At 40.7% G+C, this 56,773-nt stretch overlaps 1 protein-coding gene and 1 long non-coding RNA gene across 2 annotated transcripts; one reads left to right on the top strand and one right to left on the bottom strand.

Moving 5' to 3' along the window:
- The first annotated feature begins 3,889 nt into the window (after positions 1–3,889).
- KNG1 (kininogen 1) lies at positions 3,890–52,634 on the top strand. Its single transcript, XM_089675594.1, has 10 exons — positions 3,890–4,111; positions 14,771–14,884; positions 15,593–15,680; positions 18,109–18,287; positions 34,422–34,532; positions 38,694–38,778; positions 42,859–43,004; positions 44,351–44,458; positions 47,194–47,280; positions 51,795–52,634. Exons 1-10 carry the CDS (start codon positions 3,917–3,919, stop codon positions 52,347–52,349), a joined length of 1,668 nt encoding a protein of 555 aa, XP_089531720.1. The 5' UTR covers positions 3,890–3,916; the 3' UTR covers positions 52,350–52,634.
- On the bottom strand, positions 9,037–39,059 carry LOC149463369 (uncharacterized). Its single transcript, XR_016312478.1, has 3 exons — positions 38,978–39,059; positions 15,102–15,148; positions 9,037–9,217 (listed from the first exon to the last, which is right to left on the bottom strand). It is a non-coding gene; the product is annotated as an uncharacterized LOC149463369 (long non-coding RNA).
- Positions 52,635–56,773: the final 4,139 nt, after the last annotated feature.

Here is a 56,773-nt window from a genome sequence, read left to right as displayed (position 1 = left end):
TAACTGCTCAGCATATTAAATTCAAGTATCTTTAAGTCATCTTCAAAATGGATATCTCCTGTATCACAAGCTTGTGCCACTCAAAAGAAAGTACGGTTGCTTAAAGCCCCATATGGATAATAATGTGTAGTCCAGAGGAGGATATCTTGTAGTTCACAGTAACCTCCCTCTAACACTGAGATTGTAGCCATATAGATGTCTCATTGGTGACAGACATTGAAAATCTTGACGTGATCCCAGAGTGGTTTCCAGACTTGATGTAATCCAGAGGAGGAAATAATTCAACTATACAAGTCCTTTTTGGATTCTGGACTCCCAGATTACTAATATACAGACCTTGAGGCATTTTGAAAGTTTTCATTACATTGGGCTGCATCATTCCAGCCAGTGTTGGAGCTCTCCTTGCTGAATTCGGTGACACAATCTTCGACAGATCGCTTGAGAGCAAGTAGGGTGGATTCAACAGTAGAAATTCACTATGGATCATCATGGAGCTTTGCCATTGCTTCTAAGAATGACTAGATAGTGTTCAAGAATGGACTATTCTGCTCCAGAAGCCAATGGGCTCAGGACTATGGCTCTCTGAAAAGCAGTGAAATGGCAAACCTTTAGTGGATTCAAGCAAGAAAGTCCATGGTTTCAGGGCAAAATATAATTCACAAGCGTTTTTAAATGCCCGGAACTTGTGCGGATCACCTGAGAACCATTCTGGGGTTGATACTCAGGGTTCTGGTGGTGGTACGATCACAGCAGGTGTGGCTGTAGTTCACTCAGACGTAGAGGGTTCAGGAGCTGCAGCAGGTGCAGAAGTTGCAGTTGAGACAGCCTTGGACTGGATGCAGCCTTCCAGCTGGAAATCACCCTCCTGCAGATTGCTGACTCTTTGAGAAAGGGAAAGTGCCTCCAGATGCAAAACCCCTCTCTCAGTCTCCGACATCTGGCTGAGTTGTAATGTCATGTACCTGGTGGAGATCGAGCTGGAGAGGGGGCTTCTCTTATACCTCTTGTCAATAGGGGAGTTATATATCTATCCCACATGATTTCCTCTAGTAGATTTAAATCATTCCAGTATATCAAATCTGAATTTTTGTTGCCTATCTCCATGTTCTTTCTTTATTTCCAGCTTTGTCATGCATTACAAACCCAATTTGGGGACTCACTTCCTTCCCTTGAGTCTCTCTATTTATTAGATGTATGTCTAGGTGATGATCTCAAAAAGTTGTCATCCACTTTTTAGAATGTTCTTCTCCTGCCAGCAGCTGTTGACCTAGCTTACCAATTAAAAAACAAATGAGTGGTGAATGTAGTAGAGCTGGAGGATGACAAATGGGAGGAAATATTAGAATCTAGTAAACTGGCCTCCCCAAAACTTTCTGACCACCTTAAACATCTATATATTCAACATAGAGCCTACCTGACTCCCACCTAATCTGCTATTTATTCTGCTAATCTGCTGTTATTCAAGGGTATTATTCTCAGGTGATTCAGTTCCTACATGATCGCATGGGATTCCCATTAACCCTATGCCCAAAACAATATCTCCTGGGACTTCTGCCAAATCGAGAGAGCAAAAAAGATTTGCATGTTTTTCTTCAAGAAACACTTTTTGTTGCCAGAATGTTAATAGCAAAGGTCTGGCTTAGTGCTTCGCCCTCGACAATTCGGCATTGGATTGCCACCATTAATCTTACCTTACCCTGCAAAAAAATTCTATATACAGGTGAAACTGAAAAAATTAGAATATCGTGCAAAAGTTCATTTATTTCAGTAATGCAACTTAAAAGGTGACCTAATCATCATAATTCTGACAAATCACGGCTTGAACTATCTTGCTTTGCATGTAATGAGTCTATCTCATATATTAGTTTCACCTTTTAAGTTGCATTATTAAAATAAATGAACTTTTGCACGATATTCTAATTTTTCGAGTTTCACCTGTATACACACAAGATGTCCTGCCAAATATAATAATATTTTGAATAGATGGTTAGAGCAACCCTCCACATGCAATATGGATGAATCTGAGAATGCATAATAGATATCCTCTCTGTTTATTTTTATGTATAGCATTGCTCCATGATTATGGTAACTATGTAGACAAATATTACTGTTATCAGGAATCCAATATGGCATGGAGTTACTTGTATTGCACCTCTGTATATAACTTATGCTTATCTCTTTTAATAAAGAGCTTATTTTTTACAAAAAAAAAATGGGGAAAGGATGGATTGCCCCATAAAGGTGTGTTCAGAGAAATAGCAGGCTGAGGCAGAGACTTGAAGTGGGTCTTGCTTTCCAAGGTATGGCACCTTCAGACCTTGATGCAGAAGGAACTGGAGAGCCTCTAAGGATTTTATGATGGCAGCTTACAGCATAGTAGAGGAGTTGCTGATGTCTGGTTGTAACCATCCACATGCAATTATCAATTGAGCGGCAAGGAAATATTATTGACAATCCAGCATAGCCAGTGCACCCTGTAGAAGCGCCCTGGTCAGAGTGGAGAATTTGTATCTCGGCGCTTGGAAGCCGTACAGGAATGAACTAAACAACTGAGAAGGCTGGGTAAAAAAGGATTTAGGGACCCACCATGAGCAGACTCGCTTTTAGAGTCAACTTTTGAGTCACATCATCTTTTTAGGAAATCAAATTATGTTTTTGTATTTAGTACCCAAAGTCTTGAGTTTCCCCAACTGTTTGTTACATTGGCCTGCTGGCATTTGTTTGCAGTGTTGCCCATCTCTCAGTTGGACTGCCTTTGGATGTCCCTTGACCTTATGTCATGTACTGTATAACTAAGAAAATAGGATTTTTAATTTACCAGAAAATCTATTTCTTGGAGTACAGTACAGGACATACTGTAAATCCCTCCCCTCTATTCTTATGATCTTCCTACTGCTTGCTACAAAATTCAGGCTGAGGGTGAGAGGGGCTATATAGGGGGTTGCCCTTGCAGCTTTCTTTTTTTTTTTTTTTTAACAATGTGTCCTGTGTGACCTGAAGGTAGCTGCATATAGGCTAAAAATAAAGATACTGTGTCCTGCATTTGTACTCCATTAAAAGGATTTTACATGTTAATCCTATTATTTGATTTTAGGATTAACTAATAAACTGTATCATCCCTGTTATGTACACTTGTATGTTCACAATAGTACCGTTTACTCTGCAAAATCTACTATTTCCTTTTTATGTACCTCAGGATCCTATTATTTGCCAATATATGTTTTTTTCTGATTTTGCATTCATATTGTCTAACAGTCTTATAATTTCTTACCTGAAGTACATTGTTTTCAGAATCTGATCTATTTTTGTCATCCTCTCCCTCTGTAGAGGTGTGAGCTCTTGTTGATCAGATTTTAAACACCTTACCCCTAAATTCCACACTGCACCTAAATTATTTCCTGCCCACACACCCAATTCCTTTTGGCACAACACCCAATTGTTTTGGCCCATCATTTTTAAAGGATAAGGTTGTTAGCCCAATGCACAGCTTTCAATTGGCGTACCACGATACACTCTTTTTGTTTGGTCTTTTTGTCATAGCTTCTAATACTATGCTTTTGCCTGTATAACACCCAGGACCATTCGACTACACAAGTCCCACTACAAAGAAAGTATACTTTCACATGTAAAATAAAAGGGAGAATTGAACATAATTTATATTTTGTATGTGTTTATATATATAGGAAAATCAGTAGAGAAAACCAAAGAGGAGAAACACTAGATACTTCTTACATTCTAGACAAACCTTGCCCTGTTTGTCATGCACAGCTTTGTTTGTGTAAATCTTGCAGAGCTATTTGCAAAGTACAAAGAGGGGTAATATTTGTATTCAAAGTCTGATGACCTTTTCCTGGATAAGCAAAATTGTTTTTTCTTCTTATTTCATTTATAATTGCCCTACTGATCCCTTAAAGCAATGAAGCTCCTGTCCATACTGTTTTTCTGTTTTTATTGTTTTTTAAGTGCTGCTGTTCCAGTTCCAGATATTGGTGTGGACTGCGATGACTCAAATATTTTTAAGGCAGTGGATGAAGCACTGAGGTTCTTCAATAATGCTAAAGAAGATGGGAACCAATTTGTTCTTTTTAGAGTAACGGATGCCAAAAAAAGGGTAGGTGTACATCAACATCACAGTAATACCTTTATGTATGTTGCCATTAGAGCCTCATAATTGTTCTATTGTAACTAGCAAAGTTTTAAATGTGTTTGAGCTCTTATGGGTTACAGGGTTAATGCCCCAAAACAGAACTTTCAGTATGGCACAAACTCCCACAGCTTTATGTTATCGAGCAGTTTATTTTACATCTCGTAGGAACTCAAATGATGATAAAATGTCTGTAAGTGTTCATGTTTGTCCACTTGCCATGGTCATCACAAGAGAGTCACACTCTTCCGAGTGTTTTTTTTGTAATTGCATTTATGTAAACTTTGACATTCTTTTTAAATATAAGTTAGTGAATGTATCATTGCTCCACCATCCAGACAAAATGTAAATATTCATTTTATATTGACTGATCCTTTAAACTGGACTGAAGAAAACAGGAGGCGTTATTAAAGTAACTGACTCCATATTTCATGCTTACAGCAGATTATTCAGAGTAAAGACTGAATAGAAAGCACGTAATCAGTTGTCATGGACCACAAAGTGAATTATTTACTTAATTTTTTTATACCTTATTTTTACAGGATTTGTTTAAACTTTATTTATTTATTGTTTATAGAATTATTAGATTATTTATAGAAATAAGAACATTAATAACAATACTTCAACAAGGGATATCATGTGGTATAATAATGTAGTATAATAAACAAGATGTCATATGACATATACACAGTACATAGCTTGGCATATCTGAGTATCAAGCCATCAGTACAATTGGTAACCTGGGTCTAATGGTGGAAAAAGTAGAACCAGCAGAAAAAATGCAGGACTCAAATTTTCAAGTCCTGAGCTACTAGCCAGGACTTAAGAGTTACTCGCCACCAATTGCCCCACCCAACCCCTAACCTGCTCTGCCCCTAATTCCACCCCTAAACATGCCCTCGTGAATTATCTAATTAAATGGTACTGTTAAATGTTTTATGCAGAATGAAGGAAGGGAAGGAAGGAAGGAGGAAAGGAAATGGAAGGAAGGGAGGGGTGTAAGGAAGGGAGAAAGGGAGGGAGGGGTGGAAAGAAGGGAGGGAGGAAAGGAGGGAGGGGTGAAAGGAAGGAAGGCAGGGTGGGAGGGAGGGAGGGGTGGATGGAAGGGGTGGAAGGAAGGGGTGGACAGAAGGGGGGGTGGAAGGAAGGATGGGAGGAGTGGGAGGAAGGGAGGGAGGAAAGGAGGGGTGGGTGGAAGGTAGGATTGAAGGAAGGGAAAGGTGGCTGGAACAAACAAAGGGAGAGGTGGAAGGGATGGAAGGAAGGAAGGAAGGAAGGGAGGGTGGGTGGGTGGAAGGAAGGGAGGGTGAAACGAAGAAAGGAAGGGTGGAAGGAAGGAAGGAAGGAAGGGGGGTAGAAGGAAGAAAGGGAGGGGTGGAAGAAAGGAAGGGAGGGTGGAAGCAAGAAAGGAAGGATGGAAGGAAGAAAGTGAGCTGTGAAAGGAAGGAAGGAAGGGGTGGGTGGAAGGAAGTATGGGAAGAATCGGAGGGAAGGGAGGGGTAGGGGTAAGGAAGGAAAGGGTGGGTGGAAGGAAGGAAGGAAGGAAGGAAGGAAGGAAAAAGGCTATGCAGTAGAAACATCTAATAACAAATTATGGAAATATGTTCGTATTTTCTGAGATGCTACATGCTAATTTGTTTATCATTCAGTTTAACCTGCATTTAAAAGTGCAGAGGGGGGGATCAAGCATGATAAATATGGTTAGGAAGTTAGGACATATTGGGGATTATTTACTAAAGCTGGTTCACTCAGAATCTCATGCACTTCTGCATAGAAACCAATCTGCTTCCAGGTTTTATTGCTAAAGCATAATTGAACAAGCTGAGGTTAGCTTCTCAGTGAACCAGCTGTAGTAAATAAACCCCATTGCTCCAAGTTAGGGTGATGCATCTGTTATCAAATAGCCAAAGGCCCCATTGTTGCCAAAAGATATTAAGTGTTAGGAGTGTTCTGGCAAATAGATATTCCTATAGGATGTGGTCATTAATTATCTAGATGATCATAGAGAGAAAGGGTGTTGTTGCATTATTCCATAGTCTCGCTACCACAATTTTGGTCGCTTTAAAAGTATGGGTTACAAAGGTTTAAAAATTAATGGGCCACTGCTCAATTCCCACTCCCAATAGGACTGTTTCGGGGTCTGGGACACAGGAAATATGCTTTTCTGCAGGACTGTTTAAAAACTCAGGATTTTGAATACAACTGAACAAAACAGACTTAAAGTGATATTAAAGGCTCATTTTTTTTAAAATAACAAACATGTTGTACTTACCTGCTCTGTGCAATGGTTTTGCACAGAACAGCCCTAGTACTCCTCTTCTCAGGTCCCCTGACAAGCTGTATAACTTATGTAAGAGAATTTGCTTCACCTGAGGCCAGTCACTTCAATGGGTTTATGTAAGGGTTTACAACCACTTTAATAAAGCCTATGCATATACACTGGCACATCAATTATGTGCAAACAAACAGATGACTCAAATATAAGCCAAATGACACTGTACCGAAATGTTTACACCTATATATCTATGTAACAAAGCTGCTGCCATATAAAGTTTACCACACAAATTGTTAAAAATAAGGAAAGCTCTTACTAAATATATCTAAACACCATCAGTTTATTAATGTAAATGTACAAGTACATTTTTTTTCTTCTTTCACCACCGTATATATGTGTCCAAATATGTAATACCACATTGTGCCCACACGCAAAGGAAAGCAGCTCACTCTCTTTTTTTGACCCTCAAACACTGAAAGGTCATACAAGTATAGCCATACGACAATTACTCCACTCTTGAATCATAGAAGAAGCATGTCTTGCTGACTGGAATCCAAATAAATGCCTCCAGAGAAATAAATTCAGTATAGTAAAATCGTGAAATACCCCCAAATACCTTTTTTTAAACTATATAAAACATATGCAGTCACATGATCTGAGTGTAAACAGGAATCAATCTATTCATGAAAAACCAAGCCTGCATGTGGGCAAAAAATGGATCATCCTGAACCTCAATGCCCATAAAAATGGTGATGTCACAAAGACCCACCCAAACCATATGTGCTTTGTGACATCAACTTGAGTTCCTGGGGAAATTGATGTGATGGAACACATATAGTCTGGGTGGGTCTTCTTGACATCACCACAATATGGATTCCGTTCTGCAAGACTTGGCACTGTTTGACCTTCCATGTCAGGGGGCCAAAAAAGAGAGTTGAGCTGCTTTCCTGTGGGTGGTGGTGTTATATATTTTGACACACTTACAGAGGTGGAAGAAGAAAAAAGTGCATTTTGTACATTCACATTAATGGACTGGTAGGGATTATGGTATGGTGTATGTATATATGAATTTATCATGTTTATTTTATGTTTATTTATATTGGATTATTTAATATTATGGATGTTATTAGGAAGATTCTTTTATACACATGAGTTTGTGGTTATCAATATCTATTAGGTTATAAACAGATGACATCCTCACAGATTTTACTAGGTGCACATGCATACAGGTTCCAGCCTTAGTTAAGTTTACAAATACGTGCAGTTTGATGTGCAGTATAGTATTCAGTACCAACGGCGGACTGACAACTCATGGGGCCCCTGGACAATAGGGGCTCATGGGGCCCCTGTGTCCTTCACCACACTCAAAGCACACCCAAAAAAACATGTAAAAGGTACCAGGGGCATTTCATGGGGCCCCCTACTGACCCCGGGTCCTCAGGCAGTGCCCGTGCGCTCGAATGGTCAGTCCGCCCCTGTTCAGTACCCAAAGACATGCTGGCTACATAAGAGAATACCACAAAACAAATGACAATATAATATGCATGCAGTAAAAAATCTTTAGGGCCAATTCACACCTATGCAGTGTAGTGTGGCCAAGCACCATGCATGCATTGGTAAACTGCGATTCCATTCATTTTCAATGGCACCTCAACACACTACAGAAGTGGAGTTTCATTTTTCAATGCTCCTACTTTGCAGCACACCACCACGCATGATAACCTGTGTCAGAAAATATGGAGCCTATCTGCTTTTAAGTTTGTTGTGGTGTGTTGCAGAGCCATATCTAGATCAGATGTGTGCCTTAAGACCAGTGACATTAGTATCAGGAAGTGTTGGGGCCAGGGGGCAGTAAGCAGCCCTGGAGATGCTGAGTTGGCATGGCTGCAGAGTGTCTTGCCCCTAGCCTTCGCACTGCATCATTCATTTCTATTGTGCATGGGGGTGCATCAAAAAGAACTGGAACAGGGTCCAACAGGGCGATTTCATTCACATGCTCTAGCGCTGGCCCAAGTTACATAGATATTGGAGTGATGTCCTCCAGTTTATTTCTCTAGTATCGCAGTATGCTTTTCCCCAAGATCCCTTGCATGTCTGTTGGGGGCACTGGACAAAGAGCTGCTCCATCCAGGAGTGTATATTATGGTATCTAGACTTTTATATCTGGCTAGGAAGTTGATAGCAAGGTACTGGTTACTGGTTATTGTTGGCTTCGCCAACTAGTAAGCAATGGATAGATTATGTTAATTTATTATTCCCTCGGGAAAAACTTGCGTACCAACATTGCAATGCTTATCGTAAGTTCCAGCAGGTATGGCAGGGTTGGCTGGATAAACCTGGGCTCGCCCCTCCTCAATTGATAGTGGACCAACTTTTGCAGGTGTGACATTTTATATCAGGTGTCTGGCTCCACTCTTCCCCATAAGGGAGATCATGTGCATCCCCCATTTTTTGCTGATGAAATGTCTCAGGAGAACCAGATGTTGTTGTTGATGTAGTTATTTTTATTGTTTGAAGGCATATTTTGGACTTTGTTCCTTTCCCCCATTTATGTTTACATCTGGATGGGAAGGAATATAAGGGTAAGAAGGAAAAAGTAAGATATTGTCAAGAAGGCTTTGGATCCTTGTGGTCTCTGTTTTATTTCATTACCATTTCTGTTTTTCTGTCCACTATGGGATCTGCATATCCACGTTGTTCTATTTATGTGTAATCCTGTTGATGGAGTAATGTCACTGTGGATTCTGTAAGTACTGTTCCATTTTCTTTATTATCTTGACAATAACAGTTGTTTGGATCTAAAATAAAAAAAAAGAACTGCATCATTTGTTTATTTGGTCCTGGCGGCTGTTCTGCTCACACTATGGAAATGAATGATGTTGATCCAAGGTGGGGATTTCGAAGAGGATGGAAGTCCTGCTTCCATCTAGACCTGCTCTGTCCCCTGCCCTCTGCCATGAAACCACAACTGCAGTGAAGATTTGAAGGTTGGACTTCACTTGTGAAGGAAGGACTGAGGACTCTATTGTTAAGGGAGCTGACCCTAATGTAATGGGGGCTGACTCTAAAGTGAACAGGGTTGATTCTGATGTGTTGGGGACCTTGATGTGATGAGGGGCACTGATGTGAAGGTGGACTCTGGTGCGAAGTGGGATTGCTGATGTAAAGGGGGAATTTCCCCATGTGGTGCCAGGGAGAGGGTGATATCATCATCCGGTGTAAATGTCAGGGTCCTTCAGCCCAATGAATACAGTTTGGGCCAAGGGTGCCTTGTGATTTTGCATACTTTTTAAGGGACTAACACAGCCACATAGAGACTCAGGGACCTAGTATTCCCTGTTCACTCTAGCACTGTTTCTGCACTACCTGAAAGTATTATCAGACATTCCTCTGGGGTTGTGACTGATAGCAAAGTGCATTGCCTGCCCAGGGAATACTGGTTCCCTTCATCTCTATTACAATGTGTGATGGACTGTCAGTGACTCACACACAGGCAGTGCCAGCGGGGAGAGCTGGAGAGGCAAAAAAGGGAGAGCGCTAGCTGAAGTGGATAAAATGAAGGTGTGCTGACAGTACACCTCTCACCTTTTTTTACAGCAACCCCAGATTGGACAAGGTAGATCTAACCCTGGTGCACTGACAGCCCATTAATACATTTTAACATGTGATATAACACACCACAGCCAACCTCCTTGGTATGAATGAAACCTTACTTGATTGGAAAAAAAAATGTTACTCATTCAAATGAGCATATAAAGCCAGCCAAACAAGGATCGAAATTCGGCTGACTGTACATTAGGTGAAGGTGGACTCTGATGTGAAGAGGGAACTCGGCTTATGTACAACCAGCCTGTTGGGTTTTTTTCCAAACAATCAGGGCCCCTGGCTAGAGCTGGCAACACTGATCAGTATATAGTGAGGGTGGGGAAGGCTCCCTGCTTTCAGAATACAATACCACAGCAGGAGGGATTAGACTTGTGCAGAACTAAAAAAATGTTGTTTTGTCTCAGATCAATTTGTCAAGTTAATAATTTTGTTTTGTTGCATTCGTAACAAAATTTGTTTTGTTTCAGTTATTCGTTTTCCACCGAATTCAAATGTTTCCAATTAATTTGAAGTATTCAAATCGAATGTGAATTGAAAAATATAGAATCGATCTGAATTCATTATGAAGCTGGTTCAATTCTATTCAAAATTCAAAATTTGAATTTCAGAAGACGGTTATCTTATTTCTATTTGTTCTATTCTAATCTATTTTTGTACTATTCTTTTCTGTTCTATTCTTTTCTTTTTGTTTCTCTTCTTTTCTGTGCTATTCTTTTCTATTCTGTTGCTTTATTTTCTATTCTACTTTATTCTATTTTATTTTCTACTATATTCTGTTCTTTTTTACTCTATTCTTTTCTATCATATTTTGTTTTATTCTATTGTTTTTGAAAATCGAATTTCAGAAGAGGGCTATACTCCTTCTATTCTATTTTAATCTATACATTTCTATTCTATTCTTTTATTTTCTATTCTATTTTTTTCTTTTCTATTCTTTTCTGTTCTATTCCTTTATTTTCTATTCTATTTTTTTCTACTCTTTTCTATTCTATTCTATTTTGTTCTGTTCTGTTTTACTGTATTCTATTCTGTTTTATTCTATTTAATTCTATTCTTTTCAAAATTCGAATTTCGGAAGACGGCTATATTCTAACACTAATATGCATAGTCTTTGAAGGAAATCAGCAACAGTCAACAATATGTTTATATTTCAAATGTGTTTTCAAATTCGGTTTGAATTCCAGACATAATTTTGTTTCATTATTTCGGACTACTTTAAATTTGTTCCTATTGTAATTTGGAAATTCGGATACATCCTTATCTCTGAATAATGAAAAAATTGTCAGAATTTAGATTCAGAATGAAAAGAAATGCACATGTCTTGGAGAGATTCCTCTATCCACATCGAATGTGTGGATGGGGGGAATCTAGGCATTTTTTTCATACAACTGTCTGGTTGAACGGAAAATAAATGCTCATTGTATGGGCTGCCTTACAGTAATAAAAATAATAAAAGTATTACATGCATTATGCCTTTGAGTTGGACTGATCGTATCCCTCAGACTCTTCTGTCTCCAATCTTTATCTCTTTTGATCTAGGACAAGGACAGCATGGGAGCAGAATAAACACAATTCTTGATTTTTAATCAATTCCAGGGTCATAGGTTATACTATGTTTGCGTATTTTTTCACATAAAGCAAGCAAAATAACTAAATTACGTTCTTGCATAGGGTATGGGGTTTTTTTCAGGCATAGTTTATCAAAATTTGAACAAGAGTATTTTGCGTGTCCACAGGAAAAAACATATTCTTACTATAGTATACAGAAAAGCAATACTTTTGGCTTATTGTGATTTCATGATCCTCTATTTTCTCTCATGTCAGTACAGGTTACAAATGGACGCACAAGAAAACAATAATGTAGCACTTACTCCCATAGGAGCCAGTTCTTTCCCAGTGGACCGCACCGCAGCCAGACACACAATCTCAGTCACTCCTTTCCTCAATAAGCAGTCTGGGGTTTTTTATTTTTTGAGAACTTGGATAGGGTTGAGGGAATTGAGTGGGATACCCCAGAAACAGAAACTACGTACAAGCTGAGGACAGTGATCTCCTTTCTAGAAAGCTGAAGTCCTTGCATATAGCAAAGTGTGGACTTGGCTTGTAATAGAAACAGTTACATGAAGAGCTGAAGCCAAAGGTCTTGCATATAGCAAATTGTGGACTTGACTTTGTAAAAGAAGCAGTTAACAGCATAACAGCTTCTTCCTTTAGAGTAGGGGTCTCCAAACTATCTAAACAAAGGGCAAATTTACTGTCTTTCAGACTTTTGGGGGGGTTAGACTGTGACCATTGGGAGTAGAAAGGTCCCGATTCCAGATATCAGTGGGAAAAAACAATGCTCCCATCTTTAGTATCATTGGGAGGAATTGTGCCCTATCGTTGGTGTCATTGGGAGAAATTGTGCCCCTTCATTTGGGTTGGTGGGGGAGGGCATTATGCCCTCGTGTTAGTATCAGTGGATAAAATAGTACCCCAGATAAAATCCAGCAAAAGTCTGCATCTGGCCCCGGGCCACAGTTCTTTAGAGATATAAGAGCAGAGTCCCTTCACAGAGAACTAGATAAATTAAGCTCTTCAGAACACCAGCCAATGTTCCCTTTAGCAAACACACTGCTGACTTTCTAGCACAAGATGGGTGATAGCAGCTAAAACGTTTCTAAGATCTCTCACAGCAGTCTGTACTCACAGAATGTCCAGGGACAGTTGGTTGCCTCATTCCAACTTCCTAGCGACACCTTTCCCCAGTGATGCCAGACTAGATCTTAAGCAGGCATCTCTTCAGTCAGCTCCCTGTAGAGTCAGCATCCAGGCCCTCAGGTTGCTCACCTGAGTCCTTCCGGACAACAAGCACATGGCAGCTGCCCTCCAGGATGGACTGATCCTCTGCAGGAAAAAACCCAGAGCCCAGTCTCTCAAAGTATTTATGCAGGTACACAGAATTCTTAAGGGCCCTGCTCCCTGGGAATGGCCAGGGCTGCATAAATATTCATACTGCCACCTACATAGCTCCACACCTATATTCCAGAGATGTCCACAACTGTCTGGAAGTCTGAAAGAAGCAAAGAGAGCTAGCAGACTAGCAGCAGCGTAGAATACTGAACTGATCCATATAATCAGCTGCACTGGATACAGCGAGCACAGCTAAACTTGCCTAACACATTAAAAACAACCATAGTGTGTACAGTGAGGCAAGCTAAATTTACCTAGTCAAATACACACCGAGCTCCACTGAACACAGTGAGGCAGTACTAAATCTAACTAATCCTAGCACCTATCTAGGAGGATGCTATAATAAGAATAAGTAATCATAAGAAAATATATAGCAGCAACAAATCAGTAATCAGGAAATCTGTGCTATGTAGGCAGCTATGATTTAAATCTGAGTCCCAGTGGCAATGGTCATCAGGACACAGAGAATGATTCTCCCTAACAGAGACACAGACAGCAATAAAAAGCTCACAGAGCTTCTAACCCCTCATCATTGTTTTAGATACACTTTTTCTGGTTGCATGCTGTATCCTGGTAAATAGCTCAGAAACTATTAAAACTAAATAGTCAGGCAACTAGCATTTTTCCAATGAGGACAGTAATGGCAGCCTATATATGTATCTCAGTGAAGGTTATTTTGGTCTATTTGAGCAATGTTTTGTCACCATGGTACATGAATCAGTGTTTTTACCACCCCTCTGCAGAGAGGAGGGGAGGACACCTTCCACGTCCGATCTCCTAGGCAATCACAGCAGAAGTGGGAGCGGGTATCTGTCAAATTCGGGAACCCGCTCATCCCCTCCCAATCCCCAAAGGTGCCAATCCTTAATGGGGAGCGGGGGAACAGTCTTTAAAGCGGAACTTCCCCTTTTGGGTGGAGCTCCAATTTAAGCTGCAAAGACAGCGTTTCTTTGTGTTGTTGCACAAATTATCCCCATGTCACATTTTGTGGTCAGTAGGGCCACCAAACGAGATCATTCATTCAAGCAAATGGTGCCACACCGCAACCGGTGTGCAATGTACATAGTTATGGCGCAGTGGTGTCACATTTTATTGGGCTAAAACAGGCATTAAGGAGGCGAAATGTCAAACTCCTCTGATAAGAGATCTGAATATGGATCATATTTCAGAGGAGCGACAATCTTGCCACATGTCTAAACTTAATCCTAAGTACATTAACATGCAAAGTAATGTTGCGCTACCATGCATGTGTTAAATGCACCGAAGAGGAACGCCTCTGTGAATGTGCCCTTATTTCGAAATACTGATATAGTATATTTGCATTAAGTATATCTTTATATTGCATTGTCATAGTCTTCTGCACACTCTAAGCCCCCGTTCACATCAATTCGACTTGTTATGCACTTTGACAGTTCAAATCACTAGACAAGTAGCACTCTCTTCTTCGCAATGGAACCTTTCTAATCGGTGTGACTCCGATTCCATTGGATTTGCACTGATTTTGAAAGTAGTTCCTGCACTACTTTTGGCGATTACAGGTGTGACTTGCATAGACATCTGTGCATGAAGTTACACAGATGTCTTACAAGTCACACCTGAAGTCACACTGACATGCCACTTTGAAATCAGGCGACTTCAAGTGAAGATGCCTGATTTTAAAGTCGTATTCAGTGTGAACCCGAGCTAAATCCCAGGTTAAATGTGTGTTTATATATATATATATATATATATATACTATATATATACTGTATATCTTTTACATTTAACAATGTATTTCTCTCCTTTTTAACCAGCATGATTCAAATGGTCAGATACATTATTATATTGGGTATGAAATACGTGAAAGCTCCTGTACAGTGAAGAGCGGGTACAGATGGCAAGATTGCCAGTTCCAGGCAAACAAACCAGTAAGAATGTTTATGCACTTTTTCTCTTTGATATGTGTATATTCAGATTTTCTAACAAATCAGTATGAATTAATTTGGTTATTCTTGTTTGGATGTTTCTTATATCAAATAGGTAGGCGCTGATAGGTTGAAATTCCATTCACTTCCCATCACTCTTAGGGACTAAAAAGAAGAACTTTACATGCCATTTTGACCTGCTCGGGCATCCTCAACCTACCAGTTATGTAGCCAAGAAAGAGAGTATCATGCCTCCTGCTGCATTTTCTGTGGAAAATAGAAAATTTAGTTACAAGAGGGAGAATTTCATTTACAAGACACTGGAAGTTGAGAAAACATGGAAAAACAAGTACATACACATACATACAGTATAAGAGGTCAACATGTGATCTGTAACACCTGTATCCACTGTGAATTAAAACATCCATCCAAAAATTTCCATCCATTAAATAATTGCTATATGAATACCTAAATAAACACTATTCATTTATACTACTATATACAGTACCCGAGACGTACCAAGGTCAGTAGAAAGGTAAGTGTGTGTGGGGATAATAGAAAGGTTCCTGCTGCAAACTGAGGTGTGGGGAGGGGTGAAAGTACAATTTAAAGAAATGTCCTGAAATTGTGGCTTTAAGCAATGCACTATTATTTGATTATTTTTCAAGAAACATTTCTTACTAGTCAATCAATAGACAATTATCTGTGCAGGAATGGGGAAAATGTTCAGCACATCTCCTCGCTGACAATGAAGAGAAGATTCAGACTGTCGTGTCCCAAAACTGCAGTATCAGTCCAGGTATGATCATTAAAACTGGTGGACCACTCATTCACATTTTGTATGAATTACTAGAACACATCAGTGTTAAAAAATCGTATTTCTTTTTACTAAAAAAAAGAAAATGTGACTCTAAGCTCTGATACTCACTCACAGCACATGTAAGCCTCCTTTACCCTTAGTTTTTCCATCACATCCCTACCACAAACGTTTTATCAGCAGTAAATACAACACTAAGAACCCTAAACATTCTCCACACTTTGTGTTGCACCTCTTGCACAAGAGTCTTCACTAGCTTCTGTCACAGCTTTCCCCACACTGTCTGCACTATGTGTTTTTGGCAGCTCATGCCCATCCATACAGTCATTTCACTGACAGCCCTGCCTCCATTGTTCATTCTGGTAGCTCTCCCTTGTCCATACTGTGTTCTCTGTTAACTTTCCCACCATTGTCCACAATCTAGTAGCTTTCTCTTGTCCATACAACGTTCTCTGCAGCACCCCCTCCATTGTTCACACTCTGATAGCTCTCCCTTGTCCATACTCTGTTCTCTGTCAGCTCTCCCTCCATTGGCTACATTCTGGTAGCTCTCCCTTGTCCATACTATGTTCTTTTTTAGCTTTTCCTCCATTGTCCACATTCTGGTAGCACTCCCTTGTCCATAGTATATTCACTGTCAGCTCTCTCTCCATTGTCCACATTCTGGTAGTTCTCCTTTATCCATACTATGTTCTCTATCAGCTCTCTCTCTCCATTGTCCATAATCTGGTAGTTCTCCCTTGTACATACCATATTCTCTATTAGCTTTCCCTCCATTGTCCACATTCTGGTAGCACTCCCTTGACCATAATATGTTCACTGTCAGCTCTCCCTCCATTGTCCACATTCTGTTAGCTCTCCTTTGTCCATACTATGTTCTCTGTCAGCTCTCTCTCCATTGTCCATAATCTGGTATCTCTCGCTTGTCCATACTATGTTCTTCATTAGTTCTCCCTTGTCCATACTCTGTTCTCTGTCAGCTCTCCCTCCATTGGATACAGTCTGGCAGCTCTCCTTTGTCCATACTATGTTCTCTGTTAGCTCTCCCTCCATTGTTCACATTCTGGTAGCTCTTCTTTGTCCATACTATTTTTACTGTCAGTTCTCCCTCCATTGTCCACATTCTGGTAGCACTCACTTGTCTATATTATGTTCTTTGTTAGCTCCAATGTCTAGGCCGTATCTGTCATCTCTCCCCCACTGTTTTTGTTTCCAGCAGCTCTATTCACCTACACTATTCTACGTTGTGTCATGAGCTGTGACAGTATTCCCTCCACTGTTTGCAATAGTCTCTCTTGCAGGCTTTACCCCAGTGTCAGCACTACACAGTAATCAGATCACTTGTTCACCTGTTCCTACTGCTTTCTACCCAGATTTCCATATGCTGCTCTGAGCCTTCTGATATCTTTCTTGTTACAGTTTTTGTGTTTCTAGTGTCTCTTCAATTCTGTGCTCTTCATTCTCTATAATTCTATGCATTCTTTGGTATGATGTCTTTGTAAATTGCACTGTCCTCTGCCTGCTATAGTAGAAAATACGTTCAGAGCTAAATATCTCCTACCATTTCATAAATATGCAGTCCCATATTTGCTAATGATTGCCCATCATAGTAAGCCCCACCACTTTGGCTAAGTCATACCCCTTGTTGTATCATGAGTGCTGCAAACAGCTGTACCTTGCATTCATCCATCAGAAGTAAATATATAAACTCAGGAGGGAGAAATGATGGCTCATACATGACCCCCTCCACCCACTCCACTATCAAATATCTTTCTGCCATCTCTCTTTTCACTCTTTAGTCCATGACCATTTTATTCTCTGTATCCCAGTGAAACACAACTAACTGCTGCTGCTCTCTTTCCTTTATCTTTCATTTGCAATCAGTTATAGCCCTGCCTGCATTCCCCTTACTTTTGTCCTGCCATGTAGGAGTCTCATTGTCCTTTCTACAATAAGATCCTACTGTATCCTTAATTTTCCCCTGAAAAATCTTTCTTCTTTCTTTTACTTTCCTCTCTTCTTGATCATTTACACTCTGTGACTAAGTAATACTTGCCAAGCTGAAATATTGTCTGATTGGGCAATAATGTACACTAATGTGTTGCATGCTGTAAGGATGTGAAACTCCCCTCCACAGTTGGTGGTATCCCCGGTGAATGTACAAAAATGAAAAATGCTTAGATCACAATATAGAGGGATATGGAACGCAGTATTGACTAAATACACACATGTTGAACTGGATGGACTGATGTCTTTATTCAGTCTTATCAACTATGTAGCAATGTAACTCTATCTGTCACTCAGAGGCCAAAAACTATTCAGCCTATAATAACTCATTCATCAACGGCCAAAGATTTGCTAGTGAATGTGCTCATTGCATTTAAAGTAATTTGTCATTTCTCTTCTTCAGTTGCACTGGAACCCCATGTGACTGCAGTTCATCACCAATGCCTTGGTTGTCCTCATCCATTAGACACAAACAATAAAGAAATACTGAACTTTGTACAAATTGCTATTGAAAATATGAACAGACAAGGGAGTCATCTGTACTACTTTGATTTGGACCAAATAGTGAATGCCACTGGCCAGGTCTGTACCATACAAAATTATTCATTTTAGAGAGGAAATGCAATGTCACTCACTCAGTAACATAGCAAAAATGTTTCCTTGAAGGTCGAAGATAATGAATTTAGTATTATTATAATGTATATTTACTTACTGTGCAGATTTCTAGTGCTACAAGCAGTAATGGAGGAACTTGTTCCCTCTGCTAGTCTTACCAATATTGGAAATGTGTCCAGATGCCTATGAGCACTATCAGATCCTTAAAGACAACACGACTAGCATGTCTCACGAAAAGGTCAATTGCATGAGTTAGGCTGGATTTCTTGGACAAGAGCTCTTGTTCTTAATAGACAAAACTGGGGCAGGAGTTTCTTCTGAGTACCTAGACATGTAAGCAGGTGTTGGGCTATAGTTTAATTCTTCAGGTTGGCAGTAGGCCACTGTGGACTAATTTGGCTGAAATCCTGTGAGATTTAGCCAGCCATCTTGCCTACATTGTGGGTGTAAGTCAGAGAAAGAGCCCCACTGGGTAAAGAGAGAGTAAGAGCAATGTTAGGAAGAGGTACATGACATTGAGGGAAAGAGTGGGTTTCTCCTTACCGGGCGTGTTTTCTGCCAGCTTTTTGGAATGAACTTCTGCTAGCAGCTGAATAACTGCAAGGATTTGGGGGATTGCAGAGTGACCCAGTAATCTGATACCTCCTCCAAGGGAAGTGCTCTTCAGGCATTCTGTGGTCTGTAAACTCATATTATATCACTATGTGTCTACAAAAAAAAGAGATTCCCTGTGCCCAACCCAGTCTCCAATGCAGGGAAATGAGATAAAATATACACCGTTGCTCAGACAACCACACCTTAGGCAAGGTTCAAGCTATGAACGTTCAGCAAAAGTCAACACGGAGCAAAGTATGAAGGCTTTATTGGAACATAGGGTTAAAATACAAGGACCTCCCCCTACCCCCTTCTTCTTTTCTCTTAACTAAATAAAAAATTTGGTGTGCACAGAACTCAGTTGGATCCCCCACATCAGAATTCCTCGTATATTTTTTTCTTTATACCTGAGGTTATCTCACCTGACCTGGCCTCATCCTCGGTATTCCCTTAGGAATATGTGGGACTATCTTAATATAAAGGGCTTGTCCCCATAATGTTACCTTGGAACATTAATTTACCTACAACTGCACATTTTATATTAGTTTTTGAATCTTGTGTACACACTGTCGCACCTCTCATTGGATATTCATTGTGACTATTATATGTACTTCTTGAAAGACTTAATAGCATACAAGATGTGACTTAAGCATTTTGTAACCTTTTGCAATGTATGTCAAGTCTACACTTCATTGTATCTGTTGCATACCTTTAAATAAAAAATTTGAACAAAAAAAAATCCAAAGACTGAACTGCCCAAGACCAGCTTATGTGCTTCAGCCTAGTAGTCTAGCTGGAACTAATGCTGCTAGGCTGAAACACATACAGTGCCTTGAAAAAGTATTCATACCCCTTGAAAATTTTCCACATTTTGTCATGTTACAACCAAAAACATAAATGTATTTTATTGGGATTTTATGTGATAGACCAACACAAAGTGGCACATAATTGCGAAGTGGAAGGAAAATGATAAATAGGTTTCAAAATTTTTTACAAATATCTGAAAAGTGTGGCATGCATTTGTATGCAGTGTTGTTGGGCATATTGTAACCGGGCATTTTTGTGGCATTGGTGCAGTAAAGGCTTCTTACCGGCATCTTGACCATGCAGCTCATTTTTGTGTAAGTATCGTGGTATTGTGCTCCTTGAAACTACCACACCATCTTTTTCCAGAGCAGCCTGTATTTCTCCTGAGGTTACCTAAGGGTTTTTTTAGTATCCCAAACAATTCTTCTGGCAGTTGTGGCTACAATCTTTCTTGGTCTACCTGACCTTGGCTAGGTATCAAGAGATCCCTGAATTTTCCACTTCTTAAGTGATTGAACAATATTGACTGGCATAATCAAGGCTTTGAATATCTTTTTATATCCTTTTCCCTCTTTTTAAAGGTCCATTACCTTGTTAAACAGGTCTTTTGACAGTTTTTTTCTGCTCTCTATGGCTCAGCATCTAGCTTGCCCAGTGCATCCATGGGAAAGCTAACAAACTCACTATTATTACACAGACACTAATTGCAATTTAAAAAGCCACAGATGTGGGAAATTAACCTTTAATTGCCATTTTAACCTGTGAGTGCCTGTACCAAGGCCAAACATTTCAGAGTATGTAGACTTTTAATCAGGGCCATTTGGATGCTTTCTGTTACCATTATGATTTAAAAAGGAGCCAAAAACTATGTGATATAAATGGCTTCCTCTGATCACTATCCTTAAATATAAGACAGTTTTTAGGCATGATCAGTCATATTTTCAATATCAATGCCAAAATGTCCTGATTTCTTGCAGGGTAATTATTTTAAGCACAAGTATATAACCTGAATGGTCATGCACAGCCAATGGCCTTGCATTGGAAATGGTATCTACTTTTCCTTGTGAGCAGTTGGAAGTTGATGCATAGCCTGTTAATAGAGAATTGCAGAATCCTAAAAAAAAAAAAAAGTATACTCATCAAGATGGCTGTAGCATCGATCCAAGCTGCAGCTGTCCCCTGCTGGCTCTACACTGAGAACTGAGTGATCAAAGACAGCTGATTGCTCAGTTCTCGGGTCTGCTCTGAGCTCAGAGAAGTGACTGTCAGTCACTGCTCTGTGATCTCCCCCTCCAGCGCTCACTGGAGCTCCGAGCTGTGCAGGGGGCGGGAGCTGCCGATCAGGCTCTCAGCAACCTGCTGAGAGGCTGAGCCAGCTGCCAGTCTAACATTTGGGAGGATCCTGTCAGGATCCCTGCAGAGCCTGGAATGACTCAGTGACGTTTGCCAACAGAAGACTTTATCCACTGTCAGCTGTGTGTATGCTTTGTGCTAAGACTTAGTGCTTGCTGCATATTTGGCACATTGCCTGTATTGTAATAATTTACTTGTTGCTGATTACAGACCTACGAGATGCTTTTGATTGCACAAACATTGCTATGAAATCTGCAAGACTGTGTGGCTTTCTAGTTTTTAATCACATTTAATCACATTTAGTCAACTCCAAAATTTTGTAATGAAATCATAGACTGATCTTGAAAGGTATTATAGGTAAAAAAGAAAATATACACAGAAGTAACACTTCTAAACAACTGTGTTATTACAACTTGAAGCCCCCTAATAGTTTGTCACTGGCTACAGGGCCTCTGATTGGATTTTAAATTTAATTTAAGAGCAAATGTATACCTAAGACTAATGTTAGTGTTGAGCTGTCATCAGAGTATACATGGTAAGCAGACTTTTGGCACCCTCTGTTGGTCAATCATGTTATCGGTCTAGACAAGTATATCTAAAGGCCAAACATTTTCTTGTTTTTGATAAATTTGTCAATCATCTATTTGTGCTGTCTCTTGTTCATTAGGTAGAGGTACTCCTCAATTTATCCTGGTAACCATTATTACCAAGACAGAAAATGAGGGGAAATCCAAAATTTAGAGTTGTCACCAGAGCAAGACATGAGAATAAATTAATCATTGGGGCAGATGTTCAGATGACAACTGTGCTAGATAAGAATTTTCTTTACTTAGCACTTAATTTTGTTTGTTGCATCCTCAAAACAGGGAGTGAGGGGAAATCCCCACAGCGAGACACAAACAACAAATTAAAACTTCATATGGGTTTTAGCCAGGGGTGGACTGACAACTCATGGGCCACCCGGGCAATAGGGGATCATGGGGCCCCTGTGTCCTTGCCCAAGCTCAAAAAAGCCTATGAAAAAGGTACCAGGGGCATCTCATGGGGCCCCCTACTGACCCCGGGCCCTCGGGCAGTGCCCGAGTTTCCATATGGTCAGTCCGCCCCTGGTTTTAGCCCTTCCATGCTCTAGCTAACGCTAAAAAAAAAAAAAGTTAATTTTTTTCTATACATTTTAAATTATTTTATAATTATTTGCTGAAAGGAATGCTACTAAAATGTGATTTATAATTTATCTAAGATCATCCATTGACAGTATAAAGTGAACAAATGCAGCTACAATCAGGGGCGGACTGACAACTCATGGGGCCCCCGGTTAATATGGGATCATGTGGCCCCTGTGTCCTTGCTCACACTCAAAAAAGCCTATAAAAAAGGTACCAGAGGCATTTCATGGGGCCTCCTACTGACCCCGGGCCCTCGGCCAGTGCCTGAGTGCTCGAATGGTTAGTCCGCCCCTGGCTACAATCCAGTCTCCCTCAGGCTTATCTGTCTACTGATGGCTCCATTACCATTCTTACATGGCTAGGCTAAGTATGCATGTTTATTCTATAAAGAGGGAATGGGATAGCTGGTGTTCCAATATTCCAGATATTACAGATATTCCAGTGCAATCAACAGACAGAGGACATTTCTGTATTACTGTGAAGTGGACCAATGAGCATCATCACACTTGAACCCCTCCCTGTGCTCTCCCATTCCTGTAAGCTAGCTTCCCATTTAAACTTCAATGTCTGAAAAGTTAGACTGTAATGAGAGAGAGGCCAATAACATCAGTCCTTGGTTCTTCACAAGATTTCAGAAACATATTTTTGCTAGGAAATGAAAAAACAAACTAGCGCTAAAAGTGAGACAGTTTTACATTGTATAGTATATTATAGCATTGTATAGCATATTAGAAAAAAAATGGTTAAAAGTCCATGAGTAATTAAACATTCATCTTGGGACAAGATCCAGATTAAGGGCTGGTTCATACCATGAATCGCACAAGAATGTGCTGTTTTCATTTGTGATTCCCACGCGATCTGAGTGCAGTGAAATCATTTGAATGGGCTGAAATCATGCTAGATCACACCAAAAGTAGTGCATGCACTTCTTTAACCAGTTCCCAACCGCGCTATAGCCGAAGGATGGCTACAGCATGGTTGTATGGTTTTTGGGACGACATCCATGGATGTAATTTCAGAACACGCCCCCTGCGTGCCCCCAGCGGCCCGCACTCGATGCCTCAGGTGATCGCTGTGTCCTACGGACACAGCTGATCATGTCATATGGTAAATGGCCAATCACGGCCGCCTTTTACCACATGTTCAGCTGTGTCCAATGACACAGCAGATCACTGGGTAAAAAAAAGTTGCCTGTCATAGCGTGAGGAAAGTACTGCCAATAACTGACAATTGTCAGAGATGTGATCGGCACTGATCATCAGGGCACCGATGATCAGTGCCCTGATGACCAGTGCCCAGCAGTGCTGCCCACCTTTGCCACCCACCTGTGCCCAGCAGTGCCGCCCACCTGTGCCCATCAGTGCCACCCACCTGTACCCATCAGTGCCGCCCACCTGTTCCCAGCAGTGCCACCCACCTGTTCCCAGCAGTGCCACCCACCTGTGCCCAGCAGTAACACCCACCTGTGCCCAGCAGTGCCACCCATGTGTGCGCTGCAGTGCCACCCACCAGTGCTGCCCAGCAGTGCCACCCATCACTGCTGCCCATCAATGCTGCCCATCAGTGCCACCCATCAGTGCCGTACATCAGTGCTGCCCATCAGTGCCACCCATCAGTGCCCCGCAGTGCTGCCTATCAGTGCAACATCATCAGTGCCAGCTCATCAGTGCTGCCTATCAATGCCACCTATCAGTGCCTCCTATCAGTGCCCATCAGTGCTGCTTATCCATGCCACCTTATCAGTGCCCATCAGTGCTGCCTATCAGTGCCCATCAGTGATGGCTATTAGTGCAGCCTCACCAATGCACATCAGTGAAGGAGAAAAATTACCTGTTTGCAAAATTTCATAATAGAAAAAAAACTTTTTTTCAAATTCTTTGCATTTTTTTTGTTTATAGCACAAAAAATAAAACACCCAGTGACAATTAAATACCACCAAAAGAAATCTCTATTTGTGTGAAAAAAATAAAATCTTCATATGGGTACAATGTTGCATGACCGCACAATTGTCATTCAAAGTGCGACAGCGCTGAAAGCTGAAAATTGGCCTGGGCAAGAAGGGGGTAGAAGTGCCCAGTAGGCAAGTGGTTAAAAAATGCACAGCAACCAGTTTTCATGGTACTACTGTATCATGAGATGCGGTGCAGGAAAACACACTGCATTTGCAAACTGCATTTAGGGTGCCGTTAACACTGACACCTGATACAGATCACAAGTGCAGTGCATTTTGAACACAGTGCAGGAAATGCACACAGAACGCAGGCTTCCTGCACCATGTTCTGGTGTGAACTGACCCTAAAGTGAAAGAAAGAAGACAGAGAGCATAGAAAGATGTCAGCAATGTAAAACATTTTATTGTAAAAAAATAAAGTATCCATTTACACTTCAATAAGGAAAATAATATCACTGAACGGGTACAATGTTACAGTAAGCAACATTAGAGAGAAAAGTAACAATACTGAAAAAGTGTTTCTCTCTGCTGTTATTATGGTAACAATGTACCCATTCAGTGATAGTACTTTCCAGTCCTATTGCTCCCTCTGCTGTTTACAATGGGAAGCGAAAGTCTTGAGTCGAGCTGCTGCATTCAACTAGTGTGTGATTCTGTGTGTGTATAGGAATCCTGAGATCCTCCCAGGAGAACGCAATTTTGTTTATTAAAATATTTTAATAGTTTTTCACTTGTTGTGTGTCATTAGATACCCCCCACAACATTTTATGATTTTGTTCTTTTTATTTTTTACTTTGTGCACTTTCTCTTGTTATTCCCGATCACTGTGCCATTCAGATGTTTAAAGTGTTACTAAACCCACAGCAGTAAAATCAGCCTGTATATGCAGTAAAGCATGCTTATTATACTCACTGTGGAACCTAAGGGGTTAATCCTCTGCATTGTGTAAAAAGGATGTTTAATCCTGTTTTCTCTGCCCCTCCTCTCGTTCAAATGTCCATGTCTTAAAGCAGAGCAAAAGGGATTCCACTTTTAAGCCTTTGACCCCGCTCCCCATTAAGGATTGGCACCTTTGGGGAGCAAGGGGGGGGGAGGGTACACGAATTTGACAAGTACCCACTCCCACTTCCACTGTGATCGCCTAGGCAATCGGAAGCGGACGTTGTCCTCCCCCCTCTTTCCCTGTAGTCTTGTAGGACATGTGACAGGTCCGAGAAGATGATGGGACCATTTCACAAAGCGCAGCGCTACTCACGCATGCACAGTGGGCACCCGGCTGTGAAGCCGCAAGCTGTCACAGCCGGGTGCCCACACTACAGATGCCAGCGCCAAGGAGAGAAGGCAGCCGGTGAAACCGGCGGTGGTGAGGACACTGCTGGACCGAGGGACAGGTAAGTGGCTGTATTGTAAAAGTCAGCAGCTACATTTTTTTTTTTCAGCTGGAACTCTGCTTTAATCTCCTGATAAGACAGACTGAACTCGTAGCCACATGCACATGCTCAGTTTAGTGTGTATTGCTAGAGAAGTTTTTTTTTTTTCCTGGGAGAATGCATGTGATCAGCACAGGGCCTGTAAAAGCACCTCTATGTTAGCCTAATGTGTCCATGCATTCCCTTAGCTAAGTTCACACTAGCATTGAAAGCAGTCATTTGAGGGGCGTTTTTAATGCTCCTCAAAAGTCTATGAAAATGATACACATGGCAGCACACAGTGCTGTTCACACTGAAGCATTAGCATCGCCAAAATTGATGCCTCACGTCGAGTCACGAAAAGTTGAAGCCTTTCACCTCCTCATATTCAAGTCTATGATGACGCTCCTCAAATGCCTGGCACGCGTTTGCAGGGCATTAATACCATTAAGTTCCTTATAGGCGTTTGTGGTGCGGTTTTAACGCTAGAAAAACACCTACAAAATGCCTCAAAACAGCGCATAAAACGTCTGTCTAATGCTATAGGGGTGTTTGGGAAGAAGTCAAGTGTGAACAAACCCTTAATTAATTCCATTGGGCAGAATAAATTAATATTCTGGCCAATAGAATGCATTAACCTTCAGACGAGTGTGCAAACACAGCTTTTCCAGCATTTTGTAAGCATTTTTTGTCCTGCCAGGAATATCTTCCTTTTCCACTTTCAATAAGCTTGACAAAGGGGTAGAAAGCCCAGATACATGTAGTCTGCTGCTCTCCCAGTCCGTATATGTACCTGGGTCCACAGCACTAAGTGAGCCGTGCAGAGAAGGGTTCCTGCTGTTCCTCCAGAGCAGGGGTCTCCAAACTTTCTAAAGACAGGGCCAGTTTACTTCCTTCATACTTTACAGGGGCTGGACTTTGGACAGTGGGAGTTACAAATGCCCCAGTGCCAGTGCAAGTAAACAATGGCTCAGGCATGGTGGTCAGTGGGAGTAAAACAATTAGGTAATGCCTGTGTTTAGTAGGATGTGGAACAGTGCCCCATCATTGGTATTCGTGAGAGGAATAGAGCCCCTTGTTGGGGTCAGTGGAAGGTATAGTGCCCCAATGATTTCAGTGGGAGGAATAGTACCCCTTCATTGGTCTCAGTGGGAGGAATTATGCCCCACTGTTGGTGTCAGTGAAAGGAACGGTGTCTCATTGTTGGTAACAGTGGGAGGAATAGTACCCCATCATTGCTCTCAACGGGAGGAATTACGCCCCACTGTTGGTGTCAGTGAAAGGAATGGTGTCTCATTGTTGGTAACAGTGGGAGGAATAGTACCCCATCATTGCTCTCAATGGGAGGAATTACGCCCCACTGTTGGTGTCAGTGAAAGGAATGGTGTCTCATTGTTGGGGACAGTAGGAGGAATAGTACCCCATCATTGTTCTCAGTGGGAGGAATTACGCCCCACTGTCGGTGTCAGTGAAAGGAATGGTGTCTCATTGTTGGTGACAGTGGGAGGAATAGTACCCCATCATTGTTCTCAGTGGGAGGAATTACGCCCCACTGTCGGTGCCAGTGAAAGGAATGGTGTGTCATTGTTGGTGACAGTGGGAGGAATAGTACCCCATCATTATTCTCAGTGGGAGGAATTACGCCCCACTGTCGGTGCCAGTGAAAGGAATGGTGTCTCATTGTTGGTGACAGTGGGAGGAATAGTACCCCATCATTATTCTCAGTGGGAGGAATTACGCCCCACTGTAGGTGCCAGTGAAAGGAATGGTGTCTTTTTTTTTTTTTTTCTCTCCCTAACTTTCTCACTAAACTGCACCACTAAGGTTAAAGAAATAAAACAGGCGTGGGAAACCGTGGTGGTTGGAGGGGGGGTAAGTCGTACATGGGAGGAGTTCAATCCCCAGGTATAAAAATCAAAGGTGGGTTCATTACCACAAATGATTGATAGGCGGCTTGAAGGCCTAAATAGGGGGGAGGCGGGGGGAGGTGGAGTGAGTAGGAGGGGTGAGAGTGGGAGGGTGATTAGGGGGAGCGGGGGGGAGGGATATGATAAGAGGGGTAGGGGGGGCCTTAGGGTTAAGTCTCTGCATGCTAGAGCGGGGAATAAGAATAAATTGATACAAGACTGATGGAAAACTTGCGATTTTTAACATATAATGTAAAAGGTTTGAACTGCCCAGGGAAGAGGTTTAAAGTTTTTAAGGAGTTACAGCACAGAGAGGCTTCAGTGGTTTTTCTGCAGGAGACTCACTTAGAAATTAAATCAAATGTAAAGCTGTACTCAAGAAATTATCCAACATGGTTCTGTTCTGATTCCCCGATTAAAAGAGCTAAGGGTGTAGCAATAGGGTTTGCAAAGAATATAAGGTGGGAGATTGAAGATAGAGTAACAGACCCAGAGGGGAGATTTCTATTTTTGAAGGGTAGATTACAAGAACAGAAATGTACTATTGTGAATATTTATTGCCCAAATAAGAGACCGGAGGTATACCTGAAGGGAGTTCTGAGAAAATTGATGGCATTTAAGGAGGGTCTTCTGATAGTGGCGGGGGATTTGAATTTTTGCATGGACCCACAAATGGACACGACTTCATCTGTGCAGAGAGAGGGAGGTAGAGCTTTGAAAAATCTGAAGGGCGTGTTGTATGAGTGTCAATTGGTGGATATTTGGAGGGTGACACATGGAAAAGAGAGAAATTACACTTACTTTTCTAATGCCCACGGGATGTATTCCAGACTGGACTACATATTAGTTGACCACCAACTCATAGATAGGGTGGACAAAATAGAAATTGAAGAGATTTCTATCTCTGACCATGCTCCGGTTACATTGAAACTGAGGTGGGGGAGATGTTTGTCAGGAGGGACAGGATGGAAGTTGAATGAAGCTCTCCTTCTAGATCCCGAGGTCGACCGGAAAATTAGAGTAGAAATCAAAAGATTTTTTCAGGAGAATGAGACAGGGTAGGTGTCGGTGGCCACAGTGTGGGAGACCCATAAGGCCTATATAAGAGGTATACTGATTGCGATCGGGGCAAAAAAGAAAAGGGAAAGAAGAGAGAAACTCACTGGACTGTTAAGAGAAATAAGTGAATTGGAGCAGATACATAAAATTAAAAGAACAGATGAGATAAGACAGAAGATGGTAAAAAAGAGAGAAGAACTAGGGTTTTTGATGGAGGAGGAGAAGAGAAGAATCTTTAATAAAGTTGCTAGTGAGAGATATAGATGGGCAGATAGGCCAGGTAGATACTTGATGAGAGCTTTGAGGGAAAAGAAAAATAGAAATTATGTAGAAAAAATAAGGACCCCTAACGGAGAAATGGTTTATTCTACCAAAGAGATCACTAGAGTGTTCAGAGAATACTATAGTAAGTTGTATAATATTGCCCCTCAAGACCCAGTCAATATAGGTGGTAAAGAGAGTAGAGAAAAAAGAAGAGCGTATCTTAAAATCGCAGGATTACCGAAGTTAAGTGAGGATCTATTGAATTCCCTAGATATGGAAATAACACAGGAAGAAATAAAAAGTGCATGAAAAAGTACCATAAAGGGGAAAAGTCCAGGCCCAGATGGTTATACAGTGAGGTACTATAAAAAATATAGCGACTTGTTACTACCAAAAATGGAGGAATATATGAATGCCCTGGGAGGAGAGATGGAGATGAGACGGGAATCTTTACAGGCCCATGTGGTATTAATTCAAAAGGAGGGGAAGGATGCTTCTCAATGCTCTAGTTATAGACCAATATCACTTCTGAACATCGACACAAAGTTATATGCAAAGGTCTTAGCAAATAGATTAAAAGATCTAATGCCAGATTGGATCCAGCTAGATCAGGAGGGATTTGTGCCAGGAAGAGAGGGTAGAGACAACGGTTTAAGATCTCTGTTGCTTATCCAGAAGGCCAAGAAGGGGAAAGCGCCAGTAGTGGTGCTTTCGATTGATGCTGAAAAAGCATTTGATAGAGTAAACTGGAGCTTTATGATGGATACCCTGGAGACTTTAGGAGTGGGAGCAAGAATGAGAGAGTGGATAAGAAAGCTGTACAGAGAGCCTTCCGCGGTTATAGTGGTTAATGGGGAGAAGTCAGATACTACTGTCCCCATTGCTGTATGTTCTGTCGCTGGAACCTTTGCTGGCAACAATTAGGAAGAATATAGATATAACAGGGGTGAAGATAGGAGGCGAAGAACATAAAGTAGCAGCTTTCGCTGACGACCTGCTGTTTTATGTGGGAAATCCGAGGATAACACTTCCCAACTTAATGAAGAGCTTAAAGGAATATGGGGAGCTAGCAAACCTGAAAATTAATCCATCAAAAACTGAGATCTTAAATGTTAATCTCCCAAGTAGCGAAAAAGAAAAAATACAAAAAGAATTCTCTTTTATATGGAAAAATAGAGAGATAAAGTATTTAAGGGTTAAATTATCTGCTTCTTATACGAATTTATATAAGTTAAACTATATTCCACTCTTCAATGAGATCAAGGAGGAATTAAGGAAAATGGGAAGAGGTAACCCGTCTTGGATAGGGCGTATAAACCTGATAAAAATGGTAATTGTACCTAAAATCTTATATAAATTTCAGATGGTCCCAGTTAAAATCCCGGAGGCATTCTTTAAAGTAATAAAAAAGATGTTAACAAGATATATATGGAAAAATAAAAAACCTAGAATCTCATATGACCTACTGAGTAGAAATAAGGAGAAGGGAGGATTGGGAATGCCAGACATAAAGAGGTACTATAGAGCTGTAATCTTAGCGAGAATGTACGATTGGACACATAACCCAGAGGGAAAAAGGTGGGTTAAGATCGAAAATGATTTAAGCGGATCTACCTTGAGTAAAAATATATAGGTCCCAGCAAAGTATAGAGGTTTAAAAGATTCCACGAGTGTTTTCACAGTAAATGTTTTTAAGGTGTGGGATAATTTGCACAAATATATGAAATGGGATTTCAATTCACAATTAATATCACTTAGGAACACAGATTTTTTTCCCCCAGGTAGGGAAGAGAGTATAGGAAACTGGTTCAAAAAAGAGGATATTCAACTGAGAGATATAATGGATGGACAGCAGTTGAGAACACTTAAGGATTTGAAAACAGATAAAAGAGAACTTTTTATTAAAATAGATGAATGGAGATATCACCAATTAAAACTCTTTGTTAAAAATCTTCCGAAACCTTTGAGAATGAGAAGGGATTGGAATCCGTTTGAGAGGTTGTTAGATACACGTGGAGATGGGAAACGGGGCACAGCTAAGGTATATAAAATTCTCACCGAGTTAGTTACACACACAAAGCCACTGTATATAGCAAAATGGGAAAGAGACTTGGAACTAGAGATAGATGAGGAAAAACAAGGGAAAATATATAGGTTGATACACGAAAATATAAGTATGAGAGAGGTGGAGGTAAATTATAAATGTTTATCGAGATGGCACATTGCACCAAATGTGGAACACAAGATGAATGGGGAAAAGGTTTCAGAGTGTTGGAGGAGATGTGGAAGAATAGGTACCTTATATTATCTATGGTGGGAGTGCCCAATGATACAAACCTTCTGGGAGAAAATAGTCCAATTAATTTCAATAATCACTGGGATAAAAATAGGATTGAACCCTGAGGTGTGTCTATTGCATAGTACAGATCTACCAGTAAATAGATATAAAGACTCTGGTGTATGGCATTACTTGAATGCGGCTAAAGGTCTGATTCCTAGGTTTTGGCATAGACCAGAGATACCGAGAGAGGAGGACTGGGTAGAAAGAACAAATCAGATATGTAAGATGGAGAAATTATACTACATGCAAGTAGACAAGATGGGGTTATTTTTTAAGAAGTGGAGAAAATGGGAAGATTTTGTAGCAAGATCTACGAAGTAATATCTTAGGAGGAAGTTCTTGTATATTTATTTAGGGAAAAGTCATTAGAAGTATGCAGAGTGGGAGGGTTTATTAATTGGGAAAATGGAGGCATTGTAAGGGGGGGGGGGTTTGGGTGGGGGTTCGGGGGTGGCAGAGGGAAGAAACTAGGGGTTGTAAAGTAATTATAGGGTTTTGGAAAATGATCTTTTTGTATATGAAACTGATGAAGAGATGTGTATATTGTATTGAAAATAAATAAATATTTAAATTAAAAAAAAAAAAAAAAGAAAGGAATGGTGTCTCATTGTTGGTGACAGTGGGAGGAATAGTACCCCATCATTGTTCTCAGTGGGAGGAATTACGCCCCACTGTCGGTGCCAGTGAAAGGAATTATTATTATTATTACATTGAGTTTATATAGCGCCAAAGGGTTTGCTCAGCGCTGTACAATAGAGGGGGGGACAGTACATGAAACATTACAGCAGCTACGAACAGCACACGAGGGGTAAGAGGGCCCTACTCTTTCGAGCGTACAATCTGGGAGGGAGGGGTTAGTGGTACAGGAGGAAGTGGCTGTGGGGGATGGAGTGGTAGGAGGAATGAAGGAGAGCAGCAGTTAGGTGAGGGTGGGGTAGGCTTCCCTGAAGAGGTGGGAATGGTGTCTCATTGTTGGTGACAGTGGGAGGAATAGTACCCCATCATTGTTCTCAGTGGAAGGAATTACGCCCCACTGTTGGTGTCAGCAAAAGGAATGGTGTCTCATTGTTGGTGACAGTGGGAGGAATTGTGCCCTAAGGGCCAGATAAAAGTTAACAAAGGGTCACATCTGGCCTGTGGGCCGCAGATTGAAGACGACTGCTCCGGAGCACTGTGTACTTGTACCCACCATCATTGGTTCTGTGCTATGGCTGTGCTGTTCTCTTGTTTGCGCTCCTTGGATCTCTCCTCTAGTTTGCTATCATGTCGCTGTAGTCCTGAGATGTAATGATTTTGCACATTAATTTTTGAGGCTGGATATTCCTTATTGGAGTGTACGTGGATACATTGTTTTTTACAATAAAATGTTTTATGTTGCTGACACCTTTCTGTGCTCTCTCTCCATTGTTTCACTGTAGTTGTCATATTAGCAGTATTTCAATGTTTTAATTCATTCAAAACAGAATTAAAGAATGTATTTATCTGCCTGGAGTTCAATTTCAATCCACTGTCAAGGCAATATATTAAATTTTAGTATATTATAGGCACAGTCATTTAAAACAGACTAAAGTCAGGAACAATGTATTACAAGGATCAGTATTAAAGCAATAATAAATCCAAAAAGTTATGTTGCAACTTACCAATCCTTAGATGTGGTGGCTACATTAGTTTTCTTTAGGCTTTTTTCCTTTATGTTCACACAGTGAACAAATAGAAAATGGGGGAGGGGGATCTCTCTTAGAGTAGACCCTGCCAACAGTTCTAACATTTCACCCCTTTATCCAAAATTTGAAAAAAAGTTGTGGCTGGACATACATTGAAATGGTTATGAAAATATTTGTATCCAAGGAATTGCTGTCACTGTCTTCATGGGGGCAGGAAACAATTTGCTTATTCTTAGTAAAATTAGTTTACTTTCTTTTCAATTTTTTTTTTTAAACAATTGACTTTTATTCAGAAAGAAAAAGCAGAACATATCGATTTCTATTTCAGTTTCTATTTAAAGTGGAACTTAATTCTCTCAATCAACATTGACCAGTTTGAATCCTTATGCTTCTAGCATTAATAAATAGATAGGAAAGTATATCAGATTTATTTATTTTAAACTGTTTTTTACATGTCTTTAGTTAGTTCCTAGTTTCTATGCCCAGGAAAATGATGTCATACATCCCAGGAGTCTTAAGGGGTGGGGGAGGTTTCCTTAGCTAAGCACACCCTCCTGTCCGCATGCCTGTGCTAAAGGCAGATGGATTCCAGGAAGTAAATACTAAATGAATCATCTACGTTTACTCAAGATGGCCAAAGCCAGAAATGCTGGGGAGGGGGGTTCAAAGTGATTTCTCAGCAAGATAAAGCATGGAGACATGAGTGGATGGGTGAGTTTGATTTGAATATTAAAAATGAATAAATAGCACTTTTGGTTTGTGGTGCTCAGATACAGTGTAGTTCTACTTTAAGTTCTAAAACTCTGTGAACTTGGACATGTGACTTTTTCCAACTTAGTTGTAACACAGTGACAGTGGTGTCCCTAGGGGGGTGCGGGCCGCACCGGGTGACACCATCACAGGGGGTGCAAGAGCAGGATGCCAGCAGAGCTTCTGTGAAGGTCCTGGCCAATTATTGGGGTGATCCCAGATTCCCGGCACAGTGACAGCTGCCCCCGGTGTAGCGGTAAAATGAGTATCCTGGACCCCTGAAGATATGAATCCACTGAAACAACTGCACATGTGTTGGTTTCAGGCCGACAAAGCCGATCACTGATCTCTGACTTTAGCACAGAGCTGCCACAGTTAACCCCTTACAGGCTGCAAACTGCTGAAGCTGATCCTGCGGATCACTATGGGTTGCAAAATCAGTTAACCCCGTATAGGTACATGCGTAGTTGCTTCAGGGGATACATATCTTCACGGGTCAGGATCAGGGGCGGGCTGACAACTCATGGGGCCCTCGGGCAATAGGGGATCATGGGACCCCTGTGTCCTTGCCCAAACTCAAAAAAGCCTATGAGAAAGGTACCAGGGGCATCTCATGGGGCCCCTTACTGACCCCAGGCCCTCGGGCAGTGCCCGAGTTTCCAAATGGTCAGTCCGCCCCTGGTCGGGATACACATTTTACTGCTACACCGGCACCACTCCTTCCTCTCTGGAGGGGTGACACCACGTGTTACCGCACCAGGTGACACCAACCCTAGGGACGCCTCTGCACAGTGAAACTATGTAATTATATCACTCTTGATCTTCTTATATTTCAGGTGGTGAGCGGTTGGGACTACAACATACACTATTTGGTTAGAAAGACAAACTGCTCAAAACTTAATTTTAAAACCAAAGATTCAAATGAATGCAAACTTGACAAAGAAGGGGTAAGTTTCTGTAATAATCATAATAAAAAACAATATACATATAATGTAAGTTATGTTCAGTGATTTCACATATATGTAGCTTAAAAATCTGGTATAAAGAGCTGTAACCATTTTTAGAGAATTTCACGCCTCCTATGTAGATTCCAAATTATAGCTAGTATAATAGGACAATACAATTAGGTACCTGACTCTTCTATAACTAGTTGGAAACATCTTATTTTCTGTCTGTGTTGAAGTTTTTTTTATGTGAAATATGTGTAGAATACTGTAGATATCGCATGGAAATGTAACTGCTCATTGATACGCAGGGAATGAGCTTTATATACAGTATACAGGCACATACATCCAGCTTACAGTCCAACGACAAGAGATGTGCATGATTCATTTTGTTTCAGTTTCATTTGTTTAGTAAATCATTTTGTTTCATCATATTCGTCATGTTATGATGATTGATTTTTGGAACAATTCGTTATTTCGGGAAAGTATATATTCGTTGTTCCGGATCGATTCATATTTTCTGAAATTCTGTTGTTCACACGTTACTTCGGAAGATTGGCTATATTCATTGTAACGTAATTAGTTAATACATATTCATTGGTTATGTTATTAAGTTGAATTCATTTCTCCATTCCTAACTGACCTTGTTTGTTGGGCCACGCACATACACATAAGAGAATAGTCTCTCAATTCAACCCGAATGCAAAAAGAATCTTATTAGAATATTCACGTTATGCTCATTAAAAATAAAAACAAATGGATCTGAATCAATGCAGCTCATTTATTATGCCAATACATTATTTTGGATTCTTCAAACATTAACAAAAAGCCCATGTCATTCGAATGAAAGGAATGAATACAACTTAATTTGTTGTTTTCATTATAGTTTATTGTGGATTAGGTGAAATTCCTTACTTTTGTGATTCAGAGATTCGGGTACATCTGAATCTCCGAATCATGCAAATTTCATCCAAATTTTGATACATAATGAAATGAATCGCACATGTCTACCAACTACTCACAAACAAGTAGACATTTTGGGGGGGATTTACTAAAACTAGTGCACTAAAAATCTGGTGCAGCTGTGCATAATAGCCAATCAGCTTCAGCTCTCAGTTTGTACAATTACGATTTGGCAAGAAAAACCTGTAAGCTGACCAGTTTCTATGCAGAGTTGCACCAGATTTTGCACTTTCCAGTTTTAGTAAATAACCCCCTTTATGCTAGACTGTGCTAATATGTTTATAGATCAGATTAGGTACTAGACTCCCACATGGCTTAAGTTCAACCATTGAAAACTACTAAAGCATTGACACCATTATACAGTCTCACAGAAGTGAGTACAACCCTCACATTTTTGTAAATATTTTATTCTATCTTTTCATGTGACAACACTGAAGAAATGACACTTTGCTACAATGTAAAGCAGTGAGTGCACAGCTTGTATAACAGTGTAAATTTGCTGTCCCCTCAAAATAACTCAACACACAGCCATTAATGTCTAAACTGCTGGCAACAAAAGTGAGTGCACCTCTAAGTGAAAATGTCCAAATTGGGCCCAAAGTGTCAATATTTTGTGTGGCCACCATTATTTTCCAGCACTGCCTTAACCCTCTTGGGCATGGAGTTCACCAGAGCTTCACAAGTTGCCACTGGAGTCCTCTTCCACTCCTCCATGATGACATCACGGAGCTGGTGGAGGTTAGAGACCTTGCGCTCCTCCACCTTCCATCTGAGGATGCCCCACAGATGCTCAATAGGGTTTAGGTCTGGAGACATGCTTGGGCAGTCCATCACCTTTACCCTCAGCTTCTTTAGCAAGGCAGCAGTCGTCTTGGAGGTGTGTTTGGGGTCGTTAACATGTTGGAATACTGCCCTGAGGCCCAGTCTCTGAAGGGAGGGGATCATGCTCTGCTTCAGTATGTCACAGTACATGTTGGCATTCATGGTTCCCTCAAAGAACTGAAGTTCCCCAGTGCCGGCAGCTCTCATGCAACCCCAAACTATGACACTCCCACCACCATGCTTGACTGTAGGCAAGACACACTTGCCACACATGCTTGACACAATCTGAACCAAATAAGTTTATCTTGGTCTCATCAGACCACAGGACATGGTTCCAGTAATCTATGTCCTTAGTATGCTTGTCTTCAACAAACTGTTTGCAGGCTTTCTGTGCATCATATTTAGAAGAAGCTCCCTTCTGGGATGACAGCCATGCAGACTAATTTGATGCAGTGTGCGGTGTACGGTCTGAGCACTGACAGGCTAACCCCCCACCTCTCCAACCTCTGCAGCAATGCTGGCAGCACTCATATGTCTATTTCTCAAAGACAACCTCTGGATATGACACTGAGGTCGTGCACTCAACTCCTTTGGTCAACCATGGAAAGGCCTATTCTGAAAGGAACCTGTCATGTTAAACCGCTGTATGGTCTTGGCCACCGTGCTGCAGCTCAGTTTCAGGGTCTTGGCAATCTTCTTATAGCATAGGCCATCTTTATGCAGAGCAACAATTCTTTTTTTTCAGATCTTCAGAGAGTTCTTTGCCATGAGGTTCCATGTTGAACTTCCAGTGACCAGTATGAGAGAGTGAGAGCAATGACACCAAAATTTAACACACCTGCTCCCCATTCACACCTGAGACCTTGTAAAACTAACGAGTCACATGACATCAGGGAGGGAAAATGGCTAATTGGGCCCAATTTGGACATTTTCACTTAGAGGTGTACTCATTTTTGTTGCGAGCGGTTTAGACATTAATGGCTGTATGTTGAGTTATTTTGAGGGGACAGCAAATTTACACTGTTATACAAGCTGTACACTCACTACTTTACATCGTAGCAAAGTGTCATTTCTTCAGTGTTGTCACATGAAAAGATAGAATAAAATATTTCCAAAAATGTGAGGGGTGTACTCACTTCTGGGAGATGCTCTACTTTATTGTTTGATATTACAGAAAGAAAAACAATCTTTTTGTCTTTAACAATGTTTCTGGATCCATTAGTATATTTAGATAATATTTCACATGTGTACATATTAATAGGGGTAAAGGAAAAACTAGTAGTATTGCAGAATGAGTATACCACAGGTACAATCTATAGGAAACATGTGTGAGTTATGGAGAAAAAATGGAGTACAAATACCAAATATATCAAATGTTCCTTAAAAGATTAGTGTACATAATTATATAAAACACTCTTAGTTGACAGTTAAACTCACTGTGCAGTCAGTAGGGCCAGATGCCTGTTGCATCTGGTTGCATCTGACTTATAAGAATGGCTAAATCAAACTTGTGTGGTTGGGGGCCCTCTTAAAGTGTGACTAAGCCCAGGACCCTGCATTCACTATATCTGGTCTCCCACAGTACACACAACATGGAAATTATTTTAGTAAATATAAACTGCTAAATACCTTTTCTCATCAGCAGTTAGAGCAGTCTTGTGACTTCTATCAGTGTTCAGCACAGCACTGGATAAAGCTTGTAGGAGGAGTTTTTATTCTGCTGTAGGTGGATGCAGGACCCCTGATCTCTGTCTGGACAGTGCTGATTGGCCCTGTGCTGATCCCATGCACTCTCCAAAGAAAAAAAAACCTCTCTAGCAATACACACTAAACTGAGAATGTGCAGAGTGACTCCACACAATATGTTTTATCAGGAGATAAGAGGGGACACTGTAAGAAGGGAAGGATCAGAGAAGTCAGGATCAAACATCCTTTTTACACAGTGCAGAGGATTAGCCCCTTAGGTTCCACAGTGAGTATAACAAATATACTTTACTGCATATACAGACTGATTTTACAGTTGTGAGTTTAATAACACTTTAAGCTGCGCATGCATAGCCCAGGGTGTACACATGCTATGGCAGGAATTATGCCCCCTGTCACATTCGGCAGGCACCACTACACAGTATTGTGTCATTTAGGGGGATAAAACAGGAGGTGAGGAGGCGACATATTGCCTCCTTATGCCTAGTAAATGCATCTAAAAAGCAAGTCGAGTGGGGATTGCTTTTCAGAGGAGCAGCAGTCCTTGCTGCTACTGTAAATGAGACCTTAGTCTGAAATTATATGCATAATAAAACAGTTTAAAATACTTTTATGATTGCTAAAAAATCATGGTTAGTGCAAAATAAATAGAAAACTATCATTTTTTTCTTCCAGGAAACAGGTGAATGTAAACTCCTCATATCTGAAACACCTGATGGCCAAGTAAATGATATCCTCTTGACATGCATATCACAATCTGGTAAGTCACCAAACTACAAAAAAATAGAGTGGCCCTATATTTGTAACCTACAAGACAGGTGACACGTGATGATCCAAGTATATTGTATTTGAAATAATAGGGATCGTTTTCACTCTAGATCTAATTTTGCAGTATCTGTCTCCATCTCTCTATGAGAGTATTAGTATAATAGGACATTCTGGCCATTGAAATTACTTACCGCACAAGTGCTAAACTCGTCAAGCCGCGTCAAGTGTTTTTTCTGCCAAAACGCCGCTATAAGTTGCTGATCGCCACCATTACTAGTAAAAATGAAAAAAATAAAATAAAATTCCAGTATCTATACCGCCATTTGTAAATGCTATAACTTTCAACTAAACCAATTAATTTACACGTATTGGGGTTTTTGTTTTAGCAAAGATATGTAGCAGAATACATTTTGGCTGAAATTTATGACAAAATTAGATTTTTAACATTTATTACTAGACATGTTTAATAGCAAAAAGTCAAATAGTTTTTTCTCAAAATTGTCAGGTTTTTTTTTCATAGCACAAAATATAAAAAAACGCACAGGTGATCAAATACCACCGAAAGAAAGCTCTATTTGTGGGAAAAAAAGAACGTAAAATTAATTTGCAGCATTGCATGACAGCGCAATTGTCAGTTAAAGTAACGCAGCACCGTAAAGCAAAAAATGGCCTGGTCAGGAAGGGGGGTAAATCCTCTGGAGGGCAAGTGGTTAAACTTCAATCCAATGCTGCACAACTATATGTATATATACATGATTTTGCACTTTCATGTAGGGGGCGCGAGTGTCCTACCCGCACTGTCATTCGTGGCTGCAGGTGTCAATCACCGGGTCCCAGCCGGTGATAACTCACCAGCACTCGGTGATTACCGAGGATCTCTGACAGGGAGGAGAACTGTATGTAAACAATACAGTTCTCCTTCCTGTCAGCTAGTGCACACTGATTTTGCACAGCCATCCAAAGCAGTGTAATTACAGTGACGTGCACACACAGAGCTTGCTGTGAAACAGCACACAATTAACCCTTTGCTCGCCCCTCATGTTAACCCCTTCCTGCCCAGTGACATTAGTACAGTGTCAGTGCTTTTTTTAGCACTGACCACTGTATTGGTTTCACTGGGGATGTCAGTGACACCAAGTCAGTTCCCCTGGTGTCGGAATGCATGCCGCAGTCCCACTTAAAGTCGCTGAGCGCCGTCATTACTAGTAAAAATTAAAAAAAAATTACATCGCAGCTTTTTGCCGATTGACAAAGATCCAAAAATTGTCTGTTACCAGTGTGTTTTGCAGACAATTCGCAGCATATAACCAAATATTTACAGTACACTGTTTTATAAAGTGTTAACAGTGCAAGCTAAAAAAATCTTGCTTATTTTAAAATACAGTATAAAATAACTGCAAATGTAGGGTGTCAGCAGTGTAATCAAATATTTTCAGAGATTTTAATCAGGTCAGCTGTTGACATTGATCCAACAATTACTGGGATCAGTGTCACCCAATTACTGTGAAATGTTCTCTTTTTATATTTCCTACAAAAAAAGTTCCCCATCCCCAGAGATAAAGCTTACAAATCCAAGCATATGAGCTTGGTAAGGGCCCATTAGATTGGGGTCTTACTATGCTATTACCAGCCCATATGCCCTTTATTAATTCCTGGCTGCTTCTAGGGATGGGGAGAAAATGGGGCACCTATAACAAAGGGTCAGTCTTTATTTCAGAGGCACTTTACCACACAATTGGTGTCCTATGTGAACAGGTAGGTTTCTACTCCTTTTTTTTTTAACTGGTAGAGGTCCTTGAACCCTTTACCCATTAACTTTGGGGTATTAAGTTTAATTGAAAGCAAATCACATTGCTTTTATTAAACATTAGTAACCGCTAGGAACTTTTCCTCTCCTGCTGTTCATTAATAATTAATAGTTTAACTATTTTATTATTAGTTAATTAATAAAAATAATTAAAAAGGATGTATCGCCTTGCCATACCAACTGATACTATTTTTAAATTCCCCATCGAGGGTGAACTTTGAAAAAACAATTGGCCCTTACTACTCTCATCAGCTGCTGAATGACTGTTAACTGAACATCACTCTAGGAGTACCAGACCATGAACAGAGACAGATTGCGACAGTCTAGTCCCTATTCTCTGAATGGTTAATTTATTAATTTATTCAGCAGGGTTTATTGTTGTTGCAATGGTCCTATTGAATGGATGAAGTAATTAACAATGGCAGTTGGGAAGTAGACCGTGGAAATCTACCTTGATTCCATGGTCCAGTACTAAAACAGATTTGAATTATTCAGTTATTCAGTGCACATCAGCAACTGTTCTGTATATATTTTGAAATGTAGATGGTATCTTTTAAAGAATAGGATGACCTAGCTTGGCACATCAAATCAAATATTTATTTATTTTATTTTTATTTTGAAAGATTAACAGAATGGGGGAGCAATATAATTTCTAGGAAAATCAACTTTTAAGCCTGCTGTACATACCCTGCATTCTCAGTATCTTTTTTTGAATTGCTCAAGATTTTTTATTTTTATAAATGGATTTGGAAAACCTTATTAGTTTTATTAATATTAAGAAATTTAATTTTGTGGATTTTTTTTTAAAAGGTTGATATAGAAAAAGGTACACCTCAAATTATAAGTGATTCAGAAGTGAAAGCATGAGTCTGATGCTTGTGCACATGAACCCTTATGCTGCCTAATGATTTGTTAAACTTCTAATCCAAACACCCCACTGGCCAAACACAGGTTCCCTATGTTTATGGGGACAAGTGCCTCTTCCCCACCACTCTGGATCTGTGGTTGTGGGGGGCTTATCGAATATGGAAGCTCTCTTTAACGATAAGGGAACCTCCAGATACCACTCTCCCCATGTGATTGAGTAAAGAGGTATGTAGTAACTCTACTCATTCACACAAAAAAGAAAAAAGTAAATAAATACACTTTGTTTTTGACAAGTCTTTTAAAAAAAATGTAAATCCATTGTTGATCACATCATCCAGCAATACAAATCCATGTCAATGATGATAAACAACTCCTGACGTCTGCCCAAAAAAAAATCCTACTGACAGATGTCATGTTAACCCCACTCCTTTGCATGGCTTGGATTACCCAGCCAGTAAATGAATGGGGCATGGGTGAGGCCACCGGTTGCTAAGGACACAGTGGGTGCTGAGACCTGACACTTCCTTAGCAATCATTGATGGCAGGGAAGCTGAGCTCTAAATGTGCTGTATGTTTTTCACATTGCACTAAACATATTCTGAAGAGAGGGTTATGTATGACTTGCATGTCTTCTGTGGTGGTTGCTTTGGTGCATGATTTTCCCTTTAGGGCCTTTGTTGATGGCACTTTGGGTATGTGGAAATGAGCAAATTCAGATGAGTTTAGGTACTTCTAAGGTTATTCAGAACTTCATGACAGGTGCAATTGACCTGCAGTTGGCCTCCTTTTAACCTGCATTTTGGAGGTTTAGCACACTGTGTCCTGCTTACCTTGACAGCTCCAGTGCAGAGACAGCACAGGGTTCAAAGTCAGAAAGCAGTGTCGCAGGATGGCAGCATCTGGAAAGCTGCATTAGTCTTGTTGTTTTCAGTATTTAAAATGTAATAAAAACAATGTTCTCTTTCAATTCAAAATAAGGCAGCATTCACACCTGAGCAATGCAGGCAGAATCCTGTGTTTCTGCCCACATTATCAGAAACATGCAAAATGCACATTGTGTTTGCGGTGCCATTATTTTTTAATGACACCACAAACATGGGTAGCAGTCCAAAAAGCATAAAAATTGCAAATAGAAAACTTGCCAAAAAAGGCACATGCGCTACTTTGGGGCATTTGATGCCCACTCAACTGAATGGTCTGCCCTGTGCTGTTGTGCAACAAACTCACCAAAAAACACAGCAAAATAGTGACACGTCGCATCACTCAGGTGTGATTGCAGCCGAAAAGTAACATTTGCTCTTATTTAGATTTAATTTGCTGTTTATGCAAGATTTTCAATAGAAGTTTACTGTAATGTCCTGTTCATGATACTTTTTATGTAAACAACTATGTTTCTAGGAGTTTGCCTTAGCTGTCCTTTAAAGGTGGACCCTGATGACCCTGAACTCCTGACTCTATTAGGCCAAGTTATAGATCAGTACAATTCCAACATTAACGTTACAAAGCTGCACAAGCTTGTCAGTGTGAAAAAGGCAACAAAACATGTAAGTTCATATATGCTTTTGTGATTATATTTACAAGTATGTATTCATAAAATGATCTCTAAGGCTGGGTTCACAGATATGAGGTGCGGTACAACGCATGTGATTCGCACAGGAACCGCACCAAATTCCTGTGCAAATCACGTGGTATTTATCAGCAAAATCCTCGTGTATCTCCGCATCTTGGATGTTGTTAGAAGTCCCAGCAAATTCAAACTATTAGTTCTGGTATGGTATCCCCCATTGCTCTCACTCTGGCTGCTACACAATTGGTTATGTAGAGCGGAGCAGAGAAGCAGGCATAGCAAAAGAAATTAGATTCTCCTAGAAGGGGAGAGGGCTATAAAGAAAGGGGTTGTGTTGGGGATATGACTGTTCCTGAAGAAGTCAAAGCTCTGGAGCTCATTGCAAGTCAATATAAAAAATTACTTCATTTTTCTGTTCTTTTACCTGCACATTTTTAAGTTGGTAACAGGGTCTCTTTTAAATAATTGATAATCCAGTGTGTGATTTGGTACATCTCATCTTAATACAAACTTGTACTGAGAATGTCATTGCTGAGTTTTCCTTCTGAAAATGACAGTCTCTTATTGGTAATTACTCTTTAGCATGCATCACTCCATCCTAAGTACCCCTTAACAAATGCATGTTATCCATTTTGAATGCACAACCATAGAGGATGCTGCCTTAGGTCACCATTTATGTCCCCCCCATCCCCCTTCAACAGTTGATTGTTAGGATTCTTTTAGCCCTTTCTTGTCCTAGAAACCAATAAGGCTGTGCACCATTAGTCCCACAGAGAGACACTGTGTAACAATGGTACTGCACAGCATTATTGGTCACTAGGACGTTGGCAGACGGCCCACAGCATCATTGGTTGCAAGGACGCAGGCAGCCAAAGGACAACTGCACAGTCACTGACAGTGTGGGGGATAATCATACGCAGGGCACACCTCGACATGGTATGGATGTGCTGCACCCCAACATGCCTCCATGAATGCGGTCTCATTTGGCCTCATGGGTGGAATGGCCTTGGGTATGATTTATTGTTTGTTAAAACTCTTAAACTATGGTGATGATTTTGATTAAAGTAAACCTTTGCTTTGGAAAAATACTCTAAAGTAAAAGTAAGTCTATACAGTATACACCATACAGCCCATACTCATACCTGAAGGGTTTCTGTAAACCCCTTTCTTTAGCTGTTCCATGATTTAGACATACCCCCATGCCCTATATGACAGAGCTCAGGGCTGGTGATAGTTGTGTTTTTTTTTTACAAATGTACTAATATGTCTACAAGTACCTCACTGTTCTAAATACTTTCTTACACTCAAATCTTTCAATTGTAGGGATTTCAAGAACAGATATATGAAGTCTTCTTTATCATGATGCCAACTAATTGCTCCAAACCTGATTATACCATACTGGGAGATGAATGTAGCAATGTAGAAAATGCTGTAAGTTCTTGTACAAATGCTTAAGTATAGAAGTATTTAGCAATAAAGACTATTTTAATCATTCCAATAGCACACAGCTATGCTTTCAGTTCCAGGATAGAAAATAGTTACTGTATTTCAATACTAATTTGCCTTAGGAAAGACTGCACTGAGCAAAAATAAATAGAAATAAACATGGAATATATGTGTACATTAATTTTTCAAATCCTTTCCTTAGATTCGATGTTTAGGACTCATGCACATTGGGCATAAAAAAATGCTGTGTTTGATGTTTTTTTTTTTTTGGCATATAGAAGTAACACTATGTTAGCCTATGGGGTTTATTTACTAAAGCTGGAGAGTCCAAAATCAGACTCACTTCTGCATAGAAACCAATCAGCTTCCAGGTTTCATTGCCAAAGCTTCATTGAACAAGCTGAGGTTAGAAGCTGGTTGGTTTCTATGCAGAAGAAAGTCTGATTTTGGACTCTCCAGCTTTAGTAAATAAACACCTATGTGTCCATGCACATTAGGGTATTTACAGGCATATCTGAAGAGGAGCATTTACAGGCTGAAAAAAAAACACCAGCATGTTTTTTAAGAGGAGCTTTCGGGCAGAAGAAACGTTTGGCGCGCATAAAGGTGGCGTTTAGGCACATTTGGCATTTCTTTTAGGTGTAAATAGATTATAGTGAAAAATAAACAGAGGGTAATGTTCAGGGAAAAAAAACTTAAAACGCAAATGCACATAAACACGCTTAAACACGTGTGCAATACAAACCATTATGAACGTTTTTTTAGGCCGCTTGTTTCTGGCAGAAGCTCTGGCATTTTTTCAGGCGCTTAGTGTATATGGACCCTGACTGTGTTTAAAGAGTTAACATGGAGACTTTGCAAGAGAAAACTCCAATCAAAATAAAAAATGGGGTGCAGTCCAGATCAGTTACATTTCCTGCCTTAGTCAGGCAGAGTAAAAGCTAGTACATTGGAAACCAAATGAACTATTCATTATTACTTGCAGAGATTTTCCAACATACTGAAACATCACTGTTAAGTAAGGATCATTCCATTGTCTTTAGCGCACATGTAAATGTAATTTAAGATCTGGCCCAGCTTGGCCATCTAGCAATTGTGGCAATGCTTGGCAGACTGTATAGTAGCATTGGGGTGGTATAAGACTCTGAAAGTCTTAATTAACTCTGCTCAGTACATTCTGTACTGAGTTAGCAAAGAAGCCTATTTTTGATTGAGGATTTGTTCACACCTAACATACTGACAGCATGTTATATTTTTAAATAACGCAAATTATATGTACAATAGAAATTTGTTTTCAATGACACCTGTTCAAACCAATGCATTGCGTTGCCTAGTGTTGTAAAAAACTAAAAAGTCTAGCGTGCTGCATTTTGGGTGTGACCTGGATGTTAGAATTCATGCTAAGTAAATTAAACCCTTAAAAGGAAAACTATTGTGGGTTTGTGTCAGTATTATAAGTATTCTTACTGTCTTTTTATTTGTTGTTATTCCATACACATACAATATATACTGTACATACATACACACACAATGTTGACAAATGAACAATGCAATACATGACAAATGATACCCAGAGCACTGTGGGTTTTCTCAGGAGGAAGCACTGTAGAAGATGTTGAAACCTTTGACAGAGCTGTAAGCAGTAAGAGGGATAAGTCATTGCTGTTTAGTCAGGTAATAGTTCATACTGACCTGACCTAAGACCACAAATATATGTTACATTTCATTTTTTTGCTCTGAGATAAGAAAATATATACAAAACCATTCTATTTTAATGCAACATAAGTCAACATGCAATAACATACATTTTAAGTGTGAATCCAGTCAAAGAGAACATCCCATTTTGGCAAAAAAGACTTATAAAACAGGGAAGGTTGAGGGTTTTTCCACGATAAGTTATAGTTAGAACATACATAGTGTGCCATAATACTGCTGGAACCAATATGGAAAGAATTTGTTATGTTTGGAATGGCATTAACAAAAATGTATATGTTTTTGTCTATGCTAATAAATAAAGACCAGCTCCCTACAAAGTTATCGAGGAGGTAGAGTCTGTAAAAAAAAAAAAATTAAAAGTCTGCAGCTGCAAATCCTGTAGCTGCTGACTTTTAATAATTGGACACCTACCTGTCCAAAGATCCAGTTCTTCATTAGCCTCCAGGTTCCCGGTGCTGGCATCCAAACTAAGGGAAGCCGACTGTGTGGCTTTTGGCTTCACAACCGGCTGCCCATTGAGCACGTGCAAGCTGTGCTGCACTTTGTGAATGGTCCCGTAGTCTTCTGGGACATGTGATGTGTCCCAGAAGACTGCGGGAAGGGAGAGGGGAAGGAGAACTTCCACTTGGATTGCCTATGCAATCTAAGCAGAACTTGCAGGTACTTGCCAAAACTAGGTACCCATTCCCACCCTTCAAGCTAAGTTCGGAAAGGGGAGGGATGTCTAAAGTGGAACTTCCCCTTTTAGGTAGAGCTTTGATATTTTGGTTTTGCATGGTTGCTAGCAAATGTAATCAAACCTAGCTTTTTACATTTCATAGGGCTTCATTTCAATTTCCAATTCCCACAACTGTTGCATAGAATTAAATAAAGTAGAATAAACAACTGGGGACTGTTTTTCTAAAGCCTTTCAGCCTTGGGGTTAGGAAATATTATAAATAGTATTTGGGGTGGGGGCTTTAAAAATTACAAAAAAAGCCCTCCCATTTTCTTTTTTCTTTTAGTATCCACTATCGTGTGATACCACAGTTCATGTTACAGACAAGAGGATTAATGTTCATTCAGCTCCTGAATGTATAGAACAAGGAGTGGTAAGTGGTTTCCCTTTATATTGGAAAGATGGTAATTTAGAATACAAAAAGTAAATAGAAATATTGCATGTTTTTTGCATGTCATGTGTTTGTTTCCAGTTTAAAGTAGAGAAATCCTGACTCAGTAGAATTTAGTTTGCTAAAGCACCGTGTGTCATAAACTCATTTTTTTCAAAAGTTTATGGAAAATGTGGAAAGAAAATGAAAACATATTTTTTTCCACACAAAGCTGTCAATTTATAAGATATTTCTAACACACAGCATGTACATACCAAGAATTACACCCCAAAATACATTCTGCTGCTCCTCCTGAGTATGGTAATACCATGTGTGAGAATTTTCCACAGCTTGACCACATAGAGGGGCCCAGCATCCAAGCAGCACCATCGGGCTTTCTAGGAGCATAAAAGGGGCATAAATTAAACATCTAATTTCCTGAATACCTATCACATTTTTGAAGGCCCTAGAGCACCAAGACCCACAAAATGACCACATTCATCTGAGAAAAGGGTAAACAAAAGGTTACCTGTGGTTTTAGCGCAGTTGTCCAGGCAGCAGGCAGGAATACTTTCAATAGTCAGCACAGAAAGCAGGCAGAGATATTGACAGTACAGCCAGAGAATTGGTACTGGCAGTAGGCATGAACATGGTCCATAGTCAGTACAGGTAGCAGGCAGAGGTGTGGTCAGTTCAGGCAGAGGCATGCTCAATTAGCAGGCCAGGGTTAATCGGCAGCTGGCAGAAATATGAGGCTTAAGGCCTTGATAAGGTAGGACCTGGGCACAGGGGTAGACCCAAATCTCTACAAAGCCTCCGGTCCGCAGACCCAAATTTGAGAATTACATGACCCGGAGAAAACCAAAAAGTTAGTTTTCTCCACTCAGAAAAACTTCTCTGCAGACCCTCACATACGTGAGTCCCCTGTGTTATCTTGAATCCCACTACTACAGTAGCAGGGCAAAATATCAGTCCAACCGGCAGGCAAAAGAGTGGTCAATTAACAGGCCGAGGTCAGTTCAGGTGGAAGGCAGAATCATGGTTGATAGTTCAGGTGGCAAGCAGAGGCATCCTCAATAAACAGGCCAGGGTCAGTTTCGTAGCAGGCAGATGTATGGTCAGTTTAAGCGGTAGGCAGAGGCGTGGTCAAATAACAAGCCAGGGTCAGTCAGGAGCAGGCAGTGGCATGATGAGTGTAAAGGCAAATGGTCAGATGGGAAAAGGCGGGAATTCTCTAATACTGCAGACAAGTATGGTAACGTTGGAAACATTCCCCTATGCAGAGGCCTGGTTGGGAAGAACACTAGGGACAATAATAAATGGTGTCTCGTCTAACTCCCGCTCTGGAGCACACCCAACATTCGTTTTTACGTTTTTGGCCTGTTTCTCTGGGAGGGACTTTATCGGGAAAATGGCGCTCATGGAGTCTGCTCACTGCATCTGAGTGAATGCTTTCTGGTGGGCCTTCTGGGTACAAAAGGGCAGTGATGATATCCTCCTGGTATTTCAGCAAGGTTTCAGGTCTTTCAGTGAACTTAAACTAAAAAGATAAATTGAGACTTTTTTGTACCAGTGGTGGGTTTTTCTGGTCATTAAGATAAACTCCCCCATGAACATATTGTACTCATGTATGCATTTGGGCATCTGGACTGGGCCATTCCTTCTGTCAATTTGCACAAAAGCGTCCTTGTGAATTGAAGAAGGTAAATATACAGCACGTTTGTTTCTCCACTTCATAGCCAATACTTGCTCATTCCACAAACACACCGACTCCCCTCTTTGCAATCTTGTATTTAATACCAGCCTTTGTGGGAAGCCCTTCCTTCTAGTTCTCATGGTACCACAAGCTAGTGTTTGATTTCGGTAGAGGTTGTGGAAAAGGGGCAAGCTTGTATAATAATTATCCACATACAGATGGTAACCTTTTTTGAAGAGGGGGAATAAAAGTTCCTAAACAATTTTCCCACTGGTTCCAATATAATCTGGGCATTGAGGGAGATGCAACTGGGTGTCCTTTTCTTCATACACACAGAATGCATACACGTACCCCGTGGCTCTGTCACACAACTTGTACAGTTTCACCCCATATAGGGCCCTTTTGCTGGGGATGAACTGCTTGAAGATCAGCCTGCCAGTAAAGTGAACAAGTGATTCATCCACACAGATGGTTTTGCCTGGGATATATAATTGGGCAAATTTTTCTGAAAAAAAATTAAGGGGATGAATTTTATACAGCTTATCATATGTGGGGTAATTTCGTGGGGGGCACTGGGTGTCATCACTAAAGTGAAGGAACCGCATGATCATCAGATATTGTGTTCTTCGCATAACTGATGAGTAAATGGGCATGTGGTGGATGGAATGGGCTGACCAATAGGAGTGGACTTCATTTTTTTTTTTGTCAGTCCCATATTTAACATGAGGCCCAAAAATATCTTGAACTCCTCCACTGTTACCAGTTTCCATTCATAGGGATGGGAATAACTGGAAGTTGGATTGTTGGCTATAAATTGTTGGGCGTAGAGGATACACTGATCTGCAATTGAATGTAATAATTCATCCATGAAAACTAAATTGAAAAAATGTATAGGTGCAAAATTTTTTGTGTTGGCCTAGACTCCAGGCTGCCTGGTAAAAAGGAGAATATTAGCTGCTCCTGATTCAGGCGGAAGCCATAGAGGGTTTGCAAAGGAATCTGGTAGACTGGCATTGGCCCTAACCCTTTGGGGCTGACATGATACTCCACTAGTCCCTGGCCTTTCTTGCAGAGGTACTCTGTTCCTGGTGGATGCCACTGCGCTAGAGGTGGATGCCACTGTGCTACAAGTGGATGTCACTGTGCTACAAGTGGATGCCACTGCACTACTGGTGGTAGCTTGCTCTTCACCAGAACGCTTTCTTTTGTAGGGCAAACTTTCTTTCTCCTCTGATTCTGTTACAGTTACACTACTTAGCACTGGCTCGTAATCAGAATCTGACAGAGAGACATAGCATTTGGTATGCCTCCTCACAGGTAAATTATTTTTTAGCCATTCTGATGACTGTGGGCTGTGGTGACACACTGCTGTGATGGGGACACTGGGTGAGATGTGGCTGCACTGATGGGTGCTGATGTGGCTGCACTGATGGGTGCTAATGCAGTTGCACTGATGGGTGCACAGATGGGTGCTGATGCAACTGCACAGATGGAGTGGTACTGATCAGCTACACTGATGTGATGGTTGGTGACGTGACTGCACAGATGGGTGCTAATGCGGCTGCACAGATGGGTGCTGATGAGGCTGCACAGATGGGTGCTGATGCAACTGCACATATGGGGTGGCACTGGTCAGCTACACTGATGTGATGGTTGGTTATGCGGCTGCACAGATGGGTGCTGATGTGGCTGCACAGATGAGGTGGCACTGGTCAGCTACACTGATGTGATGGTTGGTGATGCGGCTGCACACATGGGTGCTGATGCGACTGTACAGATGGTTGCACAGATGGGTGCTGATGTGGCTGCACAGATGGGGCAACACTGGCCAGCTACACTAATGTGGTGGTTGGTGATGTGGCTGCACAGATGGGTGCTGGTGCTGATGCAGCTGCACAGATGGGTGCTGATGTGGCTGCACAGATGGGGTGGCACTGGTCAGCTACACTGATGTGGTGGTTGGTGATGTGACTGCACAGATGGGTGCTGATGCAGCTGCACTGATGGGGCAGCACTGGTCAGCTACACTGATGTGGTGGTTGGTGATGCAGCTGCACAGATAGGTGCACTGAAGGGTGCTAATGGGCACTGATCAGGCTGCACTTATGGGCACTGATATGCACTGGGTGTCGCTGGGGGTGCACATGGGGTGTGTTCTGGAATGGTGTCCATAGATATCGTTCCAGAACTAGGGAAGAAGTTAAAAGCAAAGACATAGTATAACGAAAGGCAAAACTTTTTTTTTGGCTTTGGATTGAATGGAGATGGAATAGAACACCTATCAGGTTTTTATTGCTCCTATGGGAGATTCACCCTCTCTTTTTGTCCTGCCTACCATTATCTTTGAAAGTGAAAAAAGAAAATCCCAAATTTTGGTCTGTCCCCAGAAAAGTAATAGAGGGGAAATCTTCCAATGGCGACAACAGTTCTGGTGACCTGGGGTGCTCCAAGGAATTCCTTTAATTTGCAGGGATTTCATGTAACTACCACTGGCTCTGTTTTCATATGCTCCATACACTGCCTTGTTTGATAAATCACTTTGTGCTTGCATAGATATATAGTATTGTGCTATGTGCTTCTAAATCAATCAAGTATGCTATTAGGTTAAACAAGAATGAAAAACTTTAAACATGTATAAAATATATGGCTGTGATGTCTATACTGTATTTCAGGGGGTAACTTTGCAAACATCAAACCCCCTTTATGTTCTGTTCAGCTAAGATTTAAAGCACTTTTACATGGGCCACAGAGGTGTACTCTTAGCTAGAAAAAGCATGCATGATTATTATAGTTATATAACTATGATATAATTGTGTTTCAGAGACTGCAGCGCATATATGGTCTATCTCCTCTACGAAATATCTATAGAGCACCTGATCAAAGAGATCAAAACCTGAACCTCTTCAATCCTAAAATAATAAATCAGAAATCTAGAGACAATAAAAAGAGCCATGAAAAAAAACACAAACAAGAACAGAAGGGAAAACGTGACAAAAAATCTAAAGAGCACAAACAGGATCATGAAGATGAGTCTTCAGAGGAGGTGGATAGAACTGAAAGTAAAGCCAATGTGAATGAAGCCACTGCAACTTTACACCAGGATTTGTCAAGTGCTCAACCTAATGTGCCAAGCAAACAGGCAGTTCCAAAAGATAGTAAAGAAACATCAATGCTAGAGCTTCCTGCTGTGCCAAAATGTCCTGGCAAGCTATGGCAACCAAAAAGCTTGACTACAACAGTCAAAGCATTAACTGATGACGATCTTGCATTTGCCATTGCTGATTTCAAACCATTTCCAGAAAAAGAAGATGAACAAAGTAAACCTCCTACCCCAAAACAAATTCCACTCTTTAATGATGAAGACCTGTTGTTATAATTCATTACAAGAGCACAGGCACAAACAAACTCAGAGATGATGCTGTTCAATTAAAACATTTAAAATCATGTTAACCTATATATGTTGATGTAATACATTTTTAGGACGGTTGTCTTATTCACCACAATAAAAACTAGGAAGTTGCTGTGAAATACTGTCATTTCAAATCTATGCATGTTTGCTGTCGGAAACAAAGATAACATAAAGTCTAAGTGCAATGTTAAGATTGGTAAATCTATCCAATCTTTAAATCTGAAATAAATACTACTTTTGTCTCTTCCTAAATGAAGCTAATTTTCTACAACTCTGATAATAATAACGGTGTTAATAATAGTAATAATAATGATAATAATAGTAATAATGATTGTGCATGAGCTCCAGGTTCAGTCTAAACACAGGTTCAGACTGAACTTTGTTTGGATGTTTGTACAAATGCTGAACTTTTAGCCAAGCATCTTATATAGTAGTGTTTTTCCTACTGCTACTAAATATAACAGTGGTCACCAAACTGTGGCCCGTAGGCCGGATGTGGCCCTTTGCCGGCCTATAACTGGCCCTTGGGGCACCATTCTGTCTATTGACAACAACAATGGTGAACCGATCCATCCACTGACGTCAATGATGAGGTATGTTCCATCGATTGATACCAGTGATACGGCACCATTCTTCCCACTAACACAAATGATGAAACACTGCTCCTACCATTAATAGAAGGGGTCACTATTCCTCCCATTAAAACCAAGGATGGGGAATTGTTTACATCCACTGACACTGGGGCATTTTCTACTCCCACTGGCCATAGTCTGGCCCCCCTAAAGCCTGAAGGACAGTAAACTGGGCCTTTGTTTAAAAAGTTTGGAGACCCCAGATATATTGCATCATCCTTTTTCCACTGCCAGTAGTTCTGAAAGAGCAATAGGTGCCAGCATGTGCTGCTTCCACAGCAATCAGTGACATCACCTGGCCCCGTTCATTTGCTGCCTGGGTATCCCAAGCCATGTATACAAAGGGATACTGGCTGACAGAGTAGTCAAATATAGTCTCATGTCATCTGTCAAGAGCTAAGGGAGCTGTCATTTGTGGCAAGTGAGAAACTTTATTGGATGTGTCATTGGGTGTCGTTTGATCATGGATCGTGAATGGTTTTATAAAAGGACTTGTCAAAAAGTGTGTTTATTTACTATTTAGAGTTCATCTTTTGTGAATGACTAGGGGACACCTTGTATCCCTTACTTATTCACATAGAGGGAAGGAGATATCTGGGAAGCCTCCTTATTTTTAAGGAAGCTACCAGATTCTTATAAGCACCACCCCTACAGACCCCACAACCGCCAATCCAGGTTTATGGGGCACAGGCCTTTGTTCTCATCAGCTGGGGGACAAGGAGTTTTACCAGGGGGATTCTTGGTTTTTTTGCATGGGGTTACCTCTTGATCTTGGTCTGATATGGAATTTGAGGGGGAGCCCATGCCATTTTTTTCACCTCTTGACATCCATACTATATCCTCATCAAGGATAAGGGTCTGATATGTGTTTTTAGCGGGAAACCTGCACCATGTTTTTTATGTGTGTAGTCCTCCATTAACCGTTTTAGGACTGCCCTATAGCAGATATACTGCTGAAGGGCGGCACCTGTGCGCAGGATCACAAATACAGTATATATGCGACATTCTGCATTTCTGGGTAGGGGGCGCGCTCCCTACTCGCGCCGCAATTTGTGGCCACTGATGTCAATCACTGGGTCCTGGCCGGTAATTACCTGCCGGCACCCAGTGATTACCAAGCATCTCCAATGGGAAGGAAGATTGTTTTGTTTACAAACAATCTTCCTCCCTGTCAGCTCCAGCACACTGCTCAGGATGGCTGTGCACAGTACAGCCATCCAGATCAGTGTACTTACAATGAAGAACACCCCCCACCCCACCCCTTAGTAAAACACACAGTTAACCCTTTGATCACCCCTCATATTAACCCCTTCCTGCCCAGTGTCATTAGTACAGTGTCAGTGCTTTTTTTTCAGCACTGATCACTGTATTGGTGTCACTGGGGTGTCAGTGACACCAAGTTAGTTCCCCCCAGTGTCAGAATGTCCGCCGCAGTACCACAGTCCCATAGTCCTGCTAAAAGTCACTGATCGCTGCCATTACTAGTAGAAAAAAACCCTAAATATCTATACTGCCATTTGTAAACGCTATAACTTTCACGTAAACCAATTAATTTACACGTATTGGGGTTTTTTTTTTACCAAAGACAAGTAGCAGAATACATTTTGGTCTAAATTTATGACAAAATTTGGTTTTTGTAATTTTTTTACAGGACATATTTAATAGCAAAAAGTCCAAAATTTTGTTTTTTTCTCAAAATTGTTGGTGTTTTTTTGCTTATAGCTCAAAAAATTTAAAACGCACAGGCAATCAAATACCACCAAAAGAAAGCTCAATTTGTGGGAAAAAAGAACATATATTTCATTTGGGTGCAACGTTTCATTGTCAGTTAAAGTAACGCAGTGCCGTAATGCAACAAATGGCCTGGTCATGAAGGTGGGTAAATCCTCAGGAGGGCAAGTGGTTAAGATCTATATCAATCACTCATTTAGGATAAGGGTTTGTTTACAAACAGAAGTAAGTGGTTGGGAGCATTTACCGGCAATATAAACAGCATTTTTTTTTCTTCACAAGGTTAAGGGCATCCCAAACGCATGTCTTTTAAAGGAATTTTGCATTTTTTATGTTTCACCTTAAACATCATTAAATGCTGTGCACCACCAAACAGAATTTTTTAAAGAATTGTTTTTGCTTTGATACATATTCCCCAGAGCAGTGACCAGTGTCTATAGTTTGACAATCCCTTGCCTAGTAGCCTAGATAATGGTCATTACTGTTTTTCCTGGCTCCCATTATTTATTTATTTTATTTATTTCAGGTACTTATATAGCGCCATCAATTTACACAGCGCTTTACACATATATATTGTACATTCACATCGGTCCCTAACCCTCAAGGGGTGTATAATCTAAGGTCCCTAATTCACATTCATACATATACATACTAGGGCCAATTTAGACAGGAGCCAATTAACCTACCAGCATGTCTTTGGAGTGTGAGAGGAAACCGGAGTACCCGGAGGAAACCCACACAGTCACAGGGAGAACATGCAAACACCAGGCAGTGCCTTGGTTGGGATTTGAACCAGCAACCCTAGTACTGCCAGGCAGAAGTGCTAACCACTTAGCCACTGTGCTGCCCATTGACTTCAGTGTGCTTCAGATTTAGGACCTGAACTTTAGTAATGTTTGGTGAACTGTCCCTAAAACCAAGTACGTGAGCTCATCCCCGAAACTGCACTGACAGTGCTAAAAGAAAAATCATTAACAATTACAGAGGCAGATTTACATGAGTGTTACAGAGCAATTACAATAAAAGAATAGAGATAATATGTTATGCAAGTCCTTCATCTTAAGTTCTGTTTCATGGCTGAGAGAGAGTGAGAAAGTGGCCAAGCTGCAATTTTAACAATACACAAGCATACAAAAAACAGCCACGTTGACACCCATCCATTGGGTGTCCTCTGTCAAATCGGCATTTTTTACAGGATTCTGCCATGATTATTGACACCCCTTCTTGAGGGTATTTTTGATGCAAATACACCCATATAATCCACTATTGGGTATTATGTGTGGAATCTTTTCTAGAAGATGGGATCTTCAATATAAATATATATATATACAGTCAGGTCCATAAATATTGGGACATCAACACAATTCTAACATTTTTGGCTCTTTACACCACCATAATGGATTTAAAATGAAAAGAACAAGATGTGCTTTAACTGCAGACTGTCAGCTTTCATTTGAGGGTATTTACATCCAAATCAGGTGAACGGTGTAGGAATTACAACAGTTTGCATATGTGCCTCCCACTTCTTAGGGGACCAAAAGTAATGGGACAGAATAATAATCATAAATTAAACTTTCACTTTTTAATACTTGGTTGCAAATCCTTTGCAGTCAATTACAGCCTGAAGTCTGGAACACATAGACATCACCAGACGCTGGGTTTCATCCCTGATGATGCTCTGCCAGGCCTCTACTGCAACTGTCTTCAGTTCCTGCTTGTTCTTGGGGCATTTTCCCTTCAGTTTTGTCTTCAGCAAGTGAAATGCATGCTCAATCGGATTCAGGTCAGGTGATTGACTTGGCCATTGCATAACATTCCACTTTTTTCCCTTAAAAAACTCTTTGGTTGCTTTTGCAGTATGCTTTGGGTCATTGTCCATCTGCACTGTGAAGCGGCGTCCAATGAGTTCTCAAGCATTTGGCTGAATATGAGCAGATAATATTGCCCGAAACACTTCAGAATTCATCCTGCTGCTTTTGTCAGCAGTCACATCATCAATAAATACAAGAGAACCAGTTCCATTGGCAG

Source organism: Staurois parvus, unplaced genomic scaffold (assembly GCF_062004578.1).
Source record: "Staurois parvus isolate SC_StPar_1 unplaced genomic scaffold, SC_StPar_1.0 ptg000155l, whole genome shotgun sequence".
In the NCBI taxonomy this organism is placed as follows: domain Eukaryota; kingdom Metazoa; phylum Chordata; class Amphibia; order Anura; family Ranidae; genus Staurois; species Staurois parvus.
Note: the sequence above shows the minus strand (reverse complement) of the source record. Positions and strands in the feature narration are given on the sequence as shown.

Excerpts from the sequence above, each read along its gene's own strand:
- KNG1 (XM_089675594.1), top strand. The coding sequence starts at position 3,917 with ATGAAGCTCCTGTCCATACTGTTTTTCTGTTTTTATTGTTTTTTAAGT. Across the intron at positions 14,885-15,592 it reads AGTTCCAGGCAAACAAACCA|GAATGGGGAAAATGTTCAGC; the intron begins GTAAGAATGTTT and ends TTATCTGTGCAG. Across the intron at positions 47,281-51,794 it reads AATGTATAGAACAAGGAGTG|AGACTGCAGCGCATATATGG; the intron begins GTAAGTGGTTTC and ends ATTGTGTTTCAG.